The sequence below is a fragment of the Equus asinus genome, chromosome 11, assembly GCF_041296235.1.
Source record: "Equus asinus isolate D_3611 breed Donkey chromosome 11, EquAss-T2T_v2, whole genome shotgun sequence".
Classification (NCBI taxonomy): Eukaryota; Metazoa; Chordata; class Mammalia; order Perissodactyla; family Equidae; genus Equus; species Equus asinus.
Window position 1 is genome coordinate 17736334 of NC_091800.1, and position 72089 is coordinate 17808422.

At 40.8% G+C, this 72089-nt stretch overlaps 2 protein-coding genes across 2 annotated transcripts; both read left to right on the forward strand.

The window, feature by feature from the left end:
* Positions 1-8499: 8499 nt before the first annotated feature.
* Positions 8500-32438, forward strand: LOC139046531 (uncharacterized). Its single transcript, XM_070520229.1, has 3 exons — positions 8500-8701; positions 9319-9731; positions 30243-32438. Exons 1-3 carry the CDS (start codon positions 8500-8502, stop codon positions 30360-30362), a joined length of 735 nt encoding a protein of 244 aa, XP_070376330.1. The 3' UTR covers positions 30363-32438.
* SERTM1 (serine rich and transmembrane domain containing 1) lies at positions 29590-30247 on the forward strand. Its single transcript, XM_014862697.3, has one exon. It carries the CDS (start codon positions 29731-29733, stop codon positions 30052-30054), a length of 324 nt encoding a protein of 107 aa, XP_014718183.1. The 5' UTR covers positions 29590-29730; the 3' UTR covers positions 30055-30247.
* Positions 32439-72089: the final 39651 nt, after the last annotated feature.

Consider the following 72089-nt stretch of genomic DNA (forward strand, 5'->3'; position numbering starts at 1 on the left):
GTGCCCTCCATCATCCATTTAAAAGTAAAACTCCATTTGAAAGTGCTTCTTAAATTGAAATTTTACATCTTTTCCTTTCTATGTGAACCTGTACTTCTAGTTCACTTACTCTCCCCAACAACTGTATTTTATAATAAATTTTTGTTCTCAAAAGTTTATTTCTCACCTTCACACATTTCTCTGCAATAAACATATGTATGTAACTGAAGTTTCATGTAATTTTTATATTTTCTATGAGCATAAGGCTCTAAGTATTAAAATTTTTCTTCTGAATTGTTACTATTACAATTATTATTAATACACCATTGACTAAAATAATTTTTATATATTAAAACTTTTAACCAAAATATAAATATATTTTAAAATTTTATGAATAATTATTAAACATAAGAACTAACATTTAATTGAAAGTTTTTCTCTTAATAAGGCAAATGAGGACACTTTTTTCAATTAATTATTTCATCCGTGAGTGAATGTTACGTATTTCTACATTAAGTTATAGAAAACATAGACCTTCAATTACAGTCTCATTTTTCATTGTTATATATGTTATATTGTTATATATATGTACTGAGAAACCTTTCTCTCATAACTAAGTAGATGGAAAAGAAGAGTTTTATAGCAATGTCACCCAACTCTTTGAACTCTTTCTGAGTTGAAAGCCAAAAAAAGTCATATAAAGATCTATCATAAGAAATATGTTAATCAGTTGGCAACTGAATTTATTGAAAGCAAAGGATTGTAAATCCCCTAACTTGCAAAGAGATTTGTTATCCAGTTATTAGAATCATTTATTTTCTCAGCTTCTGGAAAGTATATCATAAAAACTTTACCAAGACTTATCTGAATGTAAATTATACTTGTGATTCCTTCATTTAGAGGTACTTTGTTTAATCGAATATACTCAGAAAGAAATTTAGAAAAGTGAATATTATTAATTTCATTACACCTTTGTCAATTCAGCATGTTTGACAACATTCTATCTAATAATATATCGTTTCTGAAATACCTATTTTGTAATAACGTGGTGTAATGACTAGCTGAAATGATGAGTTTTTTTATGACATGAGGAGTACGACACAAACACATGGCCCTGCTTCGTGAATTGCTGCTAAGAGAATTGTGTACAGGCATCAGGATTTGGTTTTCATCCTTTTGGAATGTTTAAAGAAGAATTCATATAAAATCAAAAATAGCTCCATTAATTTTTCCGTACACGGCAAACTTCAACATAAATTCAGACTTTTCCTCTGAATTTATTAAAGGAAAAAGATACATATCACTAAAACCTCACCAGTCGCGCAGCCAACATATAGTATTATTTTTTGTTAATAGGAAGTACAAGTTATTAAATGTTTTATAAGGTGAAATGGATGAATAGTATCAGTAATTGGAATACATATTTCATGATTTTGTAAAAATTTACTTTTAACTCTTATTGAATAATACACATGAACTTACATCACTTATTTTTTTTTTTGACATTAAATATCTTGAAGAATCGATAGTCTTGAAAAGCATTCCGATGATATTTATAAGAATCAACAATCATGAACCTATTCTGCCTAGGCAGTTCCAAGGCTCTTTTCATTTCAGCTAATAGGAAATACTAAAGTGGGGGGGAAAAGAGTAGCTTTATAGGGGAGAAACCTGACAAATACTACCTGAGCCAGGCGATCACGGTCAACATCAACAGTGGTAAGTCATGTTGAGAGCATGTACTCTGGATATGATGTAATGAAAATGGCATCTTATCTCTATAGTCTTCCTCCTAAAAACCTATAATTCCAGTCCAATCATGACAAAAACATCAGACAAATCCCAATCGAGAGACATTCTACAAAATACATGACCAGTCTCCTCAAATTGTCAAGGTCATCAAAACCAAGAAAGATGGAAAAACTGTCAGAGCTAAGAGGACACTAAGGAGACACAATGACTAAATGGAGTATGGGATCCTGGAACAGGAAAAGAATAGTATGTAAAAACTATGAAAATCTAAATAAAATACAGACTTTTGTTAATAATATTGTATCAATATTTGTTCATTAATTGTGACAAATATACCATAATAAAGTAAGATGTTAATAATAGTGGTAACTGTGTATGTGTTGGCGGGGAGGTTCAGAACTTTGTATCACCTTTGCAATTTTTCTGTAAATCTAAAATTGTTCTAAAATTTAATTCTTAAAGAAAGTATTAGGGATAAATATCTCGAATAGCTAAGGTCAAAACATTTTAAATATATTAAAAAGTGTTGTTTTTAATTTTCATTATTTCTTTTCTTTGCTTCACTCTCATGGAAGTCTCCCTCCAGAGTGATCCATTCATTGATAACAGACCAGAGATAAAACAGGTAAAGTCATTAAAAAAATTATTATTAATCCCACCACACCATTCTCTCTGATATCTGAATTCGGAGCATCCCAACTTAGGTCAAGCATACTGTATATAAGGCTATGTTTCCCCTAACCAAAATACATAGAAGACAGGGGAACCAGGAAAATCTCAAAGGTTTTAATTAATTATTGTTTTAACTTTCCCAAAATTGATATTTTGACTTGTTGTTTTGTTTGGCACCCTGAGGTTATACAGCCCAGTTGAATAGACCATAGTAAGATTGGGGTCAGAGAGGTATACGTCTTTCTCACATGTAGCAGAAGAAGGGGTACTACAAAGCAAGCCTATGAGTTGTCAGGCAGATCATTTAAGAAAAATAATTGATACGAAGGTCGAGGGTTTCCTTAAAACTATCTTTGTACAAGTCCTCCCTTGGAAATCTTCCTGTACCTTCTGGGCACCTAGGTGAAGACCACCGGAGTGAGGAACTCTGGATCTCAGATGGACGGCAAGGGAAGTGAGGACAAGAGGGGATGAGCAATGTGAAAAGCAGCAGAGTCACTGGCTTGGAGAGTTTGATGAAGTTGAAGTGGAAGCTCCTGGGGAGGTAGGAAAAGGAAAAGAAAGAGAACAAAAGCAAGAAGATGAGGAGTGAGATTTGTTTTTTTAAAAAAGAGAGAAAATAAGAGAAAAGGAGTGTTTGCATGCTGTTTGGGGGGAGTGGGAAGTACCAGGGCCAGCAGGATTTTCAGGAACATATCATCATGATGACCAAGTCTATTCCTGTTCAAATCTTTCTTGTTCACAACTGTGTGCAAGTTCGTTGCACATGGGAGGTGCTCAATAAATATATGTTGACTAACTGAATGTATGCATGAAGTTCAGACAGCAAGGCACTATTCAGGGAAATTTTTCTCGACGTATCTGTGTTGCATATCAGGGCAAGAAGTGAAAATGTGATTATTATATTTATAGTTTTTATAGCACCATTTCCCACAGCATTTTAATTACATGTACTTTGTATGGAAATACCTTCTTGAGTTTTGCTAAAAGACATTTTTAACATATGAATAAAAGTTCATTCTGCAATAGTAATCTACTGGGTCTGCCGCTCTTCCCTCCCCTTCCGCTGCAGGGTTTGTGGAAGCCTCATGCTTTCTTATTCTGCACACGTATTACTCTGCTCATATTCACTGCACTGAAGGAATCCAGGTCCAATTCTATTTTCTTCTGTCCTTGACTTTAAGAGCACATTTGCTCAAGATGCATATTTTCCCAGGCTACTGATTGTTGATTCATTTTCACCTGGATGTCCAGAGAGGAGGTGCCTGCACACCAACTCTCCACTTGACAGCCTCTGCCATTCACACACAACACTTCTGATGAGGATCCCTTTGAATAAAGCCACAAAACGAGGCAAAGAATATAGCAGATGTGTTTGGTTCAGAACCATTTCAGTAACAATCTTCTATTTTCTTACAGGTGATCAACTCTAGTATTCTTAAACTATTATACTACTGGGTTTTTAACTGTTTTTCCACAAGAGTAAATATATTTTAGTCCTCTCAAAGTTCATGCCTAAGCAGATTTTTCCCAATAGTATTTGAGGGTTACACTGAGGAATGGAGAGCAAAGCTATGGCCAGGCACTGGGAATTGCCAGTGCTAGACACGATGGAGTAGAATTTAGTCTAAACATGTCAAACCCCGTTAGCTCCCTCCATTCACTCTCTACCTCCCCCACGTCTCGCTAATTATTTCAAAGTTAGCTTTTCTATCCTAATATCCCAAGTTGCCTTTTTGCTGTTATGAAATAGTAAACCATGTCAAGGAAAACCTATCTCTGAGAAGCACCTAAGTGGCACATTATGAACTGCAAAGATCCCACAGAGCAATTTAAAATGATGAATATCCTTTTCAAACATCCTTTTCAAAATTGCACATGGACTTCAGCCAGTCACAAGACAGAGATGTGGAGGATGCATTAAACTCCCCATCTGCTCTTCACATTGCTCATCATTGATTTATAACCCACAGTAAGTCAGTTGGCCACACAAAACAGAGCTGACGGGCAAGTGTATCATCCAGCAGCTGAGGTGTGTACATTACCGAAAGACGTGTCTGTGGCATTAATATTTTTCTCCTACCTGCATCCTGATGTGACTCACTGCTGTTCCAAGAATGGTTCCACAAACTATTCTCAGAAGAAAAAAAAAACACCTTGTGGTACATTTTAGACTTGGAGAAAATAAATAAAGCTCTGTAGGCATAACTTCAGACTTCTGCTTTCATTAAAGCAGCTTCAATGCATCTTCCTCGCTTCAAACACAGCAGCATGTCTAAACTCATTCCTTCCTGTGTCAAGTCTCATGAACAGAATCGGGTTTTTTTCAAGATTGTATACCATTCACTGACTAGGTGAGACGTATAGATATTTCCTTTTTCACAAGCCATGAGAGGGCACTGTATGTTGCAGGAGATAAAATGAAGGCCATGGATTCATGCAGGTATCCCCAAGGCACCACTAATGCTGGCATAATTTCCCAGCAGAATCTCAAAGTGGGCAGAGATGATGGCCATCTTTCTCTGTCACTTTAGCCCAGTCCCATCTCCTACAAAGCTAAAGAGTAACAGAAATTAAGCAAGGTCATACTCTGGAGCTGGCAAAAAGCAGATTGTGAAGTGAGAATGTTTGGTGTTAGTGTCCACTTGGTTGCATAGCCACCATTTTGGCCCCACTGCCTCCTGGCACTCTTCACACTGGGTGCCCACCAGGACTTACCTTATGGGAACATTCACATAGAATGTCTCAAGGACCTCTGACTTCCATTTTCTGTTATCTACTCTCCACCCTCCCCTCCCTTGTGCCTAATTTTTCTGCCCTATCACAGCTCATCCCCTAAGTATCAGATCTCCAAGAGCATATGATCAACTCATATCATCTGCTCAGATGCTAACGGCTAATGAGGGAAACACCTCTGACTCTTCTCTCTCCCCAGGGAATAGAGCATATTTTAAACAGAGGCTTCTTATAAATCATTAATTTTCCAGCCCTGAGGAAGGTTCTAGTAGTGAAAATTTCAAGTAAGATAGGAAAAGAAAGGACATCTTTGGAGAGGCAGGTCAGTGACTTCTGAGCTACAGTATTTGACAGTTGTTTTTGGAGTCCTAGCCATATCATCCCTGTAATCTTTGGGACCCTTTGGCCATACGGAATAGAGTCTTATCCTGGTTACCTCAAGTAACAGGGGATTTATTACAAGGATATACATCCAAATAAGAGCAACTGGAATTTCAAAGGAACCCAGGAATAGCCAGGATTAATCAGCTTCATACAAATGGAAATACAGTTCAGAAACTGGAAAATAGTTCGGTATTCAAGGCAAATCCAGGGAAGGGGTTAACCTGGACTCCCTACTGAGAACAGGAGTTCATCCATTCCCACACCATCATGGGAACACAGTTCCTCTTGGCTTCTGCTTTCTTGCTGCCATCAGCCAACCACCTCTTCCTCTCCTCTGTATGTATTTTGATTTCTGCTAACTCATAACTTTCGCTTATTCTTAACTTCTCCTTACGCATAGTTTCAGCCTACACATAGTCCCTGATTCCTCATAGTCCACGGGTGTGTTTTTAGCTTCTGTTCTGGATTCTAATTGACCCACTCTAATATTCTAGTTTGAATGTCCTAGAAGGAGAAGCTAACTGGATTAGTTAATCAGAATCCTTCTTGTTGAGGTAGAACCTTATACCAGGCCTCAGCCAAAGTATTCTTAGTTGCTAAGTATCAATTTGGCTGGTTTAAGCAAAAAATGAATTTACTGAAAGGGTATTGGATCAGAGAGATGCTCAGAAAATGAACAGAAACAAAGGGAGGCTGAGCAGACAGAATCACAGCCAAATCATACGTGACGTTAGCTGAGAGAGGACGCTATTGTTAGCCCTGAACAGAAGGAGCTATAACTTGTAATTGACACCTAGGCATTGGAAACCAGATATCACTGTTCGTCCCCCTACCCCTGCTGACCCTGGAAACTGGACATTGTTGCAATTACTGCCACAGAGAGCTCTCCTCATCTCAGCTCCCTTGCAAAACCAAGTCCCAATTCCAGGTCGAAGGAAGGGATATTTGATTGGCCAAGTTGACATCACATGCTCTTACACTAGCTGCACTAGGGGTTGGGGGGCAGATGGGGAGAATAGGAAAGAATATACAACCTTTTCTGTTTCATCAGCGGGAAATGGGCTCTGCCTCCCACCAAGCCCCAAACAGTGGAGAATTCCTACAGTATAGCAAGAGGGCTAGATGATGGACAGCTAAGAAAAAATGTACGCATCCACTACACTAATGCAGGGTTGCTGACCTTGGAGTACAAGCCTATCCTGAGTCAATGAGCTCTGTTCAGGGGAGCAGAACACATATCCTCATTCAACAGGGTACTGTGGGCAGGGTGGGCATTTTGATTGGCTAGTCCAAGACAATCTCATAACCAAAAAAGTGTAAGGAATTCTTCCACGTGCCCTATTTGCTTGAAGCTACCCAAGGCACACTTATACTCAGAGTATGTATTTATATGGCTATCTACCTGGTTGGAGTGTAAGCATTTGAGGGCAGAGAATTTGTCTTATTTATTTTTATCTCCCCAGTGGCTGTGGCACTCCCTGGCATATAGCAGATGCTCCAAAAATGTCTCAAATTTAATAGGACTTGTGGTTCAGGAACTTTTTCATAGCATTAGATAACATAAATTTCTCCATGCTTTGGGAAGACCATGATTTAAACAAACAAACAAAAGGACTTATTGACCCATCATGAAAGAGTAAAAGAAGTAAGAATTTTTATGTCCTACGCTCTTCTCAGAGTTATCTCAGTTCCTTTACAGGGCATAGAGCTCTGAAATTGTGGCAGATGGAATGTGAGGACTGTTTGAAAGAAGAGAGATTGAGGCATGAGAGAGAAGATGGAATTTGGGAAGGGTACATCAACAGGGGGGCAGAGATGAGTGAATCAAGGAAAGGAAGCAGAGAACTAGTCCAGGGAATATTAGAAACAGAACATAAGTTTCCTGATAACCTAGAAGGGAATTAGAGAATGGGCAAAGAAATTCTAAATGTTGCTTTGATGGCACCAAGGAAGGAAAGATGGAGCTAATATTCTTAAGAAGTTATTACATGCAAGACAGTTGCTAGGAACTCTGTGTGTATGTGTGTGTGTGTGTGTGTGTGTATTTAACCCTCTCAACAATCTAATAAGGTGAACACCATTATTTCCACTTTATAGATAAGGAAAATGAGGCTCAGAGAGGTTAAGTGATTGGCTTGTCACAGACAATAAGTGACAGTATTAGAACTTAATGACTCTCCATCTGATTCCAAATTCCACACTTTTTTCAACAACCCATCTCTCTCTGAGTACAACAGAAAAGGGTTGGGGGAACAGGTGGGATGATCATGCTCACCAGAAGATAGAATGACGCCTCCAAACCATGCCTGCAAACTCCCAGGCCCTTGAGTGGTAGCTGACCCACCTTTGAAGCCTTCCTATGGAAGTAACTTCGACAACTAAAATTTTTTAGACCATTTGTATATGAAATTTTCAAAAAGTAAACACAATAGAAGCTTTGCCTCCCATGTAAGTTTTGTAACAGTTTGTGGTAATTTGTTACAACAGCCCTAGGAAGTTAATACACTACCAAAGTTCAGGAAATGTCAAGAAAAGCCTTATGGACTACTTATTTATTACTTATTTTGTACTGAAATACAACTGATATATAATTAAATGAATGATTCCATGGATATTATTGCTTATGGTGAGGCTAGGTAAAAATCTAAGGTAAAATATCCAGTACACAATACAGAAGGCATAGACGGATGTAACAAAACTCACGAAAGTGGCATGTGAACAGTGAAGTTTAGGATGCAAATATAAGAGTGTTGGGAGAGAAGCAGGTCTCTGAATCCGCCCTCCTGACAATGCAGCTCATTCCACTGTCCTGTATTCGAGATCAGATAGAGAAAGATTCACGTAGAAATGAGTAACACACACCCACAATTCCCTGGAGAAGGAAGGGGGCGACAGAGAGCCTTTGCTCACTTACCAAGGGGGCCTCAGAATTAAACCAAATGCCCCCGTCTGTCCCTACCTGGAGAACCACTGAACATGAACACAACTAACAAGATCCCAGGAGCCCAGGAGCTGGGCACTGGTGGGTGGCATTATCTGTGCAAGTCTAAATGGTCTCAGACTTGGGCAGCATCCTTTTGTATCGATTTGCATGATTTGCTTTCCCGGCCGTTGGTGGAGGGATCTCCGGGTGAAAGCCGAAGGGCAGGGCGGAGAGAAGCAGGCGCTGGAGGAAAAGGTAGCTATACCGATGCTTCACAGGGGCTGAGCTCTTCGCGTGCCGCACAGGCCAGAGAGCCAATAGGATTGTTGAATGTCAGAGTGGAAGAGACCTCAGACATCAAATGATCCATGCCTCCCATTCCACTTGAAAACAGGAACTCAGAGATGGAGAGTCACTGGGTGAAGGTCACAGGGCTGATTAGTAACCGAAGTTAGTCATATCTGTTAAAGGCTCCCTTTCCAGAGTTCTTTGATGATCTCTGGCTCTCTCTAAGCCAGTTACCTACTAGGGACTTTTATGATTGCCTCCCTGGCAGTGATAGAAACTGCAAACCTATTCAACTCATCTGATGATTTGGCAGAGGATTCAGAGGGGAAAGCAGAGAAGCGCTGAAGGAGAGATGTCTGAGGTGAAGTTCGTCATAGGATGGGGCGATGCCCCCACGCAACTCAGAGCTGGGCTAGTTATGATGCACCGGGGCTCGTGGTTCGCATTGGGGGCTGAGAGGGACTCATAAAGATGTAAGTGGGGAAGAAACTTGGCAGAAAGTAGTTGCTTTCGTCTGCAGAAAGAGGCCCTTTAGCCCCCAAAGAAGCTGCTCTTTCCCCCCATTCCCTCCCACCCCCCAAAAGTTAACGGCGCCACACCTGCCTTCCCCAGATGCTGCTCCCTGCGTAAACGCCTCCTCATCCTCCAGGATTTTCCAACGCCGGCGCAAGCTCCTCCCTCGCGGGAGCCGAGTTGCTGTCCTAGCGCCAAACGCCCGCCCGAGCAGCGGCTGGGGGCCGGCGGGGAGTGGGCCCGCCCGCCTCCATTGGTTGTGCTGACCGGAGGGGCGGAGGGAGGACGCGCGGTGCGGCCGGCTCGGCGGCCACAGGCTCACTCGGGCTGCGCCCGCTGCCCGCCCCTGCGCCCGGCATTCCCGCGGACGGCTCCGCGGGCGCGCTTCGCCGAGACGCGGACGCCCTCGAGGAGCTCGGCGCGGTCCCCGTCCCACCCGAGCGCCAGAGCGCAGTCCGGGAGGTCGGCGCGTCCGGACTCGCAGGTCAGTCACGGAGGCAGAGGAGTGGGGAGCCGGGGGCGCGCGGGGTGCCGAGCGCTGGGAGTGGGCTCGCTCTCTGCGAGGGGCGCCTGACTCCTCGCCTGGGGCCGCCTGGATCTCGGAGGCTCCGCTCCCTCGGGAGCCGCCTCCCAGACTCTCCCCGGCTCGCAGAGGTTTGGCTGCTTCCCTGGACACCCCCGAGTCTATCCCCTTTGCGGCCGGCCGCCCTCTTACGGCCCCCAGCAGCCTCCGCATCCTGGCTCTCCGATTCTCGGGAATACTTCGCGGGGCTATGCAGTGTCCTTGGCCTCGGGATGACCCGCTTCTGTCCCGGACACAGGGAACCGGGAAGATCTGCCCTCTCGTCCGCCGCTGCAAAGATTGATTCTCCGTGCAAGTGTAGACACTTTGCAGTTCGACACTTTGCAGAGTGTTTCTAGGTGCATTCTGTTTGTTGCTGCCTTTGTGGTGTGTGCAGTCATTCTTGTGTTTGTTTTACGCCTACCTGGATTTCTAGGGTCATTCGTCCCTTCCTGGGGACTCGCCCCGCGCACGACTGCCTGCTTTGCACCTTTTGGTACTCGCGTGAACCTTTTCACTCGTTTTGGGTGACTCCAAACCCGGGGAAGTTTTACTTGGCGCCCGACACTTGCGTTTCCCAGCAGTGATTTCCCGAGTTCCCAGAAAGCCTTGTAGGAAACCGCACCGGCCACCTTCCCCTTTTCCCGGCTCTGCTGAGACGCTGGAATCCTGCGTTTCCCTGTCGAGGTGCGTGGATTATGGGCAAATTGTTTGAGTTCCGATTTAGGAAAGAGGTGTGTGATGTGCCCTCCTCGGCGTGGCAGAAGGACCTATTCATTCACAAAAACATCTTGTTGAGGACCAGGTTTAGTGACTGTACCTGCGTGCTTTCCACTGCCAGATGCCTGGGTCCCCGCCGGGCTTGGGTTTGGTGTCAGACTCCAGAGACAGCGTCTATTTCTTGATGTCCTTTATTTCCTTTGCACGTTAAATTTCCTTCGGAGAATTTTGTGAGTACTTAGGGCTTTCTTTGTTGTGGATAATGGGATCCAATGGCTCCAGACGTCTCAAAACCATTGCATCTAGTTCGGTCCGTACTTCAGGTGTAAAGGGCGGGAAATGGGCGACGATTATGTCCTGGGGCAGATCCGAGGGACCACTCCCCAAGCTGTTTCTTTTTGGTGCTTTTCTCTTTAGATTTTCCAGATTCATTGTCAGAGAACAGTTTATCAATAGAAAAAGAGGCAAGATAAGTGACACTCTTTTCTTAGAAGGTCTACCTTTTAATGCAGTTTTGTAGCCCAATGTACCCTCCTTAAAAAAAAAAAAGGATGATCTTTAATTAGCTTAAATTGTGCAAGTAGTCTAGTGTTATAGTATATTTGTGATTCTTAAATACGTTTTGTGACTGAAATGCTTCATTTTGCTGAATATAAAGGCATCTTGTCCCCACTCACCACCACACACCTGCAGCCTTTGTAATCGCCACGTAGTTGATCCGTAATGCAAATGGCTTTTTGAAGTGTTCGTTGTTGAGAATGCCTTGTAACTGAGTTGCATCGACACCACTCCCACAGGGCATGTCCCAGTCCTCTTCAAATGCTGGGCATTGTGGAAATGGAGAACCATCTGCCAACCTCAGGAGTATTCTGGGAATACTAAGTTCCAGAAAATGGGTGGGGTATTCCATTTTTGTGTTTTGGGTTTGAGGCGTATTATTTATTTGGCTTACTCTTTACTATTTTTGATCCTCTACATAAGGCAAAGTGCTATGAAGAGCTCAACATACATTTGTTCATGGTTCTCATTAAGGAAGCCTCACGTAAGGTAAGATCTATTTTATTTTCCCTGCTCTGGGCTAGTTGGAGTCAACAGATTTTACTGGATGTCTGTGATGTTCACAAGGATGTCAGGGATGCAGAGGAAAAGAATGGGGTGATGGCGTGTGGTGTCAGATCCATCAGAGGGTGTGTTTGCAGGTTTTCTAAGTTTCTTTCCTTTTTTTTCTTTTTTAACGAGGACGGATAAAGGTTGACAGAGCTGATTGGTGAGAATGATTAATAATACTAATCATTTAGTAAAGTTGGAGTCATACATTTGTTCTAAGAATGATGAATTAACCCATCACAGGCAGAATGCTCTGGCTTGACTTCTATTCTAGATCAACTCTGAGCCCATTTGATAACATCCCTTCTTCTCTGGGCTCACTCTTCTCTCTGCACTTGTACTTAATATCCTAATTTTTTTTCTTTTGCTTTTTTTAAGTTTGTAGAGTTTGTATAAGCATTTTCATATTTAATTGGTTATTAGAGAGAAGCAAAAAATAAAATTATGGCTCATTGTTTGTGTTTTGCTCATTTGGGTTTTTAAAATAGTAATTTAAGGACCTGGAAAAATACATTTCTGAAAGGCCCTTGACATCAGGCACTGTGTAGGTCCCACTTCCCTGGCTCCTGGCACCCATGAGCCATTCAGTAAACATATGTTAAATGAAACTAGAAGCCAAAAATAGTGTTGCAGAAGAATGCCATTTTCCTCAAATAGATATGTGTGGAGCATATTGTATTGTTATATTACTATGCTAATATAAAGCATCACAGGCTTATAGACTTTCATTATTATTCATAATGACAGCTAAAAAATAGGAAAGCCTTTAAGTTAGTTAATAGAATAGGGAACCCAACGACGAGGAAGCTCAAACTCAGTGCGTGAGTGGTCAGTATTCCTTTCAGCCAACAGATGTACCTAGAGAAATCCTGCCAGAGGCTTAAGACGGAAGTGCCCGGGTTACGCGCATGGGGCCCAGCCTTTGATGTAGAGTCAGGAAGTCCATCTGTGTATTCAGTGGCCATTTCAGATGCAGGGTGGTGGACTACTAAGCTGACTTATGGGGCCCTTTCATGTTGTGATTCTGATTTGTGGTAAATGTGTCCATGGGATATAGCTTTCTGAGATGCTTGGTCTCGTGACACAGAATACCTCCTTCAAGAGTTGCTTGTGAATAGGGTCCTTGCTCATGTTCACATTTCAAACCAGGAAATAGTCATTAGCCTTTACTAAGTTTTGGCAACAACAACAAAAGATGGAGATTCTGAGTAGTCAAGTAACCACATACAATTTAACAGGAACTGTAAGCAAGAAATGGCACGATCTAGCCAAAACAGTGCCAATACTGTTTCAAAGCTCTGAATACATATCAGGAACAGGATAGACTGTTATTAATTTTTCTTGAGTTCCTAACATTTAAGTTCTCATCTATTAAGTTACATTAAGATGAGAAATCAGTCAGTCCAGATGTACAATTTGTATTACGGGCTTGATTGTTGATGCTGATATGGTTATAGACAATAGTGAAACAATCTGGAAATTGCAAACCTGTAGTAGTTGGGTATTATAAATAAAATAAATAAAAAAGGGTAACTTAAGAAGGTAACAGACACAAATACAATTTTTGATGGGAAACAGAAGGATAGGTGGCTGTAAGAACTTGTTTCAATTTCAAAAAGACGGGAAGATGACTCAAAGAAAGCACCGTTAAAACACAGACAATTCATTCAGGGAACATTCAACGTACAGACTTGCTCCCAAGAGGAAGCCAAAATGGCAGTTTTCCTGGTTAATTTGCTACAGTAGTCTGGTACTGATTAGAAGGACCTGGTAATCTATCAACTGTTGCCAATTAAACTGGTTTGGTTCTTAGTCACTTTCAATTTCTCTGTGGCCAAGATTACAGCAGAGGGATCTACTCTTCCCATTTCTTAAATAGAACATTAACCACCTTCTGTAAAATGTCACTATAATACAAAGTACAATTAAACCCTATTGGGCAGATTGACCTTCTGGCCTCAGCCTGAGAGTCTTAAACTTTGAAAGAAAAGATACATATGAACCATTTCAAAGATATGTGTCAAGTGTATACAGTACAAAAACAGGAGGAGGAGGAGGAAGAGTTCTGGGCTTAAAAACCAGTTGCATTTTCACTGCATATACTATAATTAAGTTTTATTTCTGTTTCTTAGTGAAAATACCTTTACTGTTTTTACTGGTTGTGAAACAACGCATGTGCTTTGTATCAAAATTCAAATATAGACAAGCACGAAATAGAATATGAACATGCTCATAATCACCGACTAACAAAAACATGTATTAACAGCTTGGTGCATAACCTCTTGTTTAGTTTAGTTTAGCTTAATTTGGTTTTATTTTGTTGTGCTTTTGCACGCCCCTAAAATTGTGTATGCGTGCATAGTAGTAGCAGCAGTGCTAGTAACTGTTGTTTTACAAAAGTGGAATCCTACTATGTGCTATTCTGAAGCTTGCTTTTTTACTTAGCCATGCATGACCAGCATCTTTCCACGTTAGGAAATATAGTAATACATCAGAATCCTCCATTGTATGACTCTTCTATCATTCACTCAACCAATCCTCGACTCATGGACATCTTGGTAGCTCCAGTATTTAGCTACACAGTACATCTTTGTGCATGTGCCTTTTAAATTTGTTTGATTTTTTTCCCATAGGGTAAATTCTCAGAATTTATTATTTATAGTGTTAGCCTACAAATGCCATACATTTTTGGGTAAAAAGGAAAGCACTCAAATAATTCATCCAACAAGTACTAGACATTCCCTACTGTGACCCAGAGTATCTTCTATATGCCTGGCAGGTGATACTTTTTTTGCCCTTAAAAAACCATTTTTGTTTAATATTAATATAGAAACTACACAGGGCATGAGTATATAATTTACGATTTATGTGTTTAGTTTGTACACACCCATGTGAACGGAACCCAGTGTTTGCCAACACCCTCCTTCACGCCCCTCATATACCTTGGCAGCCAATCATTTAACAGTTCCTCATGAGAGTCCTTGGTGACTTTGTTGACCTCAGTTTTCATGAGTCAACTGCTAGATTAAGGGCATTATGCATTTTAGATTGACGATGGAATACTGATGGATGAATCTCAGACCTTCAAAAAGACGCCTTGCCAACAAAGTTGGACTGATTCAACAGAATCAATTTCCAAGATTCTTTATTCTGTCCCCTTATCTCTTTATTACCCCCATCAATTTTGGTCTCAAATTTGTCCATTGGACCTTGCATGGCACATATTTTGAATCATATGATGAATTACCCTTTGGATAACAAAAGAAACTGAGTAACTTGTTTTTCATCTGATTTCCTCTTGTTGGCCACCCAGCTCAGCTCTGATTATGGGTGAATTTAGAGTTGGAAAAGGAGTCCTGGGCTCCCAATTTGTGGTTTCTGTCACCAGCTGTCTCCTTCTGCCATCCTTTTCTGAAGGAGTATAAACAATGACTTTCAAAATTTACTTAATTTTTGGAGACTTCGCTTTCCTGATTTTTAAGGACCTCCAGCTCTGCAATTTTATGAAAAATATTTTCCGTTTGTTGTTGTTGTTGTTACTTATTTGGTTTTTATTTTGGTATTGTTTGATTTGTTGTTTTTTGTTTTTAATAGAGGAAAGTTACTATTGACAGGGACCATAACGAAAGAAGGAATAAATTAGATACATGATAAATGTTATAAGTTAGTTCTACAATGGATGAGAAGAGAAAACATTTGTTTCTTTTGTGGTCATGTTTTCATTCCTTTCATTCTTTTTCTAAGAAGCTGAGGTTTGGATTAGTTTCCTAGCATGACACAGCTTAGGATGTCACTGCCCCCATCACCATGGCTGTGATCTGGACAGGATGCTGCTCCATTCTCAAAGTATGGTCTGTGCACCAGGGCCAGCCCTTGAATTGTTCGTTGCTCATTCAGCATGAGACATGGAACTTGAGCCATAATGTAAATCAAATGAGGCTCTAAGCACACTTTTTAATTTAGCTGGATTTTTTTTCTTTTTTTCTTTTTTGTAGCAAGACTTTCTTGATGACGGAAGCAGTGCTTTGCAAGCTCCTCGTCTCACAAGGACTTCTAACCAACATATCCCTGAGGGAGCCAAGTGGCTACTTTGAGTAGCATTGATCTCCATTGTGGGACTTTGTAGTCAAATTGAGAAATGTATAAAAGTGTAAATATTATATTTTTCTGTGCTAATTCTTTATTGAAGTTTGGGAGGGTTTTTTTGGTAGAGGGAGTTTATCCTTGAGATGGAGTGATTAAGAGTACCATGGTGTATGATGTTCCTGACTGTAGTGAATTATAATAGCCCTTCCCCCTAAATGATCAGAAAGTGAATATTGTCCTTGACCTTTTTTATTTCCACAGTGACAAGGGTTGTGATTATCAAAGACCTGGTAATTTTCAAAGGATAAGATTATCATGGAGTTTAACTTAAAGGACACTTTAAATTAAAAACAATGCATCCTGTTTCACATTCAGTCATATCTTCATTGACTCAGTATCATAAACTCTCTTTTGATTTTTATCATGCTCTTCAGAATACATTTCTTACAACTCCCCATCTATGTTCACCCTAATGTGTTTCAATATTTACAGCAGATTCCTCCGTCCTTTCTTCTTTTATCCTGATGGACACTTGACTAGATGAAATCTTTGTTAAATATTGTTAAAGACACAATTTCTTGATAAAAAGTGTGGTCAGAGTTTGCTCTGAAATTATTAATTTTATTGCCATAGCTAAGATATTTATAAAATTTAGTGAGTGTTCATCATTATTCTTTACTCTTGAGTACTTACCATTTAACTAACTGATATGATTTTATACAAGATCATTTATTCATTCATTCAACAAATATTATTGTGCATCTAAAAATAGAAAACATAGGGGCCCCCTAGTGGTGCAGCAGTTAAGTTTGCAAGTTCCACTTTGGCGGCCCAGGGTTCACCTGTTCAGATCCTGGGTGTGGACCTTGGCACCGCTTGTCAAGCCACACTGTGGCAGGTATCCCATATATAAAGTAGAGGAAGATGGGGATGAATATTAGCTCAGGGCCAATCTTCCTCAGCAAAAAAGAGGAGGAGTGGTGGCAGATGTTAGCTCAGGACTAATCTTCCTCAAAAAAAAAAAAAGGAAAATAAAACAAATATGGACTACCTCTCCAAGAAGCTTCAAGTTTCTTTATTCTTTTGTTCTTTCATTCATGCAACCATCCAACAAATACTTATTGAGAACCTTTATACCAGACACCGTGCTGGTTCTTGGATACAGAGATAAATGAAACATTAGTCCTCTATTCCAGGAGTTCAGTCTATAAAGGCAGACCAACAGGTAAAGAAATATAATAGTTATAATAAAATATGAGAAATGCTAGTGTAGAAAATTATAGAGAATATCATAAGAATGCAGAGGAAGGAGACAGAAATTTGTATAGAGAAAGTAGGTAGAGATATATGAATGAATAACTGGATGACACAGAGGAGGGAAGGCTTGAGTAGAGTCTTGAAGGATGAACAAATTGGATTTTAGGTGGATTTAGGGAGAAGACTTGTAAATGCAAGGATTAAACATAAGTATTTTAAAAAAACTTTGAGAAATTGAGGACAGTTTGATATGCCTAAACCACCAGTCTTAAGGACAATGGGAAAAATGAGACTGGAAAAGTAACCTCTGGCCAGATAGTATGGAACGTATGATTTGGACAATAACATAGGAGAGGCCTTTTAGATTTCTTACTCAAGATGGTCATTACAAAAACTGTGCATTAAACTCACACACATAGTGATAATATTTTATCACCTTCCTTTATGTAGTACATAGTTAACAAGTAGTTGTTGAATGAATAATTGAATGCATCAAAGAATATAGTTTTTCTTAACTGAAGGTGATACCACTGGCATATTACTTGTATAATGAGTTGTTTTTTCCATTTGGGGTCAAGTGTCAGTCTTAATATATTGCTTTTCACTCACCTATCCCCACTTGAAACCATTTGCATGTTTAAGTGACAGCTGGTCAGAACTCGCCTTATACAGTACCATCTTATCATGCTCCAGCTTGTTATGGAAAGTGTTTTTGGCCAAACCAGTAGGTAATTCTCATCCCATTAGACCTCACTCTTGTACGAAATTAAAACTAATCAAAACAGCCTTTACGACCTTCTTTCTCGCCAGTGCCAAAGGGAGTTTTAATAGTTTACATGTACAATTCTTGCAACTCTAAGTTATTCATAATTTGACTTCTTTGCAGTCAATTTCTTGAATACCCATCATAACCTCTGCTGCCATAATACAGTAAGATCTTATGTCCATCAGTAGAAGGTCGATTATGCCACAATAGCAAATAAGCCAAAAATCTCAGTGGCTTAAAATGACAGGAGTTTAGTCATTGTTCACACTAAGTATTAATCAGGCCAACAAGGGGTGAAGGCACTCACTGTGGTCACCCAGGAACCCAGACTGACAGAAGCTGCCCTGTGCTTACACAGTTACTGCAGCAGAGGGAAGGGGTGTGGCACATCTCACACTGGGTCTTACATTTTCTACCCAGAAGTGACACGAGTCACTTTTCCCAGCTTTCACTGGCCAAAACAAGTCATATGGCTACCCTAAATTCAGAGAGGGTGGGAACATGGAGTCCTGCAACATGCCTGAAAGGAGGAAGGAATGGCAGCGACGTTGTGTGAACAGCACTAATGACCACAAGTCTTGAATTTATCCCTCTTTTACCTTCGGTCTCCCTGGAGAGAAGGAATGTAATGAACGTGGAATTTGGAGACATAAGGATATAGATTTGAATTCCAGCCCTGCCTCTAAGTGGCTGGGTGACCTTGGGCAAGCTTTTAAATTCTCTGTTTCTTATTTTTCTCATCGTTAAAGAAAGGTGAGGGATAATAATAACTACTTTACAGAGTTGTGAAGATTAGAGAAAATACACATGTACCATGTACATGCACACGCACACACAAACACATAGAAAACTAGCTTCTGCTTTTAATAAATATCAACTACTATCGTTCGTGTTGTTGTTGTTATTTTCCCAGACTGGTTTGTCTGGACGTTCTGTCTCCTACACAAGCATCCTGGGTTTACTGTCCCCTGCCTATCATGTTCTGAAGACATGTTCCCATTCCACAATGACTTGGGGATGTCCCACCACCCTCTTTCCCTCCCCTCTACTTCCCACCACTTTCTGGCTTGAGGTGCCCCCTACATCCCATTACACACGATTGAAATAAAAGAGAACTAAGCCCAGATATGAGTAGCGAGTGACGTGTGAATGTGTTTGACCAAGGCTATCCCTACAACTGAATTAAAAAGCATAAGGCACACACTCTTAAAGAGTACGGTGAAGAGCTCGACCCTGGAAAACGACAAAGGCAAAGTCAGTTAAATCTTCTATAAAAAATATTCACCATTTCCTTGAATAAAACCATATTTAATTATATTTTTAAAAGAATGTATAACTATTTTATATAGGTCACCAGTGTGGTAGACTGTTTCCTACAAGTAGTTCCTAGTTCCTAATTATTTTTCAATTTTGCCTCCTTACCTTTTTAAATTGAGATACATTCTGGGAGAATTTGAGTCCTTACTTGTCCATTGCTTCCTTATTGTCTTTGACAGATTCTGTTCTTGAGTCATTATCTAAAATGACAACAGGCTGCTGAGGACTTGATTTCCTCCCACACTTGATAGCCTGCCATATCATTTTGTTCCACGTTATTTGCCAGACTTTTGAGTTCACTGTGCTACCTGAGGGAGAGAGAGAGAGTGCTCACGTTAAGGTAAGCTCTGCTGCTCCCTTCACACCAAGGATTAGCAGGACCTCGGGAAATCCCACATGGGAACGTGCATTCCTGATGAAGGACGTGATGTCCTCTTTTCGGTCTAAAATCTGCCTCATCTGGTTCTCGTCATTTTAGGGTACCTACCCAAATCCTCAGTCATATAGTTGGTGATGACTGGGGAAAAGCACGATTGATATCAATGCTCCCTACTTTTTCATTTGCAACTGCATTTTGCAATGACTAGATTCAATTTCTAAATTGTTTATTCACCCCTTTTTCAAAAGATACTGACCCTGGACTATAGGAGAGTTCGTGTGGTCGGGTTTAGCCTCTTGCCGCACTAGAGGACTCAGCCAAACCAGGGTGATCACGGAGGTGGTTGCTAGTTTAAGAGTTGTGAGGAGTGTGAGTTCTTCGACCTGCGGAACTTGCTGTTTGACACTTGCTGTCTAAATAAAATCTCCCGCTTGTGCTTGGTTTATTTGCTGCTGCTGTCTCCTACACTCCCCATGTGGAACCTGGACCTCATTGGCTTTTGTGAATTGTCAGTGAGCTTCCCAAGAGTCCACCTACTCATCAGTCCTCATTAAAAAGCTGCTCTCTCTTGGCCCTTGGGGGCATTATGCTAAGTGAAATAAGTCAGACAGAGAAAGACAAATACCATATGATCTCACTTACTTGTAGAACAACAACAACAAAAAACAAGCTCATAGATACAAAGGACAGATTGGTGGCTGCCAGAGGTGGGGGATGGGGGAGTGAAATGGGTGAAGGTGGTCAAAAGGTACAAACTTCCAGTTATAAAAGAAATAAGTCATGGAGATATAATGTACAATATGGTGACTATAGTTAATAGGAGTGTCTTGTATATTTGAAAGTTGCTGAGAGTAGATCTTAAAAGTTCTCATCACAAGGAAAAATTTATAGCTATGTATGGCGAAGGACGTTAACTAGACTGATTGTGGTGATCATTTTGCTGTATATACAAATATCAAATCATTATATTATATACCTGAAACTAATATAATGTTACATCTTAATTATATCTCAATTAAAAAAAAAAAAGAAAGAAAACTAATGTCTCTTGACTTGAGATGCCTGCAAAGCCCCAACCTTTGCCTGGGTATTTAAACTGCAGGAGAGATGTTCTTGGCTGCCTCTGAAGATGACTGATGATGTAAGATGAACCTAACTGGATTCCATGATCCTGGAGGCCGGATTGAGATTAAGACCAGTGGGTGGTGGCCGGAGTGAAGTCATGAATAAGCTGGCTGGCGAGTCACCATTCCTGGTCTTCAGGCATTATCTCCCACCAACATTATCTCCCAGGATCCGGTTTCTTGGGCATATTAAACTTCCTCTAACTCATCCTCTGATGCTTCACCTCCAGTACCTGTGGATTATGGGCATCATGAGATGATGGTAACAGCAAATATTTGAACTTTTCCAATGCCCATTGAAGAATCAGGCTTCTATCATTGTATTTCTTTAGAAGCTTTTAACATTTTGGCTGACTTACTGCATATTATACCAAGCTTATTTTCTTAATATCCTTGGGGATAAATAATTTTTTCCTCAACTTGTATGTTGAAAAATTCCAAAACTGCTGAAAAGTTGCAAGAATAATTATAATAGACACCTATATATTCTTTAACTAGACTAACCAATTGTTAACATTTTGACACATTTGCTTTATCGCCTTTCTTTCTGTATGTGTATGTACTTATTTTTTTATTTTCGTTGAACCATTTGAGAGTTAGTTGCCGTTGTTGTGACACCTTACAACTACATACTTAAATATATATTTCCTAATAACAAGAATATTATCCTTTATCAACTTAGGACATATTGATATACTACAATTATCTAATGTACAGTCTATATTCAGATTTCCCCAGTTGTCCTACTAATGTCCTTTATAACAAAGCTGTTATTTCTTTTAATTGGTCCAAGGATCTTGCATTGCATTAGATAAATTTTGAAATCTGCTTCCTACTTTTTTTCCTCTGGGTATTCAACTGACTACTGAGCGATGTAATATGGCCAAAACTGGATGTATCCAAAACTTAGCCTGCCTAAGCTGCCAATTATTAAGCATTATTCTTTTTAAATACCCATTTAACTGTGGAAAGTGTCATCATACTTTGACTGTCAGCCATGGAGGACTGGAAGAATGACAGAACTTATTTAGCAAAATTCATATGTATATGTTATGCTGAACATTGGGCTAATATCCAGAAGAGATGGGCAATTTACACACTGTGTAATCAATTAAGGTTCTATTTGTAGTTGTATTATGAGGGACAGTGGTTCATTAATTCAAGTAACTGATATGCCGTGTTAAAAATATCATCATGTGGAAGACTCTGTGAGCTTGAATCCCTGATGGGAAAAATTGTTAAACATTTTGCTTGTGATAGTCCAATAAATTTTTAAGGAATAGGCTATAAACCACTTTAGTTTAAACAAATACATGACTGTAGTTGTCAATAGAGATGGATAGTATAAATAGTGGCCTGCTTAATTAATTTGCTAATACTGAAGTTCATTTCAGACAACCTGTGTCATCACTTTTTTTTTTCTAATTGTACCTGTACATGTGATTTTATGCATAAAGAATGGTTATTAGTTTTTGGCGTATTCTTATGTATGAAATTACAGAATTGGATATATTAGATAATTTATATTCCTCTCTTCCCTGTGCCTCAATTATCAAGATATTTTAAGTGGAAATGAAGTTTGGGGTTTAAGTTATGGAGTGAATGCAATATTTACTGTATATCTGTTCTTATAAATTGAACATTTCTAAGGCAAGTGAAAATTTACAAGAAAATGCACACAGATCAACAATAGGCATTTACAGAAACATATACAAGCAGAAAGGTCTTCATTAAACACATTAGCCTGGATGCCTATGGGAGGTGGAGGAATGAGGAATGGAAAGAAAGGAATGAGGAATGGGATCAATGATGACAATAAGCCATGAACTGAGGAATATATCTATTTAAAGAGGGAAGTAGCAGTAGAAACAAAAAAGAGAAAGAGTGGCATTGGTAGGGAGTGGTACAATCTCACATTTTCCTTTTAATATACTGAGTGGCACGAATGGCCCATGACTGCCCACTTCTGAGGAAGCTGTTTAAATTTAGGATGGACTTCATCAGGTGGTGATGGTGAAACCAAATTTCCATGCTCTTTCTCATTCCCTTAGAGCAGTTTTAGAGGCACCCACAGGTCCCTGGAGCCTGAGAGAGTAGACTAGGGATACCCTGTGGTTTACCTGTAAAGGTTTGGGAAAAAAAAAAGATTTACGACAGTCACAAAATGAAGTTTACAAGAACAAAATCTTTCAAGATATCCTAGTCTGTAAGGAGACTGTTATGAGTATTTCCTGATTGGACAAAAAATATATTATATACAAATTAACTATAGAGACAGACGAGAGACAACAGGAAAGGAGAAAACACCGTCCATTCTTCTACTAGAACATGGTTTAATGAGAGGTTTTAAAAACGTGTCTAGTCTTATTAAAAAAAAGCAAGCGTTTTTGTATACTAATGCTACGATTTAACCAATAATAGCTGCTCCAAGAATAAAAAATGTTTTTCTTAATACACTTCTAAAATATTGGAAATGATCAGAGCTGGGTGGAGGGAGTGAATTGAAGCTGAAAGCCCTCGTTAAAAATGCTGTAACATCTTGAAAGGCCATTCTTGCTTCTTACCTTCCTTCTTCCCACTGATTCATTTCAACCTTGGCTATGATCTTCAAGTCATTATTTCTCTGGGTGTTTGTTTTCTTCTTTACATCACGTATTTAGCCAATGACCTTTTCTTCCACTTCCTAAAAGTGGCTTTCATTTTTCTGCTACTTCTTCACCAGTTCATGCTTCCTTTCACCTTTAAGTTGCTACTTTTCTCATTTTGATTTGAACTAATCGTGTTAGCCAAGTTGGGTCCAATGTCTCCAAAGTGCAGGAGAGAGTCCTCTTTGGTCTTTTCTAAGTATCACAAAATGATCATGAAAAAGCTATGCCTAGAACTGGTTTTTATATTTAACCTTCTTTTTAGCTATAAAATTACCCATTTAAACTATCTTATTCTGAGCAAGTAGCACTTTAAAATAATTATTCTTGCAAAGACAGTGATTTGGAAATAAAGGCTTCACATGGAATGTAAATATAGCAAAATATAGCAAAAGCTTATTAAGAATGATAGTTTGGGGCCAGCCCAGTGGTGTAGTGGTTAAGTTTGCGCACTCTGCTTCAGCGGCCGAGGTTCACAGGTTCCGATCCTGGGCATGGACCTACACAGTGCTCATCAAGCCGTTCTGTAGCAGCATCCGACATAAAATAGAGGAAGATTGGCACAGATGTTAGCTCAGGGCCAATCTCACTCACCAAAATAAATAGATTAATAATAATATTTTGATTTCTCCAGGAAAATAGTGCTATAGAAATGCAAGGCAACTCGTATCTATAATTACTTTTGAGGCTGTACAGGATAGATGGTCAAAAAAGTTATGTTCATATTCCCTTTTGAAAGACTTCTGTGTGCTTTTGTTTGACTTCACTCAATCTACACTGTTTTGTATATCAAGAAAGATATATTCTGAATATTCTGTGAATTATAGCTGATGTGAATAACTAATTTTTAATGAATTAGGACAAAATAATTTGTCTAACAAAAGTATTCTGAGTATAATTTAATGATTTGCTGAGGAAGTAATTTACTGGGCCTGAGGTCAATCCAGGTAGATAAAAGTCATCACCAACGTAAAGAGATGTAGGAGGTTGGACTGAATCCAAAGCAACCCAAGCGCCTGCCCTAGAATTGATTTTTAACGTAGGGGGCCGCCCTGTGGCCAAATGGTTAAAGTTCCACGCTCTCCACTTCGGCAGCCCAGGTTCATGGGTTCACAGGTTCAGATCCCAGGCACAAACCCACTCCACTCATCAGCCGTGCTGTGGAAGCATCCCACATAGAAAATGGAGGAAGACTGACACAGATGTTAGCTCAGGGCGAATCTTCCTCACCAAAAATAAGTTGAATCAATCAATCAATCACTGATACCAAGCTGTTACTTTGTCATTTCTTTAATATGAAAAAATTCTAATTATATTTTCTGATCATTCATTTGAAAAGTGGGTAAAGAGGACTGTTAATTTTAATTTTTTGTCTTACACTATCCAGTCCAGATCCACAAATCCCAGTGCATTATTCAGAATCTCTGTCTCTCCACATTTCTTCTCATAAGATGGTTCTCAAACTCAATATTTGATAGCACATCGACTCAGTTTATTTCCTTACTTGGTTTTGTTTTTTATTGGGCTGATACAGAGAATCATAATGAGATTCTACTCATTTTCACACAAAATTCTACTCTCCCAAAATATTGTATTGATAAGAAATCACAGTTCTCAAATAGGCAAATAGATGAACAGCTGAATCAGCTTTGAATAACGCTAGCACATAAGATAATAAACTGTGTTTTCATTATTGCAAGCTGAGGGGTAGGTGTTGGCCACTGATTGCAAGTGAAGATTTACATGTAGAGAAGCGTGAGTGGGAAATATGTTATTATCAGCACCAACCTTCTACCTCCTTTCCTCCAGCATGACCCAAAAGGCCATTAGGCAAAGAGAAAGCATTAAAGAGAAGATAATCATGCAAATTGTAATGTAATGGCTCAAGGTCTTAAATAAAACACCCTATTTTTTAGGTAAAATTAAAAACAGCCTTGCCTAGATGTGATAAGGTCCCTTCTAGATTCTGGTAATGGTGGTTTCTGTGTGTTCTACAGAGAAAGAGATCCAATACATCATCTAAAACTATTTATTACATTATAATATCAAATTTTACCTTTGTAGACTGGAAAAAACATTTTCCCATGGCAGGTTAATACTTTATCAAATTGTTACTAATGGTTTAGGAGGACCACCTTTTGGAGAAGGACAAAGCAGGACTTGATAATGATGAAGTGTTGATTCGAGCTCCTAACAGCTAAGGCACTCTTAAATAACATCTGCAAGGGAACAAAGCAGCTTGTCCCAGTTTTCCACAACAAAAAATCTTTCAAATAGTTGTTATTCACATAGAAATGTATTTGAATAAAGGTCTGAAACTCAGAAATTGCTGTGCCAGATTTGAGGCTCACTGTAGGCTGAGTTTTAGACACCATTGCATTGGAGAAGTCCAGGCCATGGCAGAGGCTCCGCCCCTGGGCTGGCCACCAGGGATTTTACTTATGTGAGAGAACTGAGATGAGAGCTGGTTAGCTTCTCTTCGTTTTACCAGCCATGAAGGTACATGCTCGAGAGTATGCTTTTGTTCTTCCAAAACTTTACAATTCTCGCAGGAAGGAAAGCTTCCATTCTTTCAGAGGAGTCCGAGAGGTATGGTGTGGAGTGACATGGAACCAGAGACCCCCAGGTCTGCCCTTTCTACACCGTCTCTCCATCTCCCCACCCCACTGGGCTCGTGGTGAGATTTCCCGTCGCCCTTCCTCACTTCAGTAGGTGACTGCCTTTTGTAGAGTTCTTCCCAGCACAGGTTTTTATTCCAAGAGACACGGGGAAAGCTGGCTGACCATGAGCCAAAACATCCCCACAGATCTTCATTTATACTATTGTGACCCAGCTGTTTCTTTTTACTTTCTCAAAAATCACTTTCTGAGAATGGCTCAATAAAAAAGCATCACAATCCCCATGTGGCTTTATGTGCCACCTGAAATGAGAGCCTGCTGGTGCTGCCCCCAGGACAGGTCAAGGCTATGCATTTCAGATGAAGTCTCTTTCTTCTTTTCTTTAAACCTAAGCTGTCTGTGAGAAACAGCCCTAGAAGCATCATCCTGAAACATGTGGGTTTGATTTCATTTCCACAGTGTCAACTTCAGCCTCAGTCACACTGTCACAGTGCCTCAACACATACAATTTGGCTCATCCTGAGCATTATACATAGACTGTCAAAACATTCACCAGAGAGAAAGAAGATTTATCAGTTTTTAAAACTTCAATAAGAAAATAAGAATTAATGTCATCAAATTAAAATAATCTCTAACAGTACATGTATTCTGTTGTTCCAGAGTAGAACAGTGAAATGAAATTTGTGTATCTGTCTTTTTAAATTAAGCAGTATTCTGAAAATGATATTAAATTTAAAAATATTGTGGGGGGGGTGGATATTGAAAGAAGATATTTAATTGTAAAATGTCAAATAAGGACACAAGGTTTCATTTGTTCATTTCTACCGTTCTTCCAAGGCCACTTGGAAGATCAGATGTTATCTCCAAATCTTCTTAGCCCCAGATACTCCATAGACAATTGAAGCTCACAGTGGGCTTTTTGTCTGAAAGATGGCAGTCCTCAGGATGTGACAAGTACTCTTGGAACATTTGCACTGTAAAGAGATACCTTTGTTTTAATGAGCGGTCCAGTGGCCAGTTGTGATCTCTGCTGCTGAATTGCCGATACTCCGGTGGCATTGTCTGTGCCTCCAGTCCCACCCCCCCAAAATGATACAGATTTGAGTAGTGACGGCGGCTCTAGAAAAATCAGCCAATTCCAGCTGAATCTATGACCTGCACGTGTCGGACGGTGGGACCAGCAGAGACCTGGAAGTCCCTCTGGCCTTTCTAGGCATTCAGAAGGAGCTGTCAGTCTACTGACACTTTACGTGGGATGGTCTTTTACAATTTTCTAAGTATGACTATGAGAATGTTATCACATCTTACCTCAGGACCTCCTGGAGAGGTAGGAAAGGTGAGTATCATCATACAAATAAGAAAACTGAAATATCAAGACTAAACTGTGAGCTTGTCTAAGGTAAGCAGCAGACAAAAATTCCCCAACTCTCGTCATTTTTCTCTTCCTTCCGTATTTGCGAAAACTAAGAGCACAGTTCAGGCCTGGGTTCCAGTCACTTCTCTGTCACTGTATAGTTGTGTACCCTGAGTAAATTACAACGTCTCTGCAGCTCAGTTTCCTCATCTACAAAATGAGAAGAGTGATTTCTGCCCTACCTGCCTACAGAGTAGTTTATGTGAGGAACACACAGAATGCATAGTGCCTACCTTCTTTGCCCATGCTAGAAAAAGAGGATGTAAAATCCTTACTACCAAAGGGCAGGAAAATTGAGACCACGTGGTAGAAGGAGTGAGGACGGGCAGAGGCCTGAAGTCCTCGCTTATCTTCTAATTAGATATGTTTCTCTTGTCAAATCAATTAGCTTCTTTGTTTCTCAATTTCCGCAGCTAGATTTAGCAGGTCTTACCAGAACGTCTTGAATGTATCCTCCGATTCATTCTCTGAGATTTCTGTCCTAGTTTTCTTTCCTGTACATCATGCTACCTCTGAAGCGGCTATTTTCCGTAAAGATGAACAGTTAGACATTTACATGCTGTAAGAAGGCAAGGTTTTGCCAAATCAGTGTAACACATTTGCGGTCCTACTATGATTCTTTTTTTTAAGGATTGTTAGGACCCCGCAGTAGTCTAATGGAATTAAAGTCACCAGGCAGAGCATAATGAAGAATAGGAGTCAAATTATTTTAGGAGCTACTAGGACACTGCCCGCGGCCTTCTCAGAGGCTCTCACTAAGATCATTAGCCTGTGTGACACCGGACAGGGACAGCTCTCTCAGAAGTGTCCCCTCCTTCCCAGAGATCATTAGTGCCGTTCAGCTACAGCCACAGCAGCCAATGTCAGCCCCTCAAAGAATCAGCTGCTTAATTAGATTTGGAGAACGGAAGGGAAAGGCGAGTTTCCAAGGTAAAAGGCAGGGCAGAGTTTAGGAAAAAGGAAAGCCAGGGCAGAGTGGATGTTTTCGCATGAGCATTTCACTGCAACCTGGCAAGGGGATTTAGAAATTTACAACAAAATGGTCTAATCCCATAAAGAGCTAGGAAAAGTGTCTTTTCTGGACTTGAAGAAAGAGAATCATCTACCGGGAGGGATGGATCATGTTCCCTCAGGCTGCTTCCCTCGCCCCAACATGGACTTAGTGGGCTAGGGGCCTAGGCAGAAACAAGCTGGGACTTCTCCAGTCACGGAGGAGAGGGAGTCTGGGACACACTGCACCCATACCTGGAGCTTGGAGAAACACACTGTGTCCCAATGGCCACCTGCCCGCCTCAGTCCACTTTGTCTCTAGTTTCCTCACAGGGACCACAGTAGGAGAGCGAACATGGCGAAGAGCATTTCTTTGCTCCTGGCTGGAGAAAATGATTCCTTCTCTGCACCTGTTAACACACCAGACACACACACACACACACACACAGAATAAACTCACTTTGGCCCAACCCTTTACAATTCACAGCGTGCTCCCATGTCTGTTATCTTGATCCCTGCATAACACAGTGAGGAGATGGGGTAGATGCCATCCATTTCCCAGATGAAAAAATTGACGCTCAGAAAATGTAGGTAATTTGCCCAACTTCTGAAAGATAAAGGGGAATTCGGCCTCAAACCTAAGTCTCTTGACAGCAAACCTGGTCCTCTTTCTACCCTTCAGAGGGAATCCAACCTTTGTTCTTCTAAGTAAATCTGAAGGTTTGTATTCAAGGTTTAAAATATGTGGAACAACGTAAGGAGGTAGATCAAAGAGAAAAGAAATACAAAGAAATGGCCTCTGATCTCGAGGTAACTTTTTATAAATAAATCAGCAAATTGTAAACGTTCAAAGAAAGCAAACGTGCATGTGCAGTGATTCCCCAAAGTGTGCAAGAGGGAAATATGGGTCGGGAATTGTGCTGGTGGGCTGCGGAATGCTGGGAATTAATTTTCTGGAGGAGGGCGGTTTGGAGCTCACTCTCTTGATCCTATTCTCCGAGCATCCACTTGGAGCATCTGTCGAAATCGCAGCAGATGGAGCGCATCAGAAATGTATTTTCTTTTTTATTTTATCCTGAGTTCCTTGGAGAAACCTGGCACCTAGGGTGCTGTGGAGATAAAATAAAAGTTCGTTTTTCTATCATCATTTGTAATATAAAGACAAACACGATTTGTTCCTGAGGAAGGTATTTCATTCTTCTCCCTCCCTGGTGGATTTCATAATTAAGCCTTCCTGAAGTGATAACTAGAAATGAGATTTAAATGTGATCTTTTCTGAATAATGCCCTCCGTTGTTTTGTTTTGTTTTCACAGTGTCAATGGACATCTGATCCCCTGCTGCCTTTGTTTGAAAACCAAGAAGTTTTGTTGTGCTGATTTAACTACCTGCAATTTTTGCTGATGCTCTCATGAAAAAAATGCTGATTCTGTCCTTTTTGACCCCCGTGTGAAACTTTGACTTTTCATACACTTGTTCATTCTTTTACCCTCCATAAAAATGTCTGAACCTGACTCTTCATCTGTGTTTTCGGGCAATGTGGAAAATGGAACTTTCCTTGAGCTGTTTCCCACATCCCTGTCCACATCGGTGGACCCGTCCTCAGGCCACCTGTCAAACGTCTACATCTATGTGTCCATTTTCCTCAGCCTTCTAGCGTTTCTGCTTCTGCTTTTAATCATTGCCCTCCAGAGGCTCAAAAATATCATCTCCTCCAGTTCCTCCTACCCGGAGTACCCAAGCGACGCCGGAAGTTCTTTCACCAATTTGGAAGTCTGTAGTATTTCCTCTCAAAGGTCCACTTTCTCAAACCTTTCATCGTGAAGAAAATGGAAGAGTCCCTGCAGGCTGCAGAGCTTAGGTTTTCCCTCACAGGAAATGTCACATGAAGCCTTTGCCTCATGAAAGAAATGAGCCTTTTGTTTTTGTCAACTAATTAGGCCTGTTTCTCCTCCTTCACCCCTGATTTTTTTGTTGTTGTTGCTCATGATGCTTTTCATTTGTGAATGTAGAAGCTGATGCTGACAGAAATGCCTGCAAACCTCGAGCTGCAGAATTTCACACAAACCACTGGAATCCAGAGCTGGCTTCTTCAAGCTCGGTCGGTTCATTCCACTCTGTTGGACACCTGAGGCAGAAGTCACCTGAGGGGACCTCGCAGTGGATGGTGGATATGGACTCTGTACTTCATTTCTCTTACAAAACCGTGAAACCGACTCAGCCAGCAGAACCTGGCAAAATTAAGTCTAAACTATTTAGAAGATATTTTCCGTATTTAAAAGATAAAGTGGAAACACCGAATTAAAAAAAGAGTCAATTTAGATTTAATGTGTAACATTTTTAAAACTGGAAGGAAAATATGCTAAATGTTTATTTATTTTCACCTTAAGTGGAAATCACATTTATTGATGAATTAAGTCATATTTAGAAAGGTTTTGGAAGAGTTTAATTTTTCATAGCTAGGCAAATATGTATTATGATGCAGTTTGTAATGTATTTCTGCCTCTTGGGGTTTTTTTCCTACTTATGTTGTAGTCATAAGGCCCCACAGTTGTGGAATTCTTTGTGATAATTGCTGTTACTATTACTAAGAGAAGCACCAGAAGGGACACCGAGATATTTTTATTTTATAGCTATAATTTCCATCAGCAGGAATTAAGCATATGGAAAATATTCATTCAGTTGTGTTTTATACAGTAATAACTCCTAGCAGTCATGCAAGTATGTTCCGTTATTCAGTTTCATAGTCTTTATAATTTTAGTGCAGAATTATATTAACTCTGAGATGTTAGATGTTTGTTCACTCACATTAGGTTGCAAAACTTAGAGACTAAATTGTTAATATACGTGTTGTTATATACTCCATGAATGTTACATGACGCTGATAATTAGTTGTTGTATGTTAACATAATACTCTGCCTAAGGACTCCAGGACACGCGTTTATATTAAAAATTGTAGACACTCAAGTTGTGTGGCTGCTGGGAGCCGCCCTACTGTGGTCAGCCACGCACCTCCGAATTCAGGGCCTTTGTCCATGAAATGAGGCAGGCAGTGAGCACAGACATGGAATGTGGAGGAAATCAAGCTGCCTCTAAAAACAAAACAAAGCAAGCAAACTAAGGCTTCTTAAGACTAAGAATTTTAATTTAATTTTAAAAGTAAATGGCCCACAGCATAAACACTGAACTTATTCAGCCTCTGGAGCCCACTCCACCGACATGCCCCTGTCTTCCCATGGCAACCGGCTCTCTCCTCTTCCAAACGTTTCCTAAACTTAGGTGGTGGAGCTGCAGTACACCCTCTGGTTCGATCATGTGGCCACATTATCCAGTAACTGGAATGGGGTAAACAATCCACCATCTTACAGGGTATATCTTTGTCATTCTAAACTACTGAGAGAGATGAGGACTGGTAATGAGGATCAGAAGGTTTCTTTTTGTTAATCCATAAGTCTCACTTAAATCACACCACACTGGACTATTTATATATCAAAAATGTCCGCAAACACCATAGACCTGCACAGAGTTGCTGCCCTAAAATGGATAATTAGTGAAAAATTTGCCTCTGCTGCCATTAAAGAGTGGCAGTGTTACCAGGGGACTGTTAGTTACCGTGCAGTATAAATCCTGGACTAGAAGAGCTCTCCTGTTTTAGATCATTATTAGCATTCTCTGAATGTGTGTGTACATACACACACACACACACATTCTCAGAATATATGTATACATTCACACACTCCCAATGAAAAGTTGTGTGAAAGCTACACAGGAGTACAGAGGCATCTATGTTATCGCTTTTGCTTTTTGATTCATCTTGTGCTATTTTGGTTACTGAGGAAGAGAGGGCATGGAGGAGGTGACTTTAAAAACTAAAAGAACAAGTTTGCCACACAACAGGACAGTCTGTAGGGTCTGTTCTAAGAGGCGACTTTATACGCTTTCCTTCTGGAAGAGATATAAAGGCTTCGGGAAGTAAAATTATTTTTTTAAGAGTCTGCTGGCACATCCCCTCCCCTGCCTGCCACAATCGTTCTTGCTGTCAAGGTTCAGCAGAGTAATTAGTAGCAACATTCCAAGATGTAAAACGGGATTTGTCATCACAAGCTTGCCAAGATAACAGATTGTACAACTTGAGATGCATTTGCGTTGTTTAAGGAGTTCAGAAAGGTTGGAAGACTGGCTTATAAATAAAGAAGTAGAACCTACTGAAAGACTGGTTCTTCTCTGTTGTTTTCGTGACTGGTCCACAATCTTCTCTCCTAGGGAGGATTTTCCACTGCTCTTTTCCTGTGTGTCCTCTCTGAAGCAGGGTCAATAATTTGTGGTCCAAATGTCAGACTCTCCCCACCCCTGTAAGGGTCATCTCCCTCTAGGGCAATGAGTCCCACACTTTCCTGATCAGAAGAGTGGCCAGGATGCTTGGAAAATATGCAGGTTCCTAGGCCACAGACAGACCTCAGGAGTGAAGCCAGGAACCAGGATGTTTAATAAGAACCCCAGGTGATTCTCATGATCAAGGGGACACCCTGTGGCAGAGGAAGGGTCTCATATACAGTCATGCACCGCATAACAACGTTTCAGTTAACAGCGGACTGCGTATACAATGGCGGTCTCATAAGATCAGTACCATTTAGCCTAGGTGTATAGTAGGCTGCTTTCGTCTAGGTTTGTGGAAGTTCACTCTGTGATGTTCGCACAGTGACGAAATCGCCTAATGATTTCTCAGAACATGACCCTGTCGTTAGGTGATGCGTGACTGTGTTGCTCAAAGTGTATTTGTGGAGGACAGGGAGTCTTACCTTTCCTCCACTGCCTAAGTAACTGCTGTTTCTCCAAACTGAGTGTCCCCCCTACACACAGCTCAGAGCCCCCACCCTCTCCCCGACCCCAACCTACTCATTTTCCTGCTCGGGTCTGAACTCCAAGACTCCCTCCTCAGTGGAAGTAGCTGTCGTCACACTGGGATCAGCGTAACAGGGATGTGAGGAAGGTCGCATCTCTTTCCTTTCATGTCTCTCATCCCCCACCACACCACTTTCACAAGATCAGGCGGATATAACGAAGGTTAGAGTTAGAGGATTGGGAGTCACTGGTGGGATTGTAAAATGAGAGAAAATAATTTACGCTGTGTACCAATAAGACTAGTCTCACAATCCAAAGGAAAACAATAGCACAACTAGAAAATGAAACATTCTCAAGGAGAAACGCCAGTTTCTAGACTTGCCGCCCTGCCTGAGGTCTGCCTTTCTTTGTTCGAAAGGCTCCCACTTCAAACCAATGCCAGGTCCCGCTCTCCTTTAGAAAGTCCTCTAGGACCCATCCCAATTGGTACAACACCCAGAACCCAAGCCTTCAGTGCAGCATTTCCCAGAGCCTGAGTGACTCAGGATGGGGGGGGGGGGTGTGCAAAGTCGGGCGTTTGGGTGGGTGCTGAGGGGAGGCTGTAGTGGAAGAGTCCAAGGGAAGCTCCGGGCCTCCCAGGGCCAGCTCTCTGCAGAGCTTCTCCACGCATGAGAGGACAGCTGTGCTTCTCTTTCTTCCCAGGTATCCAGTGGGCGGCTCGTGTAATCCCACCTGTGTCTGTGTATGTGTGCACACACACAGACACACAAAAACCTGCAAGCATACACCCTCTTTCACACACACATGCATCTCCCAAGAACAAACAACAATTCTCGGTGTTCAAAGACAACTCCTCAATTTTCAAAGGTCACTTAGCTCAATGTAACCCTGCCTTCAATGGTGAGCAGAGCACACTAGTCGCCGTTGCTCATTCTTCTAGTATTCAAAACCATGCCTAAATATCTCCAATTTGTAAGAGACAATTCATTCTAATACTCCTTTTTTATTGCAACAGAGCTCACCGATCCCTTAGTCACATCTGACTATCCAGAGACCACAGCAAACCATTGCCAGTGCTGACTGCTTTTCTTTATCTTAGATGAGATCCATTCTGAGGGACGGTGTGTGCCACCCTGCACACTCTAAGTAGGTGTTATTGTCATCAGGCATTTACTAAATAAATAAGTCTCATGTCACCAGATATAGTAAACAGATATAGTTCCTGCCCATGTGAGCTTATGAGCTAGTAAAGAAGATACCCACAAAATTAAACAAACAATACATATAATTACAATTCGCAATTAGTGCTATAAAGAGAAGAAAATGGTGAAATGATAGACAACAAGGGAAACTCACATAAGATACAGTGGTCGGAGAAGGCCTTTTTGATTAGATTATTATGTAAGTATTGAAGCATATCGGGAAGAGTATTCTCTTAAACGGAACACCATGTACAAAGGCCCTGCGGCAAGAAAGGTCTCAGCTTGCGTGAGCAGAAAATTCAGAGTGCTGGGGTGCAGAGCCTGAAGTTGGAGAGGTGGGCAGGGGAAGACTGTGTAGGGCCTGGGAGGTTTCAATAGCAGTTTGGGTTTTATTCTGAGTGCAATGAGAATCTGTTGAAAAATCTTCAGCAGAGAAGTTAAAATAATTGAATTTATGTTTAAGAGAGATTGCTCTAAGTGCTTTGTGGAAAACAGACCAGAGATGGACAAAAAGTCCTATTCAGATCCACCCTGGGTGGGGCATGGGAGTGGGTGGAGAGTTGTTCTCCCTGCTGCAAATATCTGCTCATCTTCTAGCCATGGAAACGGTCTTAGCTTAGAATGAGCGTTACCACACGACTCCCTCCTCCACCGTTTCTACCACACACTCACCTCCCTCCCTCCCTCCCTCTCTTTCTCTCTCTGTCTCTCTCTCTCTCACACACACACACACACACACACACACTCTACTCACCTCAGATTATTTGGGCCCTGTTTAAAGTCTTCTGATCATTTTCAGTCCATGTAACTCTTACTCCAGCATTTTTGACATAATGTGTGACTAATGTTCCAATCAAACTCTAATACTGCCGTAAAGTTGAAGCCTTTAAATTTTACTCCTTTGATAATTCCATTCCCGAAAAAGCTATCATTCCTTATGCACTATATGGCCTTTTCCTTAAGATCCTAGCTTCCTGTGAAGAGTTGAGATTTTGCAGTAGTTTCTCCTCAGTTATCTGCTGCCCTGTTGAACTCACTCTCCATCCACAGAACACAGGATTTGGGTTCAAACAGAGCTAGGTTCAAATCCCGAGGCCCTAAATCTTACCCCTGTGACCTTAGGCAACCTCTCTGAGCCTCCCGATCTGAGTAACCTGAAGAGGGTAGTAACTTCCTTACAGGTTGTGAGGATCAAGTAGAAATTGTGTGTAAACTGTCTAAAGCCACATAGCTTAATATGTGGTGAGGAGCGGTGTCTATGCAAGTATCCAGCAGACATCATTTAGAACTTTTGGCTTCTGAAGGTTCAAATTTTCCCATTTTTTCTGCCTACTATTTACTCTCCTTGCCATCATGAATTTAATTCCTCCTCCATTCTTTTTTCCACACCCCTAACTTCATCTCTCAGGTATGGCCTGAGAGATGGCCCTACCTGTTCTGGTGTGGACTTCTTGCTCTCTTCCTATTCCCTATGGAAGTCTCCCCATGGCCTCAGCGAAGACGCATGATGGGGAGAACTCGTGCAGTGCCCAGGGAAGGGTTATTCCAGCCCAGCTCCTTCCCAGGGACTGTGGGTGTTGGGAACAGAGTCCCTTAGCATAATGCAAGCAGTAATGGTAGAGAGACAGGTCAAGAACAGACTGCTGTGAGCACCCTCTGATTGATGAAGCATAAGGACCATGCTGGAAGGATTTGGAGTTACAGTCCAACTTGAAATCATCCCAGGGATGAGACGGTGCCTGGAGAAGTCAGGCAACATCGAGGCCTCTGGGTATTGGCCCAGAGCATCCAGAGCTGGCCCAAGTAGCCAGCACCTCTGCACCACCAGGATGTGCTGTTCAGCTGCACAGCATGATGTTCATTCCCAAACTGTCTTCACTGCCTTATATTTAGAGTAGTCCTTGCATTGCTCATCTCTGGCATTCAAGAATGTAAACTGATTGACGGGTTGTTGCACATTGCTACTTACAGATTACCACATTTCAAAAAAGTAGTTTGTAGTTTCTTTATAACAAAATCCACTCAACCCCAGAATTGTGGTAACTTTGATAATTCAGAAGCTAATTCAAGATCTCCCAGTGACCCAGACTTATCATTATCAACATCATTTTTTCCTTTATATGCATAAATGTCAATCCAGAGAGAGTTCTGGTTACTAAAACACCAAATTAATTTACTATAACATGAGTTGTAATAACATTAAAAGCATACTTACTGCAAGTAATAAAAGCAAACTGGTTTAGCTCAAGACCATTATTCAAGAAAAAATAATAATAATGATAAATAATATTAATTGCCAACACTTCTATAGTTGTTATTGTGTCAGATACTCTTTTAAAGCACTTTACATACACGCTCATAACTCTCCATGAGGTAGGTCCTATCGTTATCCCCATTTTACAGATGAGGAAACTGGGGATGGTCACAAAGCTAGTGAGTGGCAGAATCAGAGCTCCAACCCCCAAAACCCGGCTTTAAGTTCTGCGACTTAACTGTTATGCTTTACTCCTCCCTTCCTTTCATTAAGAAATAGTCATTTTTAGTAGATATATTTGGGACAATGCTTACAAAGGTAGGTTAAGTAATAAATACATAACCCAATATTAAACTTGGTAATACGTCCCAGGCCAGTATAAACATGGACTTGCCAAAATGAAGAAACGGGCATACGCTATTGCTCTCTTATCTAACTGTGGATACAGGTCCCACACAGCCTCATTCCTCATCGACATGCCTGAGGCTGAAGCTGTAAATACTGAGCAAGGGCCCTGCTTCCAGAATGTAGACACGGAGACATCTCAGCTCCACAGGCAGCCTGAGAGTATGGGGACACACATGGAAGATACACATGGAGCCCCTCCTTGGGGCAGATTCATTCTGATGAAAAGAAGTATTGTTCATACATTTAGTAAATATTTATTGACCACCTATTATATGCCAGGCATTGCTCTTTGCTCTTGAGACTGAACAGTAAGAAAAGCAGACAAAAATCCTTCAACAAGTTTACATGCTACTGGAGGAGACAGCTAATAAGATAAATAAGTACAATGTACAGTAGGTTGAATGATTTAAGTGCATAGGAGAATAAATACAGTAGGGAAAGGGGGTAGAAAGAATTGAGTGTAACTGAAAGTTTAGATGAACGGAAAGGGAGAGGATGCTCTTTGAGTTGCAAAGAGTATCTTTTTTATGTCCTCCTTCCCCAAAATGAAATTATATTGCAAAGAATGATCATCTGAAGATTATAATGTAAAAATGGTTATTGAACCTCCATTATTTCAATCACTCAAAGTCAGCCAGCATAAAACCAGAAATCAAAACACACCTTTCACAGATTTACTGGGGGAAAAAAGAGGAGCAGGAAAAAATGATTCCTCACATTGAATTGACCTCATCTTGCTCTGCCTTCCATCTACTGACGTGGTCTACAAGCTCTGCTTATTCACACAGACGATATCTGTATGAAACCAACTGGCTGGCAAGTTAAAAATGATATTAACCATTTGCTTTTGCTATCCAATTCCAAATGATTTTGTAATTTTTTTCACTTAATAAAAATAAATGTAGATTTTGGTGTCATGCCAACCCAGCCTCAGCTAAATGGCTAGAAGTGGGAACAAACTGCCCTTAGAATGGACTAGCTATAAAATTAGCTCTAAGGAAAGGAAGTAGAAGGTACAGCAGACACACAGAGGAAGAAGCCTGTTCCCAAATGGAAGACGCTTGAGCCAGTCGTTTGCCATGTGGCTGGGCGCTGAAGAAGGAGTTCCAGGAGCGACTTCAAGTCCAAAGGCACAGAGCATTCCACGTCATGAGCACACAACCGACAGGTGGGAAGGCAGATCAGCACAGGACCACCCTCCAGAGTGTCTCGGCCCTCCATTCCTGGCGCAGCATCTTAATTCCTGATGTCCAGATGTCTGAACAGCACCTCAGAGACTGTAGCTTAATATCCTCTGCAGCGTTTTTACAGGGTGCAGAGAGGGAACCTGAAATCCAAGATCAAGGACAAGTGGCCCTGCATGACGAGGCCACTCCTTCTCTCCACCTTACCTCATGTACCTCCATTTCTGAGGAGCTGAGGATGAACTTCCTGCTGGACCCCAGGATGATAAAATTGCTAGTTAGCGCTCTTCCAGGCACTGGTGGGAGATGGTCCCAGCCAGCCAGGACTTAAACCATCAGCCCTTGTATGGCACATGTTCAGGCATTATCCTGTACCTGGGAATTGCTGCTGAGCCCTCCTAAGAAGGAGAATGACATGATCATATGCTTCATGAGTTTATTTTAAAGTTGGGATAGTAATATATAAAAAAATGCTGTGCAAATTTTAGTCGTATTTTTTTCCAGTTCTTGGGACATAAGATGGCTTAGTAATGTTTGTAGCATGATTGAGAAAGCGACAGACAGACCAATCATGCCAGAACAAATTCCCTCTACTCCCAAAAGAAGGATAGCATTAGGGGCTGGCCGGGTGGTGCAGCAGTTGAATTAGCATGTTCTGCTTCGGCGGCCTAGGGTTCACTGGTTCGGATCCTGGGTGCTGAACTATGTACCACTTGTCAAGTCATGCTGTGGTAGGCGTCCCACATATAAAATAGAGGAAGATGGGCACGGATGTGTGCTCAGGGCCAGTCTTCATCAGCAAAAAGAAGAGAATTGGTAGCAGATGTTAGCTCAGGGCTAATCTTCCTTAAAAAAAAAAAAAAAAAAAAAGGACAGCATTAGAACCTAAATCTGTGAAGAGAACTGATCCACAATGATTTCACAAACCGTCTAAAAAATGCGTGGAAATGACCGGAATCAGAGACTCTCTAAGGATCTCTCCTTATGTGTCTATTTCATCACGGAAACTATAACAAAGATTCTTTTGTTTAGAAAAGTGAGTGGAAAGAAATCAGACTGGAAGATATGTAGCCCAGCTTGGACCACCGAGCTTTTGAATTGAGAAGTAGTTTGAGAAAGCAGGGCATACCACACACCATGAAAATATTCATGGGACATGAGGAAAGTAGTAACAAGCCAAAGAACCCAATAAATTGCTGAACAGGAAAAAGGGTCTTGCTTCAGTAAACTGGAGTCTTTGAGACTTTAAACTCTCTTCTGTCTGTGCTAGTGCAGCTCTCAATCAGCTGTTCCATATAAATATTGAAGTCTGTCAAGCTTATTTGTACTCTTTGCTTCAGTGACCCTGCAGACAATTTATCCTGGACTGTTGACAAAGCCGAATGAAATCCACAATTCTGCCTGAATTCTGTTTCCCCTTTAGAGATTTTGCTGCCTCCTGGCTTGGGTTCACTCCAATTTGTGAGAGTAATGTTCCACCATGTGCTCTCTCCCCCTTCCTTCTGATGCCGTCCTTCATGAACCCCAAAAGCTCCTCTTCTCCGGGGATTCCGTTGGCTTCTTCAACTTTTCCCAGGAACAAGCAGCCCTCTCACTTAAGGTCTTGTCTACTCTGTGCTCAGCATCAGCAACACCTGCTGGCTTGTTCTTCTGTACGCTGGGCTACTTCAAACTGTCTTGAACTGTAATCCCAGCAAAGTGAAGGTCCTGGAGAAGTTTCTCCTCCTGTCTACAAGCGTTTCTCCGTTGGATTTGATTTTCAATTATATTGCCATGAGAAGGAATTGAAGGAGGAAATCCATTTGTGAAATCAATATGCATGGTCCAATCATTTGTGACAGAGCTCACTATTTGGTATAAATTTTTCAAATAACATTTAGAATGATCAGATTTGCTTTGGTGATGGAATGGCGTTTTCTTACTCTTAGTACTACCTCTGTTCCAAGATACAACTAAAATATGTGGTAGTATTTCACTCTAATCTTGATACCACTCTTTCTTTCTACATTAATGTCACATTCAGTATCTCAAATTTGACACAATAATTTAGTCAAGGAATGTCATCATACTTGAAGAGTAGCATTTTTAAAGCTATTCTTTTTTTTTTTTTAAAGATTGGCGCCTGAGCTAACAACTGTTCCCAATCTTTCTTTTTTTTCCCCCTGCTTTTTCTCCCCAAATCCCCCCAGTACATAGTTGTATATTTTAGTTGTGAGTCCTTCTAGTTGTGGCATGTGGGACGCTGCTTCAGCGTGGCCTGACGAGCTGTGCCATGTCCGCACCCAGGATCCGAACTGGCAAAACCCTGGGCTGCCGAGAAGGAGCCCACAAACTTAACCACTCGGCTACGGGGTGGGCCCCTCTATTCATTTTCTTGTAATACACTCTGTTATTCTTTGGCTGGGCCTCCATGGTCCTAACTTAAATTGGGAGGGAGAGAACAAGCAGGAAGGATGTCAAGACCTTGGGAACGTGGCTCAGGAAGTGAGGAGACCAGGGTTGCTAGGAACGGCAAGAGCAGCTGTGGAGGGAAATTACCTAGTCTCTAATAGGTGGTCCTTAGGGGGCACTTGATTGAGCCAAGGCACATTGTCCAAAGCAGTAATGGGGGATCTCAGCTTTCACTCTCCCCCAACTTGTCATCTAGACGTCTTCTGCTTCCATTCATTCCTTAACTTACTGTAGTCTGATTTCTGCTCACACACACACACACACATTCTTGAATGAAATCACTGTGCTCTTTGATGGCCGCCAATAACTTTTTCATTAAATCCAGTGGACACATCTCAATCTTTCCCTTGTCTGAACTCCATGAAGCACCTGACACACTGTTGAACATCCCCTCCTCAGAACTCTTTGCCCTCTGCTTTTAAGATTCCATGCTTCCCTGGCATTCCTCTTGCTACTGCTTTCCAATCCCTTTCTCTGAATCTTTTTTCTTGACTCTCCTTTTAAATGTTAGTGTTCCTCAGATATTTGTCATTGGTCTTCTTTTCTTTTCATTCTACACGTCACATCCACTCCCCATGGAGTTATTTCTGTCTTCCTGCTCATGACTCTCAGCCAACCTATAACCCAGCTACCTCCTGCCCCAAACTCAGCACATCCAAAACTAAACTCCTCATTTTCCTCCCCTATGCCCCCTAACCTCTCCCTCTATTGTATCTACCATGCTTGACTCCTCCCACTGCCTTGCCTACATTTCAGTGAGAAAATCCTGACCATCAGACCTCCAAAGATCTCTTGAATTCACCCACTTCTCCCTAATACCATTGTTTTATTTCGGGCCACTTAGTTCCAATTCTTAACTGATCTTCCGGCTTCCACTCTCATTCTCCTCCAATCCATTCTGTAATCTACAGCCAAAGTAACCTTAAGAAATGCAGATCTGATCCACCATTTCCCATCCTTCATTGGCTTTCCATTGAACTCGAATGAAGATAAAAGTTCTCCAGTGGTTATATGTCCTTTAGGGACTGCTCCTCTGTTCCTTATCTCTCTTACCACTGTCCCAGCCTTCTCTCCCTGTCCCCCCTCTCAGTCCTGCCCACATGCTCCACCCACCCCAACATGGAAGGAAGGACTTGCAATATGTCTCTCTGTCTCTCTTTCTCTCCCCCAGATCTTTGTACATACTGCTTCTTTTGTCTGGAAACACCATCCTCGCCCCATCCTTAATGTCTGGCTAGATCATACGTATCCTCCCTTTTCACTTAGAGGTTGGTTCTTCCATGTCTTCCTGACCCTCCCAGGCAAGGTCAAGTGTCTCCTGTGGGTTTCATACCTCCCCTGTTGGTGGGATACACAGCACTCATCACTGTGCTGATTCATCTGTCTCCCCTCACACATGAAACTCTGAGCTCTTTGCAGGCAAGCCTGCAGGTTATGCTCACAGCCCAGAGCCCGGCACTTAAGGCACCCTGAGTAAGGGTCCAAAAATGAGTGAGTGATAATCTAAGAAAAAAAAGAACTAAATTTTGCTGTGAGCATCAATATTTCCATAGAGAATTCATTTGAAGTAGCAAACCAAATAAAATTCACTTGTAAATGTTTGTTTATAAGCCATACAATACCTCATAAAACAAATGAAAACAGAAAAAAAATCTTAGTTTAAATGGTTTTTCCAAGTCATTTAACAGCATAGAGCTCACTGTACCCTCTTTCAGAGTTTGTGCCTCCCAGTCTGTAGGCTGCCCAAGGTTCCCTTTAAGCTCTTTTACGGCTAGAGGACAACTATTATACACTCCACTCCATGCCCTTGCTATGTACCGTGTGTGCCCCCAGCTGTCACTAATTCTCTTTTGGACCCACTTTCTCTTTGTCAAAGTTGTTCTGTGACTCAGCAGCTTACAGTGTGCCTTCTTAAACAAATAAACCTTTTTGCTCAAAGCAGATAGAACACAATTAACCACTACACACCACACAACAGTTAAGTTAGAAAAACATTGGACAGATCTCTGCATAATCTGAAGGTATCTGCTTATGAGCTGCAGGTATCTAGAATGATTATTTTTTTCAGGGTGAGATCACAGTTCAGCTGTGCTTGGCCGCGTTGTCATAGGGAATGCTCCATTACAACAAACAATTCCTCGTGAAGGAAGTGCGCTATTAGTACTCAGTGCTCTGATTTTTTCCCCACAGGCTAAAGATGATATTTTACCAAAAGTAATTTTACCTTGGTATCCAATGTAATAAAAGTTTAATGAAAATATAAGACTCCATTAAAATCAAGGACATGAAATCCTTTGTCTCCACAATGTGTAGATTGACAACTTCGGTGAATTTTAGAAATGTGGGCTGCAGATTGTGTTCTGAATGCACTGATATAGGTTGTAGAGATTGTCTGTTCCTAATACATGTACAAACACATCTTATGTAAAACGTTTAACGAATATTTACTGCAATCACCTTATAGAGTTTAGCCTAAACATGTACTTTGTACATCCCCATGGAATGAATATAGAAAGCTCAGATTGGCAGCTTTGAGGCCAATTTAGAGAGTCTGCGTATTTTAGGTCCCAGTTGCAAAGGTTCTGTGATTCATCAAACAATCTGCACTGAAAATAAGGAAGGCACAGACCCTGTCCTCAGGTTGTGCACAATCTGGTGAAGAGAGGAGAAGAAGAAGAAGAAAAGAAAAAGAAGAAATGAACACGTGCTGAGCATCTGCTAGGCGTCCGGCACTCTGTAAGACGTTATGTACAATTCCATTTGCTCTCCCTCATAACTCCATGTGGTGGGAACATTAATGCTGTCTGTCAGAGAGAGAGGTTCTGGGCGATCGTTCCCCAGGATGATGCTGCTGGTGACCTGCTGTGAAGCAATGTGGCAAGAGCTGTATGAGCCAAAGAAGGAGGAGGCCCATGTGACTGAGTGGATGACACCGTCAGCTAACATAAGAAATAGAAGGTGGGAAGGAGGTTTGCATGGTTACACTTAATAAATTTGGAGATCCTGATTTTGATATCTGCGTAAGCCATTCCCAAGAAGAAATTCTGTAGACACCTGGCAATATGGGTCTGCAGTTCACGGCAAGGCCAGGGCTGAAAGGGTGAATGAGATCCCTAAGGAATATGTACAAATCCAGAAGAGAAAAGGCTGGGGACTGAACTTTGGAAAAAAAAAACAAAAAACGAACCTGTGCTTAAGAGGCACATGAAAGAAGAGGAATCCACCAAAAAGACAAAGAAGGAGTTGCCTGAAATGCAAGAAGTAAAGACTGCAAAGTGGAAGCAGGGCATCAAAGGAGGGACGCACCGATTTTCCCTTTAGTATGAGAAGGCCTGGATTGTGCTGTGGGCTGAGGAGACGTCTAATGGAGGGAAGAGGTGGAAGATGAGCCAGAAAGGGGAGAGCTTTTCCCCAGTGGATGGTAGACTCCATCTAGCACAGCAGGCTCAGGTTTGTCTTTTTCCCCCATTACCTCCAGAGCTAGCAGAAGGCTGTGTATAGAGTCTCAGAAATATTTGTTGAATGACTGAATGGATGATTTAATTAATACTTAAAGGATCCTGGAGAAGATGGGAGGAAATGAGATCCAGAGAGCAGATGGTTGAGATCAGCCCTGGACAAGAGGAGGGTCACTTCTTCCTTTGAAACTAGAATCACAAACACTGAACATGTTGCTCAGAATAAAGGAGACACTCAAATGTTTGTGGATGAAATGAATGGAATTATATTAAGGACGTTATCAAAATATAGCTTATCAGTGTTCCTTAATTTCACAGAACTTTGTATTTAAGAAAATAATAAGTCTAGCGGGCTGGCCCGGTGGCACAGTGGTTAAGTTTGCACGTTCCACTTTGGCGGCCTGCGGTTCGCCAGTTCAGATCCCGGGTGCGGACATGGCACTGCTTGCCAAGCCATGCTGTGGTAGGTGCCCCACATATAAAGTGGAGGAAGATGGGCATGGATGTTAGCTCAGGGCCAGTCTTCCTCAGCAAAAAGAGGAGGATTGGCAGCAGATGTTAGCTCAGGGCTAATCTTCCTCAAAAAGAAAAGAACAAGTCTAGGAAAATAAGTTGAACTTTGGTCATCAACAATGATTTTGTAGTAGACGTGTTAAAATGGCCTTTTTTTGATTTTTCACCATGAATAGCATAATCTTTGCACTGTTGATAGTTTACTATTATGCTTGAAAAAGGAAATTGATTATTGAGCATTGTAGAAATTAGGTTGTTTTCAAATATGATGAGGATTCTCATACTGATATAATATAGGATGCATTCATGGATAAATAAAAGGTAAGATGCATAAAAATAAGAATGAAATGTGGAAATTTGCTTGGTGTTAATCCAATGGGTGAGGATAGAGATCATAGAAAAAGAGAGAAAAGGTTAAGAAACACTTTTAAAAATATAATCATACAGTCCTATCATCCTATGGCTACATCAAAAGAAACGTAAATGTGTAGTGAATTTAGATTTCTCTTAGGAGGGTTTATCTTTTCCATTTGTGTCCTCCAAGTGCCGTCCGAGGCAGCTCTGTTACCCTGGCCCCAGATAAGAGCAGCTTCTGCACCACACGGCTCTCTGTCACAGCAACACGGGCCATCACATTTCCCTCTAGATTTGAATTTTCTTTGACTTGGAAAGTCTGCATTTCCACACACACTGGCTTCTATAATCTAGTTGAAATACCATGTTGGTCCCCATCTAGGCTTCCACTGCCAGAAATGCAAAGCCGGCCATTTTCAAATGATGCACTGCTCCCACAGGTTATGAAACAGTGGAGAATCATGGCATTTTCCCAAATTGTTCAGTGGGTAAACGTGATTAGTTATTTTCCTAGATTCCTAATCAGACACCAATTTTCTCCAATCACCGCCCCCATCAATGTTTTCCTCAAGGAGTGATATTTGGATAATAAGAGATGATAAAATAATGTCCTTTCCTCCCCATTCCCATTGTCACGATATGGTCAAGCGGAATTGAATAACTGCAATAAATTGGAAAACTGCTACAATTTCCAAACTGCTTTCTCCCACGTCTAATCCACTCTCTGCTACACGGCCAGATAAATCTTCCAAACACATCCATCATTTACCATTTTGAGGCACCTGTTCAAGAACCTACAATGGTTCCTACTGCCTTCTACACCAAGTCTTAATTCCTTTGTGCAGCTTTTAAGCCCTTCAGAATTTGGCTCCATTTCTACCTATTTATACTCCTGTACTCCAAAGCACCGTCCTCATGGATGGAACCATGTCCTTTCTGTACAGGGCCAGTGTCATCTCTGCCCCATGCCTATCCTGTCCTGGCCCCATTCGCCTACCAACTGGAACGCCTTCCTCCCCACTCCAATACCCTCCCAACTCCTTCTCCTGCTTCCAGGGCCAGGGGAAGCTCTACTCCTTCCAGAGAATTCTCACTTCCAGTCTCTGTTGGCCACTCTTCCTGCCAGTGGCAAAGTCAAAACTAGGTAATCCTTGGGAGGGAGGTGGTGTACTTAACTGTTCTTTGTTTGTTGAAGCCCTTTTGGAAATATATCTTAAATTTCTTTCCATACTCCCTACATAACCTAGGGCAAAGACATAAATACTTACTGAACCTTTGATTGTAGAGTATGTACCATCCTTTAGCTCTGAGGCCACAGTGGTTTATCTCTGGTTGAACGTCAGCAGCTAGAGGACCAGGTACTAGCATTCTTACCATAAACCCAATTCTCACATTACATCTTTAGCAAATGCAAATCCATCACTGTTTGAGTCAGAGAGAAGCTTCTATAACTTCCTTCAGTGTTAACCTAAATTTCACATTTGCCTCTGGTGGTTTTCACTGCTTTCTCAGATATGTGCAGTTGGTTTGAAATCGGTGCCTTATTTTGAGTGTGATAGGCAGCTAAAGAGAAGAAATAATGGGGGAGCTTATGGCTGTGGACATTTCCAGCTTCGTCATCTCCAGCTCCTTTCTGTCATCTGCAGGCCTGGGCTAACTTCATGTGCTCATGTTGTCTGAAGTCCTTTCCATGACTTCAAATGGCAGCATTTCAGGGCTACTTAGATTTAGTGCCTGTTTTAATACTTTTGACTCATTTAGGAGGGACGTGGCGGATGGGGGAGAAATGAAACTTGGGATTCTTGGTTTAACTCCTAAAGTCCTGTTCCTCAGATGCTTGCAGAAGATCCAGGCCTTTCCTAGACTCTCCTCAATCTGTTTCTTCAATCATTTCAAGTATTAGAATTAGCTCCCCCCTAGGTTTTTATTCTAAATGTTAATTATACATTAACAGAAGAACCAGAAACAAATAGCACTTATATTTTTGGTTTTCTGTGATTATTTATGTCTCTGCCTTCAGAATGAAATCATTTCCTTCCTGCCTAATCAGAAGGCTGAATTTAGGTAACAGAATATAGCTGTGGCCCTAAGCTAGATTTCAAAACAGAAAAATAATTTCACAGCTGACTATGCTTGTCTCTATTGCCATTACCGGTTTGTCTTAATTGAATGCTGTCTCTGCACTCCCTGGAAACCACATATTCATCCTTCAAGACCCAGTTCAAATGTCTGTCTCTCTGTGACGCTTTCTCTAGCTGCCCCAAGCAGAGTTGGTATCTCTTCTTCGTATTCCAACAGCACTTTTTTGATTCCTTGAAGTCACAAACATTTATTGAGCACCTACTTATTACTGAGTCTTTTATTCTCTTGCCATAACGTACTTTATGGAGTTTATCAGTCCGTCTTCCTCTCTCACTCAACTTCCAGAGGGTGAGTACTATGTTTTATTCATTTTTGTATCCCCCGCACGACGCCCAGCATAGCAGATGCTCACTGGAATGATTTACATCATAAACTACAGGAGGCAATGGTTCCTGAGCAGCTGCTTGAGTAACATCAAAGATGGGCAGATTGATGCATCTGGGCTGAGATTTTGAAGTGGAAGAGTTTGTTTGGGCTTCTAGCCACGTACAACTAAGGGAGTGGATGGGGAAATGGGGTTGAAGGCCTGAGAATTTGAGCTGTCAACAGAAACCATCTAAATACCTCCTGAATTTGCCTCCTGTTACCTCTTGATTACCACTGCCTCTGACTTTTTCAGGCATTCCTCATTTCTTGCCTGAATTTACTCATAACCTCTAAATTGGTCTCCCTGACCCTATTACAGGATTCTTTTCCTCCTTCCTCTCCTCTAATCCATCTTTAACATGACCATTCGCCTGACCTTTATAAAAACAAATCCAATATTTATTTGCTTAGAATCTTTTTAAGTACTTACAATCTTTCTGTGATCACACACGTGCATGCACACACATAAGCACATGCACACACACATTGCCTTCAGTGTGAAATCCATATTCCTTGTTGTGATGTTCAAGTCTATCCGTGATCCAGCCTTTCCTTTCTTGTCACTGTTACCCCTCCACACACACCGTGCTCTCCACTTATACTAAGCTACTGGAAGTTCCCTGAAATTTCCAAACCATCATAGCTTTATGTCTTGGAGCATACCATATGATGCTCTTTTTTCCTGGAACAAAACCTTTCATATCCTTTGTCTTACTCAACTTACTGTAACTCAACTTTTGGGTTATAGCCAATGTGCCACCTCATCTGAGATGTTTTCGTTAATCGTCCCCCACTTCCCTCCTGGGTTAGGTACCCAATGCATGAGCTCTCATACCATCCCACCCATTCCCCTAACTTGCAATGTCTCTGGAATGGTACTGCACTTGTCTGGCTCTTCTGGGAGACTGAGCTCCTTGAAGATAGGCACACTTTCTTCTTTGCATCTGTTGTTGTCTCAGTGGGTCTTCTCCTGATCATCCCACGGAAAACAACATGCACATATATGTGTGACACCACACACACACACACACACACACACGCTGTGTTCCCTATTCCATTCCCTGCTTTATATTTCTATAATGCTTGTCACCTTCTAATACACTATATAATTTACTTACTTACTTATTTTGTTTATTCATTGATTTCTCCACTAGAGGTAAAGAGCATGAGGTCAGGAATTTGAAAGCCTGTATTTTTTTTAACTATCTTGAATTTTCCTGGTCTCATAATGATTTTTCCATTCTACTGGCCCTAAGGTAAGATTGAGTTACTAAGAAATAACCACTTGTACCTTTCTTAGGGAAACAGCTGGAGTCCTTTCGTTCTTGCTCATGCCCACTTATATCAACAATATCCTGTTTTGCTAAAACTTGAACACTAGAATGCTTGAAACTTCGCTTTGGTTTCTATTATCAGGATTTCTGTTACCTGTTCTCAGACTGACTCCTTCTCAAAGCAGCTGCTTTAGAAGCTGTCTTTTCTGCTGCCCGCCAAATTAATAAAGAGAAAACTTTTATTCCTCCACTTGTTTTTTCCTGTGGGTTTTTTTTTTTATCTCAACATATTTTGTCTGTTTCATCCACTGCTGGATTCTGAAAGTCCAGAACAGTGCCTGACATAGAGCAGATGCCTATGAAATATTTGTTGAATAAGTGAATTTGTGCCTTCGGTGTTTAGTATGACACCTGTGACATAATAGACCCTCAATACATATTAATTGAATAAACTAACAAAGAATTGGAAGAAACAGAGATGTGATATCACATCAAGAAAAAAATAGATAAAACTGCCATTCTAGACTCCTCCTTCTTTCTCCTGTTCTATATCTAATCAATCAGCAAGTTGTCGCTTCACTTCTTTAAAATTTCCCTGACATTTTCTTTTCTTTTCCTGCCACTTCCACTACCTAATTTACGTCCCTATAATCTCTATCCTGGACTTTTACAATAGTTTTCTAGTTAGTTTCCATGTCTTCAGTCTTGCTCTCCTCCAACTGACCCTACTCTTAGTGACGTTCCTACAATGTGTCTAGGAGTATCACTCCTGGTTGGTGAACCCCGTTGTCTCAGGGATCAAGTTCAGATTCCTTTGCAAGAACAGTAAGTCCTTTCATGACCTGGCCCCTTTCCATCCTCACTTTCTGCTCTACTCTGCCTCTACCCTACCCAATGTGTGCTCTGCACCATTGTCATTCCGAACTGTTTCCATTCTTTACGCACTTCTCTTTCACATTTCTGTGCTTCTATTCTCTTTCCTTAGAAAAGCCCTCATCTACTTTAAAGACCTGATGCACTTTTATTTATCTTCCAAAATTTATCATAAATGTCACTTCCTCCCTCAAGTCCTCGTTAACCCCCAAGTAAAATTTGCGGCTCCTTCCTACTCCTCCCAAAGCAGTCATCGATCTGCATATTGTCTTCATTTGCTATGTGTCTGTCTTCCCCTGAGGACTATGTTATACCTCTCTGTATACCCAGAGCTCAACTCCTTGGTTGGCATCCAGTAAAGGCACAATAAATATTTTTTTACTATAAAGACTTATACACTAAGCTAAATATATCAAAGTCCTGCTTTGTGGAAATTAGCCAAATTTTGAGTCTTTATGAAGTCCATCTGGCACGTTTCAAATTCTAATGACGATTGTGGATTCTTAGTTGAACCTTCCTCTGTGAGTTTCATGCCATAGATCAAGGTTTTTTCAGGATTTTCTTCTGTTACACCTTATGTTTTTATACTTAGGAGGCCTTTTCTAGGCAGACCTTTTCACCCACGTTTTTCTCCTTCTGTATTATACAGGGTTTATACAACTTGAAGAAAGACAGGTTGTTTTGTAGATTTTAAACCAGAAAAACGTTCCTCATTTACTGCCAGATTCATTCTACACAGTAATATTAAGGTTCTAGCAATTCTCCCTAATTGTCACTGGGGCTGGGGTCACTGTTATCCTTAAGGGAAAGGCAAGAATTTGAGTGTGAGTTTTTTCTAAATTACAGGAAGGCCAGCTTAGGGGTTTTTAGAAGCCTCTGAGCCTGTCCTCATAAGCTGATACTAAGATGGAGAGTTATCCCCCACCCTCGCCTTAGTTGATGACATAAATTATACTTTTGGCAGTCCCTGCAGCAGTTATTACCTCTTCTTCCTGCTTAAAATGCAAAATGGAAAATAAAGCAATAAAACATACAATTAGCTTAAAGATAATTTACCAAAAGGGAATTGATAATATTAAGCAAAGTAGAATTAGATTGAGTATTATCCCAAGAGTTGTCTGTGAATGCAGACTCAAGGAAAAAGACAAAATTATATTCAGGAGGGAAACAGAGATTGAACACAGAAAAGACGGAATGGGGTATTGGGGCAAAAGGGCAAGACAAGGACACTGATAGGCAATGAGGATGGTGACTTGAAGCGTCAAGAAAAGAAAGCACAGAGTAGAGCAGGTGAGACTTTGCTGTTCAGGAAATTAAGTCACGATTACTCCATGTTCCAAGACCCTATCAGGGCACATTCCTTGAAGGCACCACACCAAATTTGTCACTATCTGTGTACTTAAGGTAGCATGCTAGTCAGGGCAAGGCCAAGGTTTCTCTAGGTTTCCTTGGTGGAACTTTGTGGAACTTCTGTGGGTGTGCTTGAGATGGGGCACTGCTTCTAGGCACGGACCTCCAGGCCACAGCCTAGGTGGGGGTGGACCTCTGTAGAGCTGGCCATCCCAGCCTCAGGGGGGCTACTACAGCTCCACTTCCTTGACGTTTCTCCAGTCTCAGGGGAACCCATGACCCAAGGAGGGTTTTACCTGTTCCAAGCCTAGCAAGGAGGAACAAAATGCCAGATGGATAGATTTTCACAGAGGAGGGAAACAGGAAATGACAGGCCTGGGATGAGCCCAGAAGTCCATCCTCCAGTTTTCAGCAGGCTCAATGGTATAAATTGGAGAATGGAAAGCCACAAGGCTTTGTACTAGACATTATGCACTAGTGGTTACCTTGCAGGTACCCTGTCCTCCAAGAATCATCTGGTCTCTGGTGTACAAAAGCGAGACTCATTAAAGGCACTACACCAGATTTGACGCACCTGAGGGCAGAAATATCAAATGCCCTGTGCCCTTGAAATGTTAAGGCTGGGGCCGTTACAGAGGAACTTCTTAAGGGCAGCTTCGCTGGTAGGAGACCTCAAGGTTGAAATATCTGGTAGAGTGTTGCCAATTAGAGTGCCAAAAGTTGAGGCCCTTAACTTCTAACTCTTCCTCCAGGCTCACCCCAGCCACTTGCAAAATTTATACCTTTCAGTGAATAAATTCTAATCAAGCTTTAAACAGCTTCGGTGACATGTGTGCAAACTCATCCTGCCCAACCTTCATTAGAATTTTTCCTTCATGAGTCCCACTACTATAACCTTCTTCCTCTAATTTGGTTCTTAGGAGATTATTTTCTCTTGGCTTCCTGAGATGAAAGGCAGTAGAAGAGTGGAAGTGCATCTAGGAGTAGAAAAGATTAGCACTGACAAAAATGGCTGAGGTCAATGAACACTTAAAAGTCAAAAAGTAATGAAGGAAGACTCCTGCTTTTTTTTTTTGTTTAAAGATTGGCACGTGAGCTAACAACTGTTACCAATCTTATTTTTTTTTCTGCTTTTTCTCCCCAATCCCCCCAGTACATAGTTGTATATTTTAGTTGTGGGTCCTTCTAGCTGTGGCATGTCGGATGCTGCCTCGGCATGGCCTGATGAGTGGTGTCATGTTTGCGCCCAGGATTCGAACCGGTGAAACCCTGGGCTGCCGAAGCAGAGCTCATGAACCCAACCTCAGGGCCACTGGGCCAGCCCCAAGACTCCTGCTTTTGAAACCTCATTTTCTAGTCCAAAGCAGGAAAACCATAAACCTAGGTTAAAATACCCTTTATATCATCTTTTTTTAGCATGGCCAGTCATTAAAAGAGGTTCCTGGAGGACAGTCAGGTAAGGCTAAGTATGTGTTGGTTCTTTGTCTCCCCAGGAGAAAGAACTTGAGGGTTCCCTGGTCTGGGGATTCCTCTCAGTAGAGGCAGATTGAAGCTTAAGCCATTTCTGAACTGTCAAAGGGTGTTTCCTAGTCACATTCCAATCATGGATGGGTGGATTGGTGAAGAGGGCTGTCCCAAGGTCAAAACGTGAATCTGGAGAAGCTTGTGCTTCCTCATTGGTATGTTAGTCCTTACAAACTCCCTGGGCAGGCTTCTCATGCCACCTGGGCCCGGGCCTATTCTTCCACCTGCTCTCATGGATCTTACCTATGCTGCAGCTATATTTTTGGCATAGATGCTCTGGACTTCCCAAGGAGAGAAGTTAGCTAACGCAGTAAATTAACTTAACCTCTGAGCATAGACAAATGGAGGGAGCTAAAGGAACTCCTGAAAGACCATGCCTCTTCGGAGATCACTTTGCTTTGTAAAAATGACCTCCTAGAGGCAATGCTTTAGAAGGGAAGTAATGCTGATGGAGAAGTATTTCCAGTTGTGCAAAAGGACAACGGAGCATAATAGATTTAATGGGATAGATGCTTTTAGGCAGGCAGGTCCTTGCAGTTCCTCAGAGTTTCCTCTGATGCCCTGCCTATGTGTGGAAACCTTACGGAAGAATTCTGCACCATTCACTTACTTACTCACACAGTCATCCAACAAATATCAATGAAAGGCCTGTTCTGTGAGGCCCTGTGCTATAGAAATATAAAGGTAAACAAAACAGACATGCCTCTGCCCACATGGAGCTTACATTCTAATGGGGAGATAAACCAAAAATAAATGTGAACAGACAAATGTGTAAAACTGTTGGAGCTGCGTTTTAGACAGAATGTCAAGAAAGTCTTCTTTGAGGAGGAAACATTTAGGCTGTCTCAAAACTGAAAGGAGCCAGGCAGGCAGAGAGGGGAACAGTGTTCCAGGCAGAAGGAAGAGGCTGTGATGAGTGTTGAAAGAGCTTAGCCTACTCAAGGAGTAGAAAGAAGGCCAACGAGGCTGGAGCTTGCTGACAGGGGAGAGTGACACAAAATGAGGTTAGAGAGAGAAGCAGGAGCCAGAGCAGGTTGATAGCTAAGTTTTATTAAGATTTACAGCCTTGGAGTTTATTCAAAGTGAAATGAAAATGCATTGAATATGTTAAATAGGGATTATGCTTTGGTATGCTCTTAAGAAACTCTTGCTACTCTAGAAAATGGATTGTAGGTGGATTAGAGTGGCCACAGAGAGACAAACTGAGAAGCAAGAGATGATGGTGGCCTGGACTTAAGTGGAAGCCATGGATAGACATGAGATATATTTTAGAGAACCTGCTGATAAATGGTATGTATGGGCTAAGGAGGGGGGTTGGGCAGAGAATCAAAGATGACTCCAACGTGTCAAAAAGAAAGAGGGAACTTCACAGCCCATTCATTAGCACTCTTGGCTGTGACTCCTGAAGCCTTCTTGAGTTTCTCAGAACTCACAGGCCTTGAGAGAAAGCTCTTGTTAGAATCCATTAAAAGGTTCCTTCTCTATGAGCAAAACCATCTAAGAGATCCATTTAACGTTTTCAACATAAATTGGGAATTCTTTCTGAAAAAGCACAAAGAAATCAAACAAATTTCTTGTCTGTGTGAACCTCATTGACGCTGGCAAGAGAAAATGATGCCTTGCTTTGAAATAGTGGAAGATTCTTATTTGACTGCCCAGAGCAGTTATCAAAGGGTTTAAGAAATATGTCAAGAAGTCCAGTGCAACATGAGTGACTAAGTGAGAATTCTGATTGTAAAACTGGGCATAATTTCTTTCTCTGAGCCAACTCAATGTAAAAGCATTTAAGTAATCTCCTCAAAGCATAAATAAATTCTAATGGCAGTAAGACTACAGTAGTAGGACTTTGACACTTCACGGTTTTTGTCATGAACACCACCTATTTCTATAGACAGCCTTGGAAAATATTCACAGTAAATATGGATTCTTTTTCTAGCATAATCACTATCAGTAGCACATATGGTGCATCTCCAAAAGTAACCTCAGAAGTATTTTTTTCCCCACTTCCTTTTAAAACAATGCTGTTGCTAAAGTTTGGTGAATGGAGAAAATAGATCCTATTTGTTAACCACTTAAAAATAGTGTACTTTTTTCTCTCGAAACTGTTAAATAAAATCTATTTATATACCATAGTTAGGCTTTCACACAATGACGCAGTTACTTTGGGCTTGAATTCTCAAGAAATTTCATCGCTATGCTTTAAGCCAAATGGTTGCTGGTAAAGAAACAAAGGGGTGAGTTTAAAAAAAATTGTCATATGTCTTCTTGTTCCCGTGGTTGAGAAATGACCAGAATAGAAAAGTATATCCTAATTCTCAGATCAAGAAATACTAGAGTAACTCACCAACATCACTGTGTTAGTAGCAAGTGTCTACCTACCATGAGCAGGGATGGCATGGTAGTGGGGTGCAAAGAGATGGAAGGGATGAATTGTGCCCTCAAGGAGTTTACAACTTTTTCCTGCCACTTCTGCCCACTGAGCTCCTTCCTGCCTCAGGGCCTTTGCCCTGGCCACTGTTTTTACCTTCAATAGTTTGCCCAGCCCTCTGACCTGGCAAACTCCAACCTATCATTGATCCTCAGCTTAAATACCACTTTATCAGAGAGGATGGAGCCACAAAGGTTTATTTCCCATCTTTCTAAGATTAGATCCCTCATTTCTAGCACCCTGTGTATTCCTTCATTGTATCTAGCACCCTGCACATTCCTTCATTGCATCTAGCAAAATTATCATACAGCTATTGTGAGATTTGGGGGAGCCGATGTTATTAAATGACTCTCTCCTCAACTAGACTGCCAATTCCATGAGGGCAAATGATCTTGTTCACAACTAGACCCTCAGCCCTAACGTAGCGCCTGGAACATAGTAGGGTCTCAGCAAATATTTGTGGAGTAACTTAATTAATGACATGAGCACAAATTGCCAAAAAGCACTTCAAGGTGGCATAGCTAAGGACCAGATGATAGCTGCTTGTGTGATGAAAGGAGGGAAAAATGAACCTGGAGTTGAAACGGTCACTCTGAGTATCAGGAGGAGAAGAGCTGAGATGGAGATGGATCTAGAAAGAAGTATAGGATTTGCTCCAGAGAAGATGGGGAAAGAAAGTATTTTTGACTGGAGGAATAGAATAGTGTGCATAGCAAATTGGGGGTACACAAGAACACTGGTATGGTTGAATGGAAAGGTCCATAGGAAAATAGTGGGATCAACTAGGTTTAATCTAGGCAAAGGAATGTAACTTTTTTCTCTAGGTCCCATTAAAGGTTTTTGAGCAAAGTGATCATGTATACAAACCTGATATTTTGACATCCAAACTGCAAAGCAGAGGAAATAAAGAGTTTAACTCCCATTATAAAAATCTGTTAGCTTTACTAGTAGATTATGGAAGAATTATTTTAGAAAATATCACTTTGAGTAGATTCAAATACTTGTTTAACAACTAAAATAGTTGATTATCTTTTAATTAAAGGCATTTATTAAGAAGGAACAAGAAAATAAGAAGTTGCTAATAAGCAGAGTGTCTAAGTTAGTAGCTACTGCTAATTAAAGATCATTTACAAGTTAAAAATAAAATACTATAATTCTGATAGATAAAAATTGATATTTGTGATTTAGTTTATAAAATTTTAATTTATGTAAAACTATTCAGGACCACATCTACTACATTTGGCAAAGTGTCTTTCAGATTCTAAAATACCACTTTTAGAAGTTTCCAGAATATCTTTATTTTCAAAAATATAGTCAATTAGTTACTCACTAATAATAGAATAATAGAAACACCCCCAGCTCAGATGTCAGTTGAGATACCTTGCCCTTCAAAGACAATTGATAGTAAGATATCTAGTTCCCTTCCAATTTACCTGGCAATGAAGGAGCATGGCTTTTACCTAGTGATTTCTCTCTTGAGCATCTCTTATTGTCTTACAGAGCTGTCCATTCTTTAAAATACTGCATTTCCCCAAATATAAATCATGCGGTCAACGATATTTAAGGGCTGATGGATATAAAATAAGTGAAAATGTGTGAAGGAAAGAAATTATTAACATCCACCAAACCTGACATTCAAATTGTCTAAGGGAAAAGTACCCAATATTAAACTCTTTTTTTTTTTTTTAAAGATTGGCACCTGAGCTAACAACTGCTGAATCTGCTGCCAATCTTTTTTTTCCCCTTCTTCTTCTCCCCAAAGCCCCCCAGTACATAGCTGTATCTTCTAGTTGTGAGTGCCTCTGGCTGTGCTACGTGGGATGCCGCCCCAGCATGGCCTGATGAGCGGTGCCGTGTCCACGCCCAGGATGAGGACCAGTGAAACCCCGGGCCACGGAAGCGGAGCGTGTGAACTTAACCACTCGGCCACAGGGCCAGCCCCCAATATTAAACTCTTGATGAAATTCCTTGCACAGACACAGCAGCTCCTAAAGATGCTCTTGATTCTCAGATCAATTCCCCCTGAAGAGCAGTTCCCCCTTTCCACCTCCACAGAACATGTCTCCGCCCACCACTGGAGAAACCCCATCCCTTGCTCACAGACTGCACTGGCTCCCACAAGTATATTTCCTCAAGTTTCAGTTATTTAGGCTAGATCAGAATAACACCCTGGGAGTACTGGTAAGACCAGCCAAAGCTGATCTTTCATAGCATGTAAATAATCATTAAGGAATTCACTAATGAACCTACCACTTATGAAACGAGTCCCTACACAAATAGCCTTTTTTCATTACACTAGAACATATGCCTTCATTTGCAGATCAGCCTCTCACTGATTATCAGATATTGGAAATACAATGCAAATTGAAGATTTTTAGATCTGCAAAAATGCAGAATTTCATGAAGTCCATGAAATCGTGTTGAGAACTTTGCTAGAATCACAGACAAAACAAAGGACAAATGAAGTCCCCTTAGACCTCTTTACTGTCCCCTTAGCTGTAAAATGTCCTGCTGAAACTTTGAAGTTATGCTTGTATATGGGTCTGTTATGGACTGAATTGTGTTCCCCCAAAACCCATATGTTGAAGCCCTAAACCCCAATGTGACTGTATTTGGAGACAGAGTATTGCGAGGCAATTAAGGTTAAATGAGTCCATAAGGGTGGGGCCCTAATCCAATAGGACTGATGTCCTTATAAGAAGAGGGAGAGACACCAGAGATCTCTCTCTCCCTCTGCGTGCACAGGAGAAAGAGCATGTGAAGAAGCAGCAGAAGACAGCCAGCTACGAGCAAGGAGAGATGCCTCCGGAGAAACCAAACCTGCTGACATCTTGATCTTGGACTTTGAGCCTCCAGAACTGTGAAAAAATAAATATCTGTTAAGTCACTCAGTCAGCGGTATTTTGTTATGGTGGCCCAAGCAGGCTAGGAGAGGGTCCAGTCCAAATGCCTTGTTGGACAGGTGCTGTTCTCAACCTCCAGGAGTTATAGTGAAAGGTTACATTTTATGGAGTCTTTCCTATGATCCAGGGAATGTTGGACATATACCAGACCTCATCAAATTTCTTCCCTATAAAGCCTTAGGAAGCAACATTACTATCTTTACAGGTGAGGAAACAGAGGCAAAGAAAGGTTACCATCAGTCACTTGCTCAAGGTCACCTGGTTAGGAAGTAGTGAAGGAAGCCAGAATTCAAGCCAGGTCTGACCCCAGAACCCTGCTCTCTCAGCAGTGGCTCTCGGCTCTGTCTGCACATGGGAATCACCAGGGAGACTTAAAAAATGATGAGGCCTGACTCCCAGCCCCAGATAGCCCAGGGTCATTAGTTTGGAGTATGGCCTGAGCATCCAGATGTTTTAAAGCCCCTCAGCTTTTAAAAGTTATCAATTATCTATTGCTGCATAGGAAATTACCACAAACTTAGTGAGTTAAAATAACACACCTTTATTATCTAACTGTCCCAGGAATTTGGGCCTTCAACTCAAGGTCTCACAAGGCTGTACTCAAGGGTCAGCCATGGCTGTGGTCTCATCAGGGGCCTGACAGGGAAAATGTCTGCGTCCAAGCTCCCTCAGGGACTGAGGTCTCCATTTTCTGGCTGGCTGTCAGCCAGGCACTGGTCTCAGGTCCTAGAAGCCACGCACAGTTTGTTGTCATTTGGCCCCTTCCATCCACCCTGTCACAATATGGCAGCTTGTGTCTTCAAGGAAAAAAATCTCTGCTTCCATCTTACATAACATGATGTAAGTGGAAGTGATAGATCACCCTTGCCATAAAACATAATCTGATCAAGGGAGTAGTGGCCCAATCACATTTGCCATGTTCTATTGGACATGACTCACTGGGGGTCACTGTAGGTTGTGTCCACTACACAGTTGACTTTAATGGGCAGCCAAGATTGAGAACCCGAGCTCTAAAACATTCTGCTCTATTTCTTTTCCTCTGGAAATAGTACACATTTGGAATTCATAGCTTTTATTTTTTTTTCCCTTACTGCTCAATTTTAAATGGCATGGGAGACAAACAGAAAAGAAAAATACCACCCTCTCTAGTTATGATTACTTACATGAAACTGCCAATATTCAACCATTTTTTATCTACAAAAACAGTAGTTTCATATGTTTCAGTCTAATATTATCCTTCCCTGATAAACCATGAGTTTAAAAAATGCCTAGATATAGTCAGAAGTTCAGGCAGAAAAAATTAGAGACACATCACAGCTCATGTCTATTCTCAACTAATGGCACAACTTCAGTGATCTTGCAGCAAATCTAAAATATCTGACATTGAAATATAGTCTATGTAATCTATGAACTAGATCTCTGAAATACAGTCACATTTTCAAAAGGCATTTCGGTGAGACTGAAAAACTTCGAAAGTACAATTATTCTTTTATGAACCTTGAAAACTGAGCTGTGGAGAGACAAAATGAAAATGATCTTCAACTTGAGATGTTACAAAGGTAACATACCATGAATTAACGACGACTTGAGCAGAAATGAGAATAATTGGCGAAGTTTCAATGTTTTCTAAACAGAAAACGTGAATTTAAACTGAGCATTTTCATTAATGAAGTACTCGACCACATCCGCTGTGGAAATTCTCTGGGGTGGGTGGGTTTTCTCATCCCGAGCACTATCTTCCTAGGTAGGAGCACCAGAGGCCGCCATCTGGGGGAAGCTGAATTGGAAGATGGTGACTCTAATTTACTTATGTGGCAATTTTGCCTGGAGATTTCCATTCAAAATTGTCTCCCAGACTCCCTCCCAGGAAAAATTAAAAGCAGCTAATTCACCACTCCTAGATTTGACCAGAATGTCAGAATCAATGGGTATGCTGTGAGTTTAATTTCGAGGAAGAAAAACCTAATTTTGGAAATGTGAATATTTTTGGAGCATCATAACAGATATCTAAGGATGTTTTCTTTGCCTGGTGAAACATGCAACTTTCTATAAAAATATCCCAGATCCAGGCCTTCCGCTTTCTCACAAAAGAACACCTGGCCTTTTGAGAGGTTGTGCCACTCTCGTGACAAAAGCATCCGTAGCATGAAGAACCCAGTGCTCTCTGGTGGGGGTTTCACTCTGAGAACACATGCAGAACAGTCCAGTTCTCTCCCACTCACAAACAGTCTAACACTGTGCCATCCAAGGTAGTAGCCATTAGCCACATGTGGCTACTGAGCACCTGGAATGGGGTTAGTCTGAATTGAGATGTTCTGGAAATGTAAAATACACACCAGGTTCCTGAGACTTAGTATTCCCCCCAAATGTAAAATATCTCATTAATAATTGTTTACATCAGTTACATGTTAATATGATAATATCCTATCATATGACATATTAGATCAAATGAAATATATTGGTAAAATTAGTTTTACCTATTTCTTTCTCTCTTTTTTTTTTTGGTGAGGAAGATTGGTTCCGAGCTAACATCAGTTGCCAATCTTCTTCTTTTTGCTTGAGGAAGACTATTGCTGAGCTACCATTTGTGCCAATCTTCCTCTATTTTGTATGTGGGATGCTGCCACAGCACGGCTTGATGAGCAGTGTGTAGGTCCGTGCCTCAGATCGAAACCCATGAACCCTGGGCCACGGAAGCAGAGCGTGTGAACTTAACCACTATACCACCGGGCCAGCTCCTGTTTCTTTTCTTTATGTAGCCATTAGAAAGTTTAAAATTATATATCTCATGCATTATATTTCTACTATATAGTGTTCCTCTAAAACTACGAAGATCTATCCTCTTTCTAACTACTAGAGTTGGACCAAACCCAGCAGGCATGCCGGCTTTGAAGGCCTGAGCTGGAACCTTAGATCCTGGATGAAGGTTTGCATAATAGAGCAATAGAAGGATTTACCGTAGTAAGCAAGGTGATGGGCAAAGAAACAGGCAAATAAGTCACAAGGGTCAGGTTTCCACGGATGTTTCAGGAGGGAAGCTGTGGTTCTCAAAGTGTGGTCCTCAGACCAGCGCATCATCATCACCTGGGAACCTGTTAGACAGGCAAATCCTCAGTCCCCATGCTTGACCTACTGATCAGAAACTCTGACGGTGAGAACCAGTAACTTCTGTTTTAATGAGCCCTCCCATGTGATTCTGATGCACTCTCAAATTTAGAACAACTGTTGTATCTCATTTAACATCCCACCCACCCTGTGGGTTGGAATTAGTTATCATTCTATTTAACAAGAAAAGAAACTATGAGATAAAGAAATTAAGATATTTTCCCCAAGGACTGCTGGCAAGATGACAGCATAAGAGGACTCTGAACTCACCTCCTCCCATGGACACAACAAATCTACAACTACCCTTGGAAAAATTACCCCTGAGAGAGAACCAGAAACTGGATAAAAAGAACTTCCATAACAAGGGACAGTGCTGAATGGGGTGGAAGAGGCAGAATTCCTTTCTGGAGAGGAAAAAGCCACATTCTAGCTGTGGCACTTCACAGCCAGGAGCAATCTTAAGGTGCAAAGCTTTCCCTGGAGGAGCTGAGGATCTGAGCAGGAGAGCTTGCCATAATAAGCAGCTTTTGAACTCAGCACAACAGAAATAAGTGTCATAATATCTGGTTTTGCTGGCTACTAACTACAATGGGGAATATCCCCAGAAAATCTATCAAACATAAGAGAAAGAAAAGCCTCCTCTTAAAAAGCCCATGCACAATTCACTCTTTGTGGAAAGCAACCCAAAATCACTAGAAAGAAAGCTGCACCATAGTTTGGTGACAAGAGACTCACCTAGTAGTCTCTGGATGCATCTCAGTGAGAGCTGAGACCTCCCCAGGGACTGAGACATTGGTGGCAGCCATTACTATGACCAAGTACAGGCATGCTGCCACAGATGCCGGCAGATGCCATTGGAGTTCTTCCCCTGGCCTGATAGCCCAGGGATCTGCCCGACCCACTAGAGCACTGATTTAATCAGGCCAGCCAGGGCAGACAGGCCATGACAGGGAATGGCCCCATTGAACAGCAAGACCTTGGGCAACTTGTACACCTGCGTAGGCCAGGTGTGTGGGACCTCTGCAGCAGGGCAAGTGGGTCTGCATCTGTGAAGATGGTTGTGTGCAAGGGGTGAGCTTACGTTGGCAGAGTGGATGTACTTCAGTGGGTGGGGCATGCACACAGGGCAGAACTGCATTGACAGGGTGTGTGGGCCTGCAGGCAGTGGGGCTTATCAGCTGCAGCAGACTTGTGATTCTCAAACAACCACATAGGGGATCAGCCCCACCTTCCAAAATTTGAAATAACTGGGTTCCCCTATGCCTAGGGATGGCCTCACTCTGCTGCAATCCTGAGAGAGCTGACAACAGCCTTGCAGGCCAGAAGCCTACAGCAATTGGAAGCCCCTGAGCCTAGCAATCAGCCACACTGGGGGCCTACTCACTTAATAGAAAAGCTGAGGAGGAATGTGCTATTAGACCTTGCAGCCAACTGTTCTGGGGTTTCCCACACCTGACAAAGTGTCTGAAGGGTCTATAGTAGCCACATGTAGCTGAGCATTACTGCCAGCCAGCCAGCCAGGGGGACAGCCTAGCCTCCTCAGGCACCTGCTGTAAGAGCAACCCTGCCACAACAGAAGGACACAGGAAGTCCAAATAGGGGTCACTCCTAGAACATTTGGAACTTGTGACAAGAGGGAAGCACACTGCTGCACCTCATAAGGCATCTCTTACATAAGGCCACTTCTCCAAGATTGTGAGATGTAGCTGACCTACCTAATACATAGATATAAGCAGAGAGAAAGAGGCAAAATGAGGAGACAAAGGAATACAGTCCAAATAAGGGAACAGGGCAAATCCTCCAAAAAAGAACTAAATGAAACAGAGATAAACAATCTACCTGATAAAGAGTACAAACTAATAGGCATAAGGATGCTCGCTCATCTTTGAGAAGAATGGATGAACTCAGTGAGATCTTCAAGAAAGAACTGGAAAATATTAAAAAAAAACAATCATGACTGAAGAATACAATAATGGAAATGAAAAATTCACTAGAGGGAATCAATAGCAGAGTAGATGAAACAGAAGAATGGATCAGTGAGCTGAATGAAAGACTAGAGGAAATCACCCAAGCTGAACAGATAAAAGAAAAAATAATTAAAAAGAACAAGGACAGTCTAAGGGACCTCTGGGACAATATCAAGCACACTAACACCGTATTATAGGTGTCCCAAAAGGAGAAGAGAGAGACAAAGAGACAGAGAATCTATTCAAAGAAATAGTAGCTGAAAACATCCCTAACCTAAGAAAGGAAAGAGCCATCCAAGTAAGGAGCATGAAACAAGATAAACCCAAAGAGGCCCACACCAAGACACATTATGATTAAAATGTCAAGAATTAAAGATAAACAGAGAATCCTAAGAGCTGCAAGAGAAAGACAACAAGTTACATACAAAGGAAACCCCATAAGGCTATCGGCTGACTTCTCAGCAGAAACCTTACAGGCTAGAAGGGAGTGGCATGATATCTTTAAAGTGCTGAAAGGAAAAAACCTACAGCCAAGAATCTAACTGGCAAGGTTATCATTCAGAATGGAAGGGGAGATAAAGAGTTTCCCAGACAAGCAAAAACTAAAGGAGTTTATCAACAAGAAACAAGCCTTACAAGAAATGCTAAATGGACTTATTTAAGTGAAAAAGAGAAGACCACAAATAGGAATAAGAAAATTATTGGGAAAAAAACTAACAAAATCACTGCTAAAGGCAAGTATACTGTAAAGGTAAGTAGAACAACCACCTATGAAAATAATATGAAGGGCAAAAGACAAAAGTACTAAAATTATCTGTTTCCATGACAAGAGGGTAACAGATAAACATAAACAAGAAAAGAGATTAAATATGATATCAAAAACATAAGAAGTGGGAGGAGGAGAGTAAAAGAGTAGAGCTTTTAGCAAGAGGTCAAACTTAAGAGATCATCGACTTAATGTAGATTGCTATATACATAGCTTATTGTATATGAACATCATGGTAATCATGAACCAGAAACTGATAATAAATACACACAAAATTAAGAAAAATAAATCCAAACTTAATGCTAAGTAAAGCCATCAAACCACAAAGGAAGAGAGCAAGAGAAGAAGAAAGGGAAAGAGAAGAACTACTAAAACACCCAGAAAAAAAGTAACAAAATGGCAATAAGTACATACTTATCAATAGTTACTCTAAATGTCAATGGACTAAATTCTCCAATCAAAAGGCATAGGGTGGCCAATTGGATGAAAAAACAAGACCCATAAAAATGTTGCATATAACAGACACACTTCAGACCTAAAGACACTCACAAAGTGAAAGTGAAAGGATGGAAAAAGATACTCCACACAAATGGCAATGAAAAGAAAGCTGGAGTAGTAATACTTATATCAGAAAAAAACAGATTTTAAAACAAAAACTGTAACAAGAGACAAAGAAGGGCAGTACATAATGATAGAGAGAACAATCCAACAAGAGGATACAACACTTGCAAATTTCAACGCATCCAACATAGGAGCACCTAAATATATAAAGCAATTATTAACAGACATAAAAGGAGAGATAGACAGTAACACAATAATAGTAGGGGACTTTAACAATCCATTTACACCAATGACTAGATCATCCAAACAGAAGATTAATAAGGAAACACTGACCTTAAAGGACACATTAGACCAGATGGACTTAGTAGATATATACAGAACATTCCATCCAAAAATCACAGAATGCACATTCTTTTCGAATGCACATGGAACATTCTCCAGGATAAGTCGCATATTAGGCCACAAAACAAGTCTAAATAAATTTAAGAAGACTGAAATAATACCAAGCATCTTTTCTGACCACACTGGCAGGAAACTAGAAATCAACTACAGGAAGAAAACTTGAAAAGCCACAAATATGGGGAGATTAAACAAAATGCTACTCAACAAAGATTGGGTCAACAAAGAAATCAAAGAAATAATCAAAAAATACCTGAAGACAAACAAAAATGAAAATACAACATGCCAACATTTATGGGATACAGCAAAAGCAGTTCTAAGAGGGAAGTTTATAGCAATACAGGCCTACCTGAACAAGCAAGAAAAATCTCAAATAAATGATATAACAGGGCATCTAAGGAAATTGGAAAAAGAGGAAGAAACAAGCCCAAAATCAATAGAAGGAAGGAAATAATAAAAATCAGAGCAGAAATAAATGAAATAGAAACCAAAAAACAATAGAAAAAATCAATGAAATCAAGCACTGGTTCTTTGAAAAGATAAACAAAATTGACAAACCTTTAGCCAGACTCACCAAGAACAAAAGAGACAAGGCTCAAATAAATAAAATTAGAGGGGCTGGCCCCATGGCCGAGTGGTTAAGTTCACGTGCTCTGCTTTGGTGACCCAGGGTCCAGATCCTGGGCGCGGACGTGGTACCACTCATTAGGCCATGTTAGGTGGTGTCCCACATAGCACAACTGGAAGGACCCACAACTAAAATATGCAACTATGTACTGGGCAGATTTGCAGAGAAAAAAGCAGGAAAAAAAAAGAAGATTGGCAACAGTTGTTAGCTCAGGTGCCAATCTTTAAAAAAAAAATTAGAAGTGAAAGAGGAGAAATTACAACAGACACCTCAGAAATACAAAAGATTATATGAGAATACTATGAAAACCTACATGCCAACAAATTGGATAATCTAGAAGAAATGGATAAATTCTTAGAATCATACAACCCTCCAAAGATGAATCAAGAAGAAATAGAGAATTTGATAGACAAATCCCCAATAAGGAGATCAAAACAGTAATAAAAAACCTCCCAAAAATAAAAGTCTAGGACCAGATGGCTACCAAACATTCAAACTCTTAACACCTATCCTTCTCAAACTTTTCCAAAAAATTAAAGAGGAGGGGAATCTTCCTAACTCATTCCAGGAGGCCAACATTATCCTGATACCAAAACCAGACAAGGACAAGACAAAAAAATAAAATTACAGGCCAATATCACTGATGAACATTGATGCAAAAATCTCCAACAAAATACTAGCAAATTGAATACAACAATACATTTAAAAGATCATACAGCATGATCAAGCGGGATATAGTCCAGGGATGCAGGGATGGTTCAACATCCACAAATCAATCAATGTAATACACATTGACAAAATGAGGAATAAAAATGACATAATCATCTCAATAGATGAAAGATCAAATAGAGAAATCATTTGACAGGATGCAGCAACCATTTATGATAAAAACTCTAAATAAAACAGGCATAGAAGGAAAATACCTCAACATGATAAAGGCCATATATGACAAATCCACAGCTAATATCATACTAAATTGAGAAAAACTGAAAGCTATCCCTCTAAGAACAGGAACCAGACAAGGATGCCCACTTTTGCCACTTTTATTTAGATAGTATTGGAAGTCCCAGCCAGAGCAATCAGATAAGAAAAAGAAATAAAAGGGATCCAAATTGGAAAGGAAGAAGTAAAATTGTCCCTATTTGTAGACTACATGATTTCATATATAGAAAACCCTAAAGAATCCTCTAAAAAACTTTTAGGAATAATAAATGGATATAGTAAATTTACAGGATACAAAATCAACATCTAAATTCAGTTGCATTTCTATACACTAACCATGAAGTAGCAGAAAGAGAAATTAAGAATACAATCCCACTTACGATTGCAACAAAAAGAATAAAATACTTAGGAATAAATTTAACCAAAGAGGTGAACAACCTGTACACTAAAAACTATAAAACATTGTTGAAATAAGTTGAAGAAGACAGAAAGAAATGGAAAGACATTCTGTGCTCTTGGATTGGAAGAATTAACATAGTTAAAATGTCCATACTTCCTAAAGCAATCTATAGATTCAATGCAATTCCTATCAAAGTTACAACAACATTCTTCACAAAAATAGAACAAAGAATCCTAAAATTTATATGGAACAAGAAAAGATCCCAAATAGCCAAAGGATTCCTGAGAAAAAAGAACAAAGCTGGAGGCATCACACTCCCTTATTTCAAAATATACTACAAAGCCATAGTAACCAAAAAAGCATGGTACTGGCACAAAATAGACACATAGATCAGTGGAACAGAGTGGAGAATCCAGAAATAAACCCACACATTTATGGACAGCTAATTTTCAACAATGGAGCCAAGAACATACAATGGAGAAAGGAAAATCTCCTCACTAAATAGCGTTGGGAAAACTAGACAGCCATGTGCAGAAGAATGAAAGTAGACTATTATCTTATACCATACACAAAAATTAACTCAAAATGGATTAGAGACTTGAATGTAAGACCTGAAATCTTAGAACTTCTAGAAGAAAACATAAGCAATACACTCTGACATCACTCTTTTTTTTTTTTTTTTTAAAGATTTTATTATTTCCTTTTTCTCCCCAACACCCCCTGGTACATAGTTGTATATTCTTCATTGTGGATTCTTCTAGTTGTGGTTGTGGGACGCTGCCTCAGGATGGTTTGACGAGCAGTGCCATGTCCGCACCCAGGATTCGAACCAACGAAACACTGGGCCGCCTGCAGCGGAGCGCGCGAACTTAACCACTTGGCCACGGGGCCAGCCCCTTGACATCACTCTTAATAGCATATTTTCAAATACCATATCTGAGTAGGCAAGGAAAATAATAGAAAAAACAAACAAATGGAACTACACCAAATGAAAACCTTCCGTATAAGAAAGGAAACCATCAACAAAACGAAAAGACAACCTAACAATTGGGAGAAGATATTTGCAAACCAAATATGTGATAAGCGGTTGATATCCAAAATATATAAAGAACACATACACCTCAACAACAAAAAAACTAACAACCCAATTAAAAAATGGGTAAAAGATCTGAACGGACATTTTTCCAAGTAAGATATACAGATAGCCAAGAGGCACATGAAAAGATGCTCAACATCACTAATTATCAGGGAAATGCAAATCAAAACTACAATGAGATATCACTTCGTGCCCATCAGAATGGCTATAATTAACAAGACAATAAATAACAAGTGTTGGAGAGGATGTAGAGAAGAAGAAACTCTCATACAGTGCTGGTGGGAATCCAAACTGGTGCAACCACTATGGAAAACAAGTATGGAGATTCCTCAAAAAATTAAGAACAGAACTACCCTACGATCCAGCCTTTTCACTGCTGGGTATTTATCCAAAGAACATGAAAACACAAATGCATAAAGATACATGCACCCCTATGTTCATTGCAGCCTTATTCACAATAACCAAGACTTGGAGGCAACCTAGGTGCCCAAGAAGGGACAAATGGATAAAGAAGATGTGGTATATATACACAATGCAGTACTGCTCAGCCATAAAAAAAGATGAAATCTTGCCATTTGTGACAAATGGATGGACTGTGAGGGTATTATGCTAAGCGAAATAAGTCAGAGGGAGAAAGTCACATACCATATGATCTCGCTCATAAGTAGAAGATAAAAACAACAACAAACACATACACAGATACAGAGATTGGTGGCTACCAGAGGGGAAGCGGGGAGGAAGGAGTGCAAAAGAGATGACTGGGCACAAGTGTATGGTGATGGATGGTAGTTTCTGGGTGGTAAACATGATGTAATCTACGTAGAAACTGAAATATAATGATGTACACCTGAAATTTATATAATGTTATAAACCGATGTTACCTCAACAAAATATAAATATAAATAAATAAAAATTTTCCCCAATTGCAAAGCTATTAAGTGGCAAACAAATCAGACTTTCAACTCCTGTGTTTCTAATCCTAGAGTCGATACTCTTGGCAATCAGATGTCAAAGCAAAGACAAAAACAAAAAAAAAGAGAAACGGGATCTAGATCAGTGGGTGTTAAACTTTTTGGAGTCACCAACCTGAGAATCTGATGACACTTTCTTCCCTCTTCCACAAAAATACACTTCTACACAACACTGATATAATTTCAGGAGGCTGCATGACCCTTTGAAGGCCCTGCCTGCATCCAATTTTATAATCCGTCATCTAGAGTCCCAAATTGGATGAGTCATTCTTGGCAGTAAACTAGTCCACCTTATGGGAATAGGGTTTTGTATGTATAATATTTTCTACTAAAGATACACTGAAGAAAAAATTGGATCTTAAATGTTTGATAGATAAGAACTGCGTTTCTTCTATTGATTTAACTAGGGACAAAATGCTCATTAGTGGTTTATAATCCCAACTGCCTTTTAGCAGAGGAAATAGCAGGCACTGAACTGATCTTGAACCTTGAAAGAGGCTGGGTCTCAAGGTGGAAGGAGGACCATGGACCTTGGTCACATTTGGCTATAATGTCAGAGCACTGCTCCAAAATGAGGAAAGGACCTTGCTAATAGTGTCTGTCTTTCCCATTTGAAGATAATGTTAATCACAGGAATTTCTACCTGTGATAGCTTTGGGAGCAAATCAGGCTGAAAAAAATTGATGGACAATGAACGTGCCTTTGTGTTTGCAGTACAGAGGGTATTTGCAGAGCCTGAAGCTGTTTGATAAGCACAGCACAGCTCATTTTTAACCTGACTTGGAATTTTTGTAATTTATTCCTGGACAACGGTGATGACATGCTTGGGGGTGGTGGTGTAGGAGGGGAGGCTTGTCTCCATCAACCTGCAAAAGAAAAGCTAAACATTTATTCTTTCATAAAAGGGAAAATAGGTTATCTTGAACTGTATTGGTAAATCCTTATTGTTTCTTTAATAAGTAATCCTACGTTTCAGAAGATAGGAAAGTACTCAGCGTGAATACATATCTCTGTTCATTTGGCATTTATTTAATGCCTTGAAGTAATAGGCTGTCGCTGATATAAATGGGTTAAGTTCTGAAAGTTTGTACTTGGGAAAATTTTCCATAAAAATTATAAATAATATTTCCTATATATATATATATATATATATATAATGGCTTTGTTTTTTCTAACTATATCAAGATTAGTTCAAATATATGCTTTTGGAATCATCCTGCAAAACCTAACTATTATTTATGGCACTATTTCCATGGGGGAATACAATTAATGTTAGAAACCTATTTAAATCTATCACTGGCAAAGGGAGAGACTTTTACTGTCTTCTGCGACTCTGGAAAATAGATCAGGGATTTCTCTTTTGACTGGCTTTGGTGGAAGCACTTTTTCCTTGACTCTGGCAGCTAATTTTACAAGCAGAAGGGAAATCGCCCCCTGGTGGTGATCACATATAAGCGTGCAATATGCATAAATAGGTGTTTGTGTATTACAAAATGCTTATGCATTCCTTCCCTCTCCTACCATGAGATTTTTTAATAGATCTTTATATCTCCCACACCTCTAGGGCATTAGCCTGCATCTGGCAGACAATATGCATGTTTGTTGAATAACTATTAAGGACATTGAGTCTTTACTAACAATCAGACAAGACTTATTCTTGCAAGCTCCTAGCACAGAATCATAAGCAAAAGGGTTTTTATTCCAATATGAGTGCACCATCATAGGATTTGCTTCAACATTGTTACCAACAGTATTAATAAATTTTGAATAAACTAGTCCCTAAGTTGAAATTTCTGTGCCCAGCTTTTTCAAGCACCTCCCTCCCTCATCACCCCCCACTTACCCCCTATCTATCACATCTGATGGTCCAGTTAAACTGCTCTTCTTGTCATTCCCCAGAGGTAATTTCCTCTGTCCACCCAATGGCCTTTATCTATGGATTTCTTTGGCCCTACTGCCTAGAAGGGATTCTCTTTTTCTTTCTATATTGTCTTAAATCTCATGGTCCAACACGCCTACTTTCTATCAATATGAAGAATAATCATTCTTTCTTTCTTGTCTGAGATATATTGAGAATCTAGAACATGCAGCGCTGGGGGCTGTGATCTCTCTTGTATTAGAAAACAAAAAAATCAGAAAAACTCTTGTTCAAATTACTCTACCTAGGGTATATAATTAGCATCTTCTTATATATTACCTTGTCTTTAATTTTCCATTCCACACGGTTCAAAACTTTATTATATAATCTCTTGTTCAGATGTTTCTAAATTAGATGATAAACTCATTCTGGGCAGAAATCTTTCTTATACTTCTTCATTTATCCATTCACTTCAGGAGTGGTTCGCCACATTTGCTCACTCACTGAACATCTTTGAAACATGAGTGAGACTGTTGATGATGTCATTGGGTTCACTGTGCCTAGTACAGGGCTACGTCACACTATCTGTGAGATGGAAACTTGCTGCTATGAAACCAAAAACAGTAGCTGCAAAAAGATGTTTCCCAATATCCTAATATAATGACCCTGGTTCTGCCTTAGTTTAACATAATCCCCTTATGTCTAATTGAGTTCTAATTGTGTGCGTCAGCCAAGTGGTATAGTGGGAAAAACATGGCCCCTGAGGAATAAGAGTGGAGATGTTCATGTCTGACAACTTCAGCGTTTCAACTGTGAAACATGAGGCAGTGTCATCTGCTGAGAAAGGAGAGGGTGGCAGGGGAGTTTGGACTTAAGGAAAAGTGACTAATCCTGTGAAGAAAGTGAGAGGCTGCCCCCTAGAGAAGCACCAAAGGACTGCTTTGAGGGTCTCAATGAGGTTTGGGGACCAAAAATATGTGGTGACAACAACCTGTGATTTCCTCCAGCAATATTCAGTAGCTAGGCATAGAGGAAGAAAATGGCAATTTTACATTTGGGCAAGGTCAGGACTCGGAAGGCTGGTACCACTGGAGGAAAATAAGGCCCAGGCAGGAGAACAATTGGAGAGAAGCTTCTAGCCAGGGAAGTGAGGGAAGCAAAGAGGGGAATGGGACCTTGAGGAACTAGAGGGCTCAGTGGGGCATGGTGGGCGAAAGCTGGATGACTAAGAAGCCGTGGTCCAAGATTATTTTTATACTGGAGTTTCTAACTTCAAAATGAAGCAGTTCTTGGTGAGAATAAGGTTGAAGATGGGTTGCTCACATAGAATGGAAGCAAAAGTTTTGTAAGTTAAGGATGTCAAGTTGAAGCTTGACGAGTTGTTCACCAGAATGTTAATGTTGTCTGTAACTATGGCAGGAGTTCTGGAAGTCATGACTCCTGTGAGTTAGGTGCTAAAATCTTCAATAAATGAAGGCTGATGGACGGGAGAGGGGTAGAGCCACATGGCCATGAAACTCAAAGAAGAGCTATCAGAAAAATGCAATAGGGAAATCTGCCTATATGTAAAGTTTAATTGGTTTATTGCTTGTTTCATTCAATGAAGCTGCTTATCTTTCCTATTTAATAACTCAGAAAGC

Excerpts from the sequence above, each read along its gene's own strand:
- SERTM1 (XM_014862697.3), top strand. The coding sequence starts at position 29,731 with ATGTCTGAACCTGACTCTTCATCTGTGTTTTCGGGCAATGTGGAAAAT.
- LOC139046531 (XM_070520229.1), top strand. The coding sequence starts at position 8,500 with ATGAACACAACTAACAAGATCCCAGGAGCCCAGGAGCTGGGCACTGGT. Across the intron at positions 8,702-9,318 it reads AGCAGGCGCTGGAGGAAAAG|TTAACGGCGCCACACCTGCC; the intron begins GTAGCTATACCG and ends ACCCCCCAAAAG. Across the intron at positions 9,732-30,242 it reads CGGCGCGTCCGGACTCGCAG|AAGCTGATGCTGACAGAAAT; the intron begins GTCAGTCACGGA and ends TTGTGAATGTAG.